General features: G+C 36.4%; 2 pseudogenes; both read left to right on the top strand.

The window, feature by feature from the left end:
• Positions 1-50,881: 50,881 nt before the first annotated feature.
• LOC114505178 lies at positions 50,882-52,726 on the top strand (annotated as a pseudogene).
• A 4,633-nt stretch (positions 52,727-57,359) lies between these two features.
• Positions 57,360-57,985, top strand: LOC114505332 (annotated as a pseudogene).
• Positions 57,986-72,089: the final 14,104 nt, after the last annotated feature.

Raw genomic sequence — 72,089 nt, 5'->3', positions numbered from 1 at the left:
CTCTTGTCTATCACTAGTCATGTAGTATATCCCCTTAGAGGAGGAACTAAAGGGCCAGAGAATAGCCTCATAGGACTCCCATACAAGCCCTTGCACAACCACTCCTGTAAGCACTAGATAGTATCTCTAGGGCTTAATGCTTAAAGCCTCAGTTGTCATTCAGCTCCAGTCCTAGAAAAGCAGCAAAACCAGGCAAAATGGCACAATGGCTGACATGAGGACCAGCTGCAATGACTAATGACCCCTTACAATAGCATCAACCAGTCAGTAGGGACCATAACCCCGAAAGGACACAACTGAAAAAGCTAATGAATATTCCATTAAGATCCTCCCTTGAGATCTCCCCTCAAATCCCTGCCTTCGAAAACACATAAAGCCCCTCAAGTTGAAGGACCCAGCACATGCTCTCTCTTTCTCTGGAGCACACCTGAATCTTTTCCCTTCTCCTTCCCCCTTGCACATTTTCTTTGCCTTTCTTTCTCCTAAGCTCCAAGGGTGCTCCTTTTTCTTCTGTAACTTGTTTCCTCAGCCCATGCAGCTCAGCTGGCTCACTTCTTCCATGGATCACTTCTACCCCTGTGACTTCCTAAATCAATGTTTGCTCGTATTTGAGTTCCTTGGCTCTGAATCTTTTTCATAGCCAAACTAAAGGACTGATGTCTAACATGTGGTAATGTTCACAATTAACACAATCTTCACATCAGTGCATAATAATTGGTACTACAAGAGTGCAAATAATTTTAGACTTGGTCTCTAATGATACCACTTTACACTTGGTAACTTTTCCTAATTCTTATAATGCTACCTCTAATACTCTCAGCCTTCTCTTGATTTCTTGGTTGCAGTCACCATTTGAACTGATGAGTGAAGCAAGGTAAGCAAAATGTATATAACACATACAAGGTTTGTTCAGAAAAAGCCCAACTATTGTTCATATAATAAGAACAGTTTGCATGACATTGATGTTACCTGACAGCCAAGGAGAGTGGACTGGAATGTGCATGCATGAACAGTGATGATTTCATTGTGCTAATCAGTGTTGAGTGAGCACATGATACTGTGTGGTTGTCACATTCAAAATGAGAGAGTAGAGCAACGAATCTGCATCAAATTTTACATTAAGCTTGAACATTTTTCTGTGGAAACTATTTAGATGATTCTGAAGGCCACGCATATGGGAAACTGGTGATTGGCCACTACATCATAACAACGTGCCCACTCAGGCATCATATCTCGTGCAGTTTTCTGGTGAAACATCAAATCACCCAGGTGACTCAGCCCCACTACAGCCCAGATTTGGTGCCCTGTGATTTCTGGCTTTTCCCAAAACAAAAATCACCTTTGAAAAATAAAAGATTTAAGACCATCAGTGAGATTTAGGGAAATACGACAAGGTAGTTGATGGCAATTAGGAGAACTGTGTGAGGTCCCAAGGTGCCTACTCTGAAAGGGACTGAGGTATCATTTTCCTATGTACAACAGTTTCTTGTACCTTGTATCTTCTTCAATAAATGTCTCTATTTTTCCTATTATATGTCTAGATATATTGTGGACAAACCTCGTACTGTGCTAAACACTATGCTTTTAATATCTCACTTAAAACTAATGTCAACCCTAGAGCCAAGTTCTAGTCTTCCTATTTTAAAGAAGGACAAATGATTTTATGTGTTGTTGCTGCTCAAAATAATAGTGGCTATCAACTTATCAAGCTGTATAGTTCTCTAGGTGTTATATTAGAATGTATAACATAAGAATTGTTTTATTATATAGTTATATATATAGTTATATATAGTTATAGTTATAGTTAGTTATAGTTATAGTTAGTTATAGTTATAGTTATAGTTATAGTTATATATTTGGTCTTCATCTAAGGTGCCTAGATCACAGCTCCCAAAGCCTTTGGAATTCCCTGAGCAATAAGAGTGATGGGAGAATCTTTTGTGATAATACTTGGTCTCCTGTCCTTGGTAAGTTCTTGAAATACCTTCAGAGCCACAAATGTGAAATGGGTGTCTTGTTATGGTCAACAAGCCCCTTTCCACCGCAACTGGACTTATGTTAATGAAGGAATATTTGGAAAGCACCTTATAATGAGGGCTGGTTGTCAGGGAAACAACCATGAATAGAGAGTTGGGACTTTCAGTTCCAACCCCTGGTTTCCAGGGAGAAGAGAAGGGCTTAAGGTTGAAGTGATCACTAATGACCAATGCTTTAATCAATCATACCTATGTAATGAAGCCTTAACAAAAACACAAAAGGAGGGGGTTCAGAGAACTTCCAGTTTGGTAAACACATTGACATTCTGGGAGAATGGTGTGTCTGGAGAAAGCATGGAAGGTCTGTGCCCTTCCCACATACTTTGCCCTATGCATCTCTTGCATCTGGCTGTTTCTGAGTTGCACCCTTCTGTAATAAACTGATAAAGTATTCAATAAAATGTTTCCCTGAGTAATATATGCTACTCTAACAAATTATTTGAACCCAAGGATGGGGTTGTGGGAACCTGCGATCTTTAGCTGGTCAGCTTGTAACTGCCATCTGAAGTGGAGGGAGTGAGCCTTGGAGCATTGAACCCTTAACTTGTAGAATCTAATGCTATCTCTAGATAGATAGTGTCAGAATTGAGTTGAATTGTAGGACACCTAGTTGATATCTTGCAGATTGTTTGTTGATTCTGGAGACTCCCAACACACATTGGAAATTGGGGCTGAGAACATACACACGTGTGTATGTATTTTATTATACCTAATTCACAGAGGTAGGCACTATCATTAGTCTCAAGAAAATGGAAGCTTGGAGAGATTAAATGACTTGTCTAAGGTCATATAAGTAGTTACAGGTAGAAGAGAGAAAGAATGTCTGATTCCCCTTGATTTGAAAGTTATATTCATATTCAGGAGACTTAGTTCCATTCCAGCATCCAGCTCTTATTAATTTTGCAAGTTACTTCATTTCTATGAGCCCTAGTTTCTTTACAGTAAAATGAGGATAATAACTCAGAACATTCTGTATCTCCCAGAGATGTTATCAGGCTCAAATGGGAAACTGGATATAAAAGCAAAGTGTAATGCCCCATATAAATGTAAGTTACCATGATTATTAAAACTTAATAATAAAATTAGGTCCCACAATCAGATCATTAGACATACTGAGTCAAGAATTATCTCTTAATAATAACAGTTATTATTGTTTGGATATGTTAAGCATACAGCTAGACTTCCAATGTCAAAAATCAGAAAGACATATATTTTTCCTCCTAGTGCCATGTTGCTTATTAATAAAGGACTTTCATACAATATCTTACACATCAGTTGATATATACATATTTGGTATCAATTATATCTGTTTTTAAAATTTTTATTGCAGAATTTTCTTAAGATCTTTGCAGCCACCAGGATATAATGCACTGAAGTTCAGAAGAATACCATAAAGGGAATCTCAAAATTTTAGCCTTAGCTCCATGGCATCACTTAAAAACTGTGCTCTTGACATAAAATATTAATAAATGCAAATAAAATACCAGTTTGTAGCTATATGTTTAAATATAAAATTGGGGACAATGTATACTGAATAAAACCTATGTAGATATTGCTAGAGCAAAAATAAGTATAATAACCATGAATATGTTCTGAAGAAATAAAAGCAATGAAAGAAATCCCACAGGAGACAGATCCATTCTGCTGAGAATCCTGTGTCTAACTGTGATTGCAATGGACAGAGCCAAAACTTGAACAACTGTCATCTTTCATGAGAAGAGGAAATGCAGACTCCCAGCTAGAGTGAAGATGGAGTAGTAATTGTCCTGCCATTGAGGACAACTCATGCAGTTAGCACCTTTGTAGAAGGATAGGTGAAAGAAGATTACTGAGTTCCTTGAGTAATTAATTAGTTATTAGAGCAGGAGTACTGCAGAAACTGGCATCATCATACACACCCTAGCTTATCCTGTCCCTCTTATCCAATCCCTTTCTCTTTGGTCTAAGGCAAAAAAATAAAAAATAAATAAATAAATAAAACCCTCAGGGAGATCAGTGGGAAAACAGAAAGAAGGGGATAAGCTCAATTGCCTATGGAGTAAATTACAAAGTTGCAGGAATCCAAACTTACTGTTAGGATGATTCCTTTGGGTATGAACCAGGATTCCATCAGCTATTCACAGGATGCACCTCCATAGTAAGTCTTTGTTCCAGTGTCACCTTCTCCATGAGGCCTACCCATACCACCCTACTAAAAACTGCAACTTTCCTGTCTATACCTAACCCATTCCCCATACCTTTTACATTGTTCTATTGAATTTTTCTTTTCCATATCATTTATCACATTTTAATGTACTATATAATCTATGTACTAAGATTATTTTCATTCTTTCTCCCCCTTCCAATGAAAGCAATTATACTGTCATCTAGTTTGTTCTCTGATGCGAAACAATGTCTAGTCATGAGAAAGAGAAAAGCAGCTGACATCCAACAGCTGGCCTGACAATCACACCTAGACCTTGGGTATTCTGTTGAACACAAATTCACAGAACATCAACATCAAACAAGGCCACACTGGGATCATTGTGGATCAAAACAAAAACAAGACCACTCTGTAATAATATCTCAATACACACAGAACATGAACATTGTCCAAATCACAAAAATGACCAAACATCTGCCTATCCTGGCTCATGTGAGTGACTGTTACTGCTTCAACAATTACAGCTCTACCCTCACTTTAGTTTCCCCCTTTCTTCTTTAAGATTTTTCTAATTATTCTTATTTTATTATTGTTTATGCTGTTACAGTTGTCCTGATATTTCCCCTTTTGCCACTCTCCATCCAGCCTACCTTCCACTTCCACAGTTAACACCCACACTGTTATACATGTCCACAGGTCCCTCATATATGTTCTTTGACTAATCCCTTCACCTTCTGTCAATCAGTCCCCACTGCTTTCCAACCCTCTTACCTCTGTCAATCTGTTTCATGTTTCTATGCCTTTGGTTCTATTTTACTCATTAGTTTTTTTTTGTTCAATAGATTCCTCTGTAAGTGAGATCATATGGTGTTTGTCTTTTATCACCTGGCTTATTCCACTTAGCATAATATTCTCCAGGTCCATCCATGCTGTCGTAAAAGGTAGGAGCTCCTTCTTTCTTTCTGCTGCATAGTATTCCATTGTGTAAATGTACCATAGTGTTTTGATCCAACTCATTTACCAATGGGCACTGAGGCTGCTTCCAGCACTTGGCTATTGTAAATTTTGCTGCTATGAACATTGAGATACATAGGTTTTTTTGGCCTGGTGTTTCAGGATTCTTAGGGTATATTCCCAGCAGTAGAATTGCTGGGTCATAAGGCAGTTACATTTTTAATTTTTTGAGGAAATTCCATTACTGTTTTCCATAGTGGCTGCACCAATCTGCATTCCCACCAACAGTGCACTAGGGTTCCCTATTCTCCACATCCTCACCAGCACTTGTTTACTGGTGATTTATTAGTGATTTTTTATGATACCCAATCATAAAATTGACCCTGCCTTCTGATAGCATTCAACTGATATTAAGCAAAGCCCTGCTTCTTTCCAACATCCTCCAAATCACCTAATGTAAGTACAAATCCTATCAAAAGGCTTTACTATGTATTTGAACAATGATTAAAATAAAATTTTAAAAAAAGGCCTTACTAACCCCTTCATTAGATCACTTATAGTGTGCATTTCCCTCTCATAGCTGCAATGAGCAATAAACCCAAATAGTTCAACTAAGGTATGTTTCTGGCAGTCTCTGCAGGGTATTGAGAATGGGTGTATAAAAGTAGTCATTAAATGATTATTTTGAGCTTTCTGTTTAAATACTAGGAGTCTAAAGTCATGGCGACTGCAGATATAGGCAAAGTTTCATCCCCATGCCTTTCTGCACAGAGCAATATTAGAGCTCGCTTGCCTTTCCAATTGCATTTCATCATCTAGCCAATGCAGCCAATCAGTGACAACAACCCTTGCCATTGTCTTAGAAGGCTTTTTTGACTTTTTTATTGTTCTTATGTAAATCTGTAAACCAAGGTATTTGCATGTTAAATACAGATGCCAGACATGAATCAGGGAGCAAGCACCAAGCACCAAGCTGTCTTGTGAGTTAGGATCCTTCAATGCATATGGAAAATTCTAAAGATCATAAACTCATAAGTACTAGGAGCAGGAAAATCAGTGAAGCAGTAGTAATATGGTTCAAAGAACAAAGGTAGGTGATGGTAACGGCAAAATTATTTCCATATTTCCTAATAATATTCTCCTCTCTCCCCATGTTTGAAACATGAATTATTGAAGTTTATAGTTGACATAGGGATGACATGAGGAGAATATTGTATAATACCACACTAAAAATATACTTACATGGTATATAAAATGATGTCCAATATTTGTGTTAATAAGAGAATGTGTGAATGAAAGGATGATTGAATGAATGAATGTCTGTGTCCAGAGACCATGCTTTTCTAACATCAACTGTCAACTGTTCAAACAATAATGAACAGATTGGAATTTAGAGGCATGCCATAAATGTCTAAATCTGAAATATTTTAGGGGCACACTTGATTGCAAAAACTAATAATATCTCTTGGTCTACATTATCTAGATACTTCAATTTTATATTATTTATTCTTTAAAATTTTCTGGTGTTATCTTGGAATTTTCACTAAGGGAAAAAAATCCATAAGTAGTGTGAAAACTTTCTGCCAAATAATAGATTGACTGCCATTACACTGCTATAAGGTCTCAAAAGATATAGCTAAGACACTAGGAGAGAACATATGGAGCCAGATTTTGGCTCACCAAAGGGAGAATTTTCTCATAAATATGTCTGTTTCAAGCTGGCCTAGGCAGGCTTCTGGATATTTTGGGCTCCTTTTCCGTGAAAGGTATCAACAGAGGGTAGATGACCAGTTGGCAAGGGTAGCATCAAAGAGAACTGAATGCTAGAACTTAAGTTAAGGAAGATGGCACATGCTGGCCCCTAATAGGCCTGGAAATCTATACATTATGAAGAAGAACAAAATGAAAAGTGGCACCAATTGAACAGAAGGGAAGTGATTACACTTTATACTTGACCTCATGCAATTAAGAAGAATGACTGTGAACAGAGCAGCTAGTATTTCAGTTTCTTTGGCAGCTCTTAGGTGTCTAATGGCCAGAAGGTAAGGGCTATTACAATGTCTGCTTCACTGTGGAATTAAAAGAAACTTTTTAAAAATGAGTCAGTGCTTTAATGCTTTTTGCCTGAGAGCACAGCTGCTATTTGACTTTTTTTTTACTTTTCTTTGATATTTTGGACTCTATTCAAAATCACCACTTTAACTTTAGTTTTTGTATTATAGTATAGCTGTTAATTCACAAAAGCAAAAATACCTGAGGAAAGCAGTCTTTAAGTAAGACAAGGAAGTGCAGAATGGAGGAGGGTCAGTTGGTGGGAAATGGGAATATGATTTTTGAGTGTCTATGTTATGCCAGATTCTGTTCTAGGTATTTTGCATTCATGTTTTAATTTTCATGGTTTTCTTGAGAGGTCAATGTGCTCAACTCCATCTAACCAAAATTTACACTGAAGCTCACATTACTGAATTCACATTACCTATTAGACATTGTTCTAAGTATTCTGCATGCTTTTCATTTTTCATTCTCATAGCAACCAGGGGAGTAGGTGCTTTCACTATTCCAATTTACAGATGAAGATACTGAAATCCAGAGGGATTTGCAGTTTTCCCATGATCACACAGCTCATAGCAGTGAAGCCAGGATTTCAAACCAAATATTTTGACTACATAAACTATTGGGATCTTAAAATTGATGGGATCAGATGTTTAAATACTTTGATTTTACTGAGTGATGAGTACATGATAGGGAAAGTCAGAAGGTAATAGGTAAGATAAAGGCATCAAAATGGGGACTAAAATGCAAAGGCCAGTGCTTAAGGAAATACATTTTCAAACACAGCAAGGCAATGTGCAAGAGACATGTCAAAGTATGACAATAAATACCTTCTATCTGGGTCTGAGATGGAGTTGAGAAAACATTTGCAGAGAGCTCTTGAGCAATTGCATTTTTGATGACAACTTAAGAACCAGAGAAAATAACTGAAGGATACAGAACAAAGAGTAGAGTTGAAGATGAAAAACAGCCTTTATTGAAGCCAGATTCATTGTCACCCAAGTGCTGACTGAGGTGGACACTAGGAAGTTCTCTGTTCCCTGTCTTTGGTAGTGTACAGGCTATGAATTGCAAGGAAAACGCTTTTTTCTACATTTGAAAAATATGTTACCTTGTTCTTACATTGTGCTTTTTAAAATGGTAATGAAGAATCATTCATGACAAGATAGGTCAGAAAGCTGAGACGATGGTTAGGTTTTATGAATTATTTAGAACATTCTGTACAAAGGAGTTCTTACAGCAACCACAGCTACAGATGGTGGTGCAGGGGAGGGCTGTTTAGGAAGCAGTGATGCAGCATATGCTAGGTGGCCAGGAAGGCTCTCTCACTAAGACACCACATCCTGTGGGGATATAAGCTATCTTCAGTTAAACCACTTGAGCCACATGGGGTTCTTGCTCCAGCACTTTTCTGAATGAGTGGGACTTCAGTGTAGTTAAGGCTTGAAGTAGAACAGTTAAAATTATAAAGGTTTCTATGGCTAAAATGTCAGGACTCAAGCTGAGATTTGATGCTTCATCTTTCAAACAGCAGGGACAGCTAGAGAAAGCAAATTGAAAAAAAATTCAAAACTGCTGGAGCCTTGTTGAACTGCAAATAAGCAGGTTCCCTGAGACCATAAGAGAGAAGGCAGGGTAAGGTAAGCCACAAAATTGAGTGAGGTACCTTGTCTTTATAATCAGAAATAGAGACAGATTGAACTAGGTGGAGTTTTGACCTCAGGCTACACATTTCTATCTCTGGGTCTCTGTTTTATTATTAGCAAAATAAAAATAACGTGTCTCCTACATTGAGTTATTGTGAGACACAAACAAAAGTGCCTGTTAAGATATTTTAAATATGTAAAATGTGTTGACATGCTAATGAAAGCACTTGATCTTATATTTTTGGTCTGTTAATGTCTTCTCAGAGTAGTTAGCAGTCTTTGAGTAGCAATATTTACAGAAGTGTGAAAACTAGTTTTTGATTATATTATTAATCTTTGGGCTCTCCTTAGTTCAGTATTGATATGGTTAAGTTTGTAGTTGAAGAATCACTCAGTGAAAGTTGTATCCTTAAATGCCAGAAGAGAGTAAGTGAAGATCTGAAGTATGGAGCAGGTACCAAGACTTGTAGGTGCACACCCCTGTTGGTGACTAAAGAAATGAGAAAAATCAGTGAGAGCATGCAGGAGACACCATGAAAGGATCAATGCAATGGGGTAGGGGAGGAGGTCCGAGTTAACCAATATTCTATTCTATTCTATTTATTTATTTACACATATGTGCATATATATACATATATATACATGCATATATATATATATATATATATATATATATACACATACATATATACATGTCTGTGTCCAGAGACCATGCTTCTCTAACATCGTCTAGACACTTACTTCAATTTTATATTATTTATTCTTTAAAATTTTCTGGTGTTATCTTGGAACTTCCACTGAGGGAAAAAATCCATAAGTAGTGTGAAAACTTTCTGCCAAATAATAGATTGCATATATATGTGCATATATATGTATATATACACATACATATGTATATACATGTATATATGTATATCATATACATTTTGCATATGTATGTATGTATATATATACACATTCTGTATGCCAATCTGTTCTGCCTAACTTAGAAGAAAGAAAGCTAAGCTCTGAAAAGTTTATAGATCAGAAAACATATGACATTTTTATACAGAGTAGAAAAGGCACAATAAATCTAGAGTTATCAATCCATTCACATCTCAGCCCAGGATCAGAGTATTGGAACAAGTCTATACCAGAAATTCAATGTGTTAGTGTTAAGTTCAAAAGCTAGTTACAGTACATAAAATTAGCTTAAATATCACTGCCCGAGAAAAATCTTTCCTGAAATATTGCTCCACCCAATCAGGTCCCTTGTAATTTCCTTGCACCCTGTTGCTTGATATCACCAATCAGGGTGCAAAGTTTTCATGTGATTATTCATTTAATATCTGCCCTATCCCCCCATTAACTTGTAAGTTCCTTGTGTTTGCTGAATGAGTAAATAGATTAATTAAGAATAAAAAATAAAGCCATGACCAAGGGCTTATCTTTTTTGAATTCACAGTTTATGGTTAGCTAATACTTCCTTTAGAAAAAAATGCAGAGTCCAACAATAATGCTGGCAGAAAAAACATACTGCTCTCAAGTTCCAATTACTTGAAATGCAGGCAAAGGTGTTTCTCAGAATAAGTATCCTAAATTTTTCTGAAAATAAAATCACTTACAGGTGCTTATTAAAATACAGGTTGCTAGACCCACAATTGATGGAATCATAATCTTGAAGTAAGGGTGATGGAAAGCTATATAGTTTTTTAGCAACAAGGGAATTTGAACAACCCTGAGCTATACCAAAGTGCTTCTAACTTTGGTCCTTGGAATCCTGCTTAGAGAATCATTTGTGAAATATTCAGAGACAGGATGCACTCCATACTGTCTCATCTTTTAAAAATTAAGTCAGTTCACAGTTACCCATCTTAGGTCAACCCTTGGCCAAATCAAGTGTGGACAAAGAGGCAGGTTCTAAATTTGTTGCTCATGATCCTCATATGAATGGAGGAATCTCTGCAGAAAGAAGGGGGGGGCTAGGCTAACAAAAGAGGGAAATCACATAGAAATATATAAGGCCAAATACTTGCTGTATTCATAGTATGTTTTTTAGACCAGTTGGAGAAAATTATTTTGTTTCTTTTTATTGTTATTCAAGAACAGTTCTCGATTTTCCCCCACCACTCCCTCTAATCCCAGCCAACCCCACCTCCCACCCTCAATACTATTCCCTTTGGCTTTGTCCAAGTGTCCTTTATTCATGTTCCTTGATGACCCTTCCCCCTTTTCCTCCAATTTTCCCCTCACATCACCCATCTGGTTACTGTCAGTTTGATCTTTATTTTGGTGTCTCTGGTTCTATTCTGCTTGCTTGTTTGTTTTGTTGATTAGGTTCTACTAAAAAGTGAGATCGTATGGTATTTTTCTGTCACAGCCTGGTTATTTCACTTAGCATAATGCTCTCCAGTTTCATCCATGCTGTCACTAAGGGTAGGAGCTCCTTCTTTCTTTCTGTTGCATAGTATTCCATTGTGTAAATGTACCATAACTTTCTGATCCACTTATTTACTGATAGGTACTTACATTGCTTCCAGCTCTTGGCCATTGCAAATTGTACTGCAGTGAACATTGGGGTGCATAGGTTCTCTTGAATTGGTGTTCTAGGATTCTTAGGGTGTAATCCCAGAAGTGGAATTGTCAGGTCAAAAGGCTGTTTCATTTTTAATTTTTTGAGGAAATTCCATACTAATTTCCACAGTGGCTGCACCAGTCTGCATTCCCACCAACAGTGCACTAGGGTTCCCTTTTCTCCACAACCTCTCCAACACTTGTTGTTTGTTGATTTGTGTATGATGGCCATTCTGACCAGTGTGAAGTGGTATCTCATTGTGGTTTTAATTTGCATCTGTCTGATGGCTAGTGATGCTGAGCATCCTTTCATATGTCTATGGGCTATCTGTATGTCCTTCTTGGAGAAGTGTCTGTTCAGGCCCTTTGCCCATTTTTTATTTAGGTTGTTTGTCTTCCTGGAGTGGAGTATAATTCTTTATATATTTTGGAAGCCAAACTCTTGTTCAAGGTATCATTTGCAAATATATTTTCCCATATGGTTGGTTCCCTTTTAATTTTGCTGATGTTTCCTTTAGCCGTGCAGAAGCTTTTTATTTTGATGAAGCCCCATTTGTTTATTCTTTACATTATGTCCCTAGGGGACATATCGGTGAAAATATTGCTGCATGCAATATGTGAGATTTTCTTCCCTATGTTCTCCACTAGGACTTTTATGGTGTCATGACTTATATTTAAGTCTTTTATCCACCTTGAGTTTATTTTTGTGTATAGTGAAAGTTGGTGATCTAGTGTCATTGTTTTGCATGTAGCTGTCCAGATCTCCCAACACCACTTGTTGAAGAGGCTATTTTTACTCCATTTTATGTACTGCCCCCTTTGTTGAGTATTAATTGGCCATAGAGGGTTGGGTTTATTTCTGCACTCTGTATTCTGTTCCATTGATCTGTGTGTCTGTTCTTATGACAATGCTAGACTCTTTTGACTACAGTGGCCTTGTAATATGGTTTGATATCAGGTATTGTGATCCCTCCTACTTTGCTCTTCTTTCTCAAAATGGCTGCAGCTATTCGGGGTCATTTATGGCTCCATATAAGTTTTTGAAATGTTTGTTCTCTATCTGTGAAATATACCATTGGTATTTTAACAGTGATTGAGTTTAATCTATAAATTACCTTGGGTAGTATAGACATTGTGATGATGTTAATTCTTCCAATCTATGAACATGGTATATGCTTCCATTTGTTTTTATCTTCCTCAGTGGAGTGGAGTACCATAGTTTTGCTAAATCAGATAAACCATTTCCAAACAGTCACAGAGACAGTGTTATAAAGTGAAACATATGTGATATTTTTCCCTTAACCATTTAAAAATATTATGTGTAATTTCTTGATTTCTTAAAAAAATTCATCTAAATTGAAATGGCCAGATAATTACATATCCAGAGATTCAATGCATCGATATTAAATAGAAACAGTTGGTTCTCATTTAGGTTATCTATCTTTCTCTTCATAATTGTGCTTGTGTTTTCTGGATTTTGAATGCTTTATCACAGCTTTAAAGTGAAGTTATCATATTTTTCTTGATGAATAGCTATTGTCTTTTTTTAAATACAACGATGAAAACTCTAGCTGTGTAGAAAAGACAGCATACTTCTTCTCATATTTTCTGTTTTAAGGGTTATTATTTAAAATTGATTTACCTACTTTGAACAGAATTTACCATCAATTAACCAGGGTAATTAGGTGAAGCATCCTTCAGGTTTAAATACACAATCTCTGGTTACTTATTATTCAACTACTTTTCAAATCACAGCAAACCAAAGCACCCAATTGTACCTGGAGACAGCCTGTTTAGAAATATCAAATCACCAAGAGCTTAAACACATGCTATACACTTTCAAACATTCTACTGAATCACTTCAGAGATGGTTGCATGTTTTAATTCACAGAAGGATTTTTTATTATGGTAACAACAGTTAACACGATTCTTCCTGTCTTAACAAAAATTTAAGTGCACAATACAGTACTGTTAAACTATAACCCCTGTGTTGTACAGCAGAAGTCTAGAACATACTTATTTTGTATAACTGAAACTTTATATTTGTTGAATAGCAAATCGCCACTTTCCTCTCCCATCCACCCCTAGCAACCAATATTCTTCTCTCTGTTTCTATGAGTTTGACTCTTTTAGGTACTTTATGTAAGTAAAATCATGCAGTATTTGTCCTTCTGTGACGGACTAATTTGACTTAGGAAAATGATTTTGCTCCAGCTTTTTAAACACAAATTATACTGCACATAATATTGCTTTTTTAGAATCCACTGACCAAACAATAAACTAGCTCACAATTGTAGCTATAGACTTGTAGGGAACCATTTTGTTTCGGTCTGGCAAATGTGACTCAGCTCTGTATGGAAAACCTACAGAAGCAAAGTGGTGAGCAGGAGTCAGATGCTCAAACCAGCTTTTCCCATGGGAATCAGGCCTAGAAAATGCATTCAGACTGTTATGGCTTGCTCTTGTTAAAACTCCCTTATCCTGGTCTGAAACAGTAGATGTTTATTGTCTGTCTTCAAGGTAATTTCCAAAGCCTGTGTGAATTTTCCCAAGGATGGAGCTAATCAGTTTGCCACCTTTCCCTTCTGCATTTGTTATTTTCATTTCATTGACTGTACCTAAAATGTAGACAACAGTATTCTATGTAATAGATAATAAATCCTTCTTTGATGTAAGACCTAAGAAAAACAATAAAAGCCTGTCCAGGCAAGACTCAGTGCACTCTCCCCTTGAAAGAGTGGCCAAGGTGCTCTCCCCTTGAGAGGCCACAGGACTCTCAGCTTAAGAGAGTACCATACCTTCCCTTTTCCTCCACAGGACTGCTGTAGTGTGTGCATTTGTTTTCATCTCCAGTCACAACACACAGACTCTGCTGGCCATAATCTGCCACGTAGACTAGGAAAGATATATCTTTGTAAGATTCACACTAAGACTGGTTAAGAATAACTTCTCTTGATGGAAGGTTTGCAAATAAAGCTTTCTCAAAAGCTCAAAAAGCAACAATTCAGTGAATATAGAATTACTTTGAAAAAATTTCTCTGAGGAGCATATGCTGATTTGTCCAGAGCATCCTGATTCTATGTTCCTAAACAGTTCTTTTTAGTTCCCCAAAACAAACTATAGATAAGGAAATTGTTCATAACCTTATGAAATTATATTTTCACTTTTCATCTCTTATATTTGTGGAGGCTTGTCTCCATCCAACTTTCCATTTTGTTTTTGGTAAGTGTGATTTGAAAGTGATGTCCAAACAAATGCCTCTGTTTTCTCTTTAGCAATCAATCTTAACTAAGAAAGTCCCTTTCTTCCCACTACCTCAATCTGTCTTTTGCTCTTTTCCCTGCCCTTTCCTGTAGCCACTGCCTGTTTTCTCATATAGGTCAAAATCACATGGGTACTGAAAAGAAATCACCAGTGTTCCAGGTGTAGATGAAATGATCATGCTCTAAAATGAAATGAGGTATAGCAACACACATGTTTTCCTAACATGACCATATAATGTATACATACCACAGTCATGTACTCCACTTTCATAGCTCACCTCTTGCTACAACTACAAAGGCAAACTTATATTGGAAGAGACAAATTCTATGACCTGCAAGTAAGTAATTCCCAAGACACAAAGCCTCTCACAAATATGAGAAGTAAGATAAATGAGATTATTTCATAATGCATAGATATTCTATAGAAATTGGAACTACAAACAGCCTGAAAGTAAAAGAACATCAGAAAATTAGAATAAGTGAAAATGAGAAATGACTTTTAACATATTGTATTCAAAATTACTTTAAAATTATATAATGTAAAAGATTAGACTAAATGAATCCTCAGTTCCCTTTCATTCTGCAGATGATATCCTGAGAGGGGATTTCACCAATGTTCTAGTTATATAATCTCAGTCAAATGACTTACTCTTCCTAGACCTTTGATTCCACCATTAATGGGGAGAATTGTTGGGAGAAATGAGTGTGGTAAATTCCACTGCTTGACAGGCCATGTCATGATGTTGGTGACTGAATGGTCAGTTCATAAATAGCAGGATGCTATTGATTTAATACTTTGGTAAAGTATTATTTAGCACATTCAAGGACATTAGTAAGCAATCACACAATTAATAAATGCATTTAAACTATGCATGTTAGCTGTCTTCTAATTGCTAGTTACATTGCTGGATTATTGAAATACAAAGATGAATAAAGTATAACCCTAGTCCTCATATGCCTCATTCACAGCTCTATTTTGTGTCCTGATTCATATACACAGATTTTCTATTTTTCTCTCACCTATTTTTATTTGTGTTTTGTTGTTGTATAGCTTTTTAGTTGTCTCAAATTTTTGCTGAAATAAGGTTCAATATAAACAAATAAGGAACTTATTTAGTTTGTATATAAATGCACACACACAAACTAGCCCTTCCCCTTGTGGCACAGTTTTAGAGAGCCACACCCACAAACAACTGTAACACAACGTGATACACACTGCAAGTGAGATATGTGCAATCAAGCACAGAGAGAAGGATTAGCTCATTTTGCATTTTGGGGTTGTCCATTGGAGACTTTTCAAAAGAGGTAAGTAACATTTGAATCAATCTCTGATAAATAAGTTAGTATTTATCAGGAAGAGCAAGCTATGTTACCCTCAGGAAACAAAAATGAAGAGGCTGGAAAATGTCCAGAGAATGAATTGTCCATTGTGGTAAAGCGGAGGAGGCAGGGCACTGAAGTATGGTAGTCTGATGACTAGGGCCTGGTGAGCAGTCGAGGGGGGCGGGGCACAATACAGAATAAATCTATTAATCAAAGTAAAGCATACCACAAGCTTGAGACAATAAACTCAGAGCCATTTATCTTCAGTCATCATTAGGCATGTGACAGAGGCCTTCCAGTGTCCACCTGGCATTCTGTGCACTAAACAAGTACAATTATTTGTCATCAGAGTTATTTAAAATGCCAGGTCCTTTTGCTGTTTAGGCATGAAACACCTAGATTTCCAGCAAGAATGTAGAGATTCCCAACTGAAATACATTTTCACAGTAAAACAGAAAGCAGCTTTGTTTTATTGACCCTAAATTAGGGCATTTTCTAGAAGTCTGGATATAGCAGCATTCATGCTCTTACACTTTTCAGTTAGTTAAAGAACAAAACTTTCCTCTCACCACACAGAGCTGAACAAAAGGCTGTCACAGGTGCCATGGTGAAAAACCTGCTTAGTTGCATGCTACTCAAATGTTTCTTTTTATTTTAAGCCAAAATGATCTTTCAGTCCCTCAGATGTCCAGGTCCAAGTCAATCATAGAAGTATAGCATATTTTTCTTTTTCATTTCTGTATTTGTTAATAGCCCCTCTAGCCCAATTCCTTCTTCATAAGGCATTACAGTTGATAAAGTGGTGTGTACTTGCTGCCCCAGTCTTATATTGTCAGTGGACTGTGGATGATGTCTGGTAGCTTATATTTAAAGTAAAATTCAAGCTAACATTAGGACAAATTCTTGTTCACCTGCCAGACTACAGAAATCACCTGTAGAAATAATGACTAGCACTAGCATCTGGTAAAATGTTCAAGCTCTGAGTTGTCAATAATACTATCTTCAAATCCAATGGACTCCTCTTATGTTTAGCCAATCTATGTAGGAACAAATGTGTCTCTGCAGTGAAGAATGGCATATTAAAAATATCATGGGGCTACATAACTAGATAACTAGTGGTGCTTTAGTTCTTATCTAGGTGAACTTAAGTCACTTAACCTACCTGTGTCTCAGATTTCTCATCTGTAAAGTGGATATAATTATAGTCCTGGGGAGGACTTTATAAAGTAATCAACAAGAGCACCTACCACTATGCCTGGCATTTAGCATGTTTCATGATAACTATTGTTACTATTTTCTAGTGTGACTATATAGAATCACCAGAAGCAAAGGCCACTAGAATTACTTCAAAAATTATTGAGCCACAATGAACTAAGTTACTTGGAGCATTATTTAATTCAGTAAGCATTTACTGTCATTATACAAAGTCTGGGGTCTGTGGTAAAGATAAATAATATAGACCATCTTTATTCCCAAAGAGCTTACAATCTAAGCCTAAAGACAGACATATGCATAAACAACTTGATACAACATTGTAAAAGCTGCTAAAATAGATATGGAGAGGGGATTGCAGAATTTAGAAGCTAGACAGCTTGACATTGATGACACATGGTGTGTAACCTTGAAATAAATATTTATTGAAAACTTTCTATGGGCCAGGTTCTGTACTGGGCACTGGTTATATACAAGTGTCTTGAAAACAAGACAGACATGCTCACTGCCATCACTGGACTTATACTTAAAAAAAATAATGCAAGAGGATTTGTTTTGTTGGGGAAGATTAAATCAGTTTTAACATTTGAGTTTAAACTTACTATTAAACATTTATGTACAGACACCCATTTTATCCTTTAGACGATGGAGGTGGAGCTAAAAATATATTGAAAGACTAGGAACTTTACTATTATAACCATTGAGTCCACAGCACCAAATGAAGTTTGGCACGTAGTACGTATTTGGGCAATATTTGTTGAATTTATTTATCCCAACAAAGACTATTATTATTACTATCATTATCATTATTATTTCTTTATAGTGACCTGATGAGATAACCAAAAATAAGCCACAAGTAGAATGGGCTCTGATGAAATCCTGAGATTTAATGAGATTGTTGAGGGCATTCAATGCTTTCTGCATGTAAGCATATATAGCTACTTTTTGATTTGCATTTTTTTTTGCATTAGTCATTTTTTAAAGATTCTATTTATTTATTTTAGACAGAGGGGAAGGGAGGGAGAAAGAGAAGGAGAGAAACATCAATGTGTGGTTGCTTCTCAAGCACCCCCAACTGGGGACCTGACCTGCAACCCAGGCATGTGCCCTGACTGGAAATTGAACCAGCAACCCTTTGGTTCGCAGGCTGGTGCTCCATCCACTCAGCCACACCAGCGAGGGCTGCATTAGCTATTCTTATGAAATCATTCTAATCTGCATTTCCTTGTTTATTTATTTATTTAACTAACATTTCATGAATGCCATCTTTTGCCAAGCAACATCCTAACTTCTGGAATGCAATGACAAACAAGTTATCTGTCTTCAAGAAGCATGCAATTCTCAAATGACATGGTTGACATCAAAGAAAGGGTAGCAGAAGAGTGTAATCAGCATATAAAAAGAAGGCAATGACAAACTTTAGTGTGTCTTAACAGAGTTTTTATATCTCTGCTTGTTTCCAAGCACTATGATAGATTTTTAGTTATTTAATATTAAATCACTCCATCTTTTATAAATATCCTCAATCAAATTTCCCCATGCTGACATATAGATATAATAGAAAACCATATTAAAATATGTCTTGGTAGAACTGCAGCAAGGGCTGCTTTTCATATACCAGAACACAGATTCATTCTTCTGGAACAATTCAAAATTAATCACAATGAGCTTAAGTTAATAGACTGAGTCTTTAAGTAAAGATAACAGCATGGATTAATGAAAATAATGAGGTAGTCTTATGTTTTTACACCAGCCTGTTAAAGATGTACAGATGATGAAAATGAGGAAAAGTCTCCAAACTCCAAAGTTATTGTGTATGCAAGCTTTTTCATTATCTGTAAAATGGTAAAATTAAATAATTATTTTTATTCTAACAGCAAATTTCTGCTCAGATATTGGAGAACAGGAATACAAGGTAGGAGGAAAAATGAGTACTTAAATGACTCCCATGAAATAGATTAAAACTTTGACTGCTCAGAATATTCAGGTAGTTGTCCTTGAGAAATGAGGTCCAAAAAATATGGTGACATGATATAGTCTAAAAGAAATTCAAATAGCATCTCATGATTACTTTTTTTTCTAAAAAATGATCAGAAATAAGTATTATTTAGAGGGATTTGAGGGATACAAATGTGTGTATCATAGTATCTAACACACCTGATTCCAATCTAATTATGACACTTAAATTATCAGACACACATATGCATACATAAACATATACACCTATACACACCCTCATGGATAGCATGACCAACTTTACCCAATTTGGGGGGACTGTCTTGGTTTTAACATTGAAAGTTCCAGGTCCCTTTAGTTCTGAGAACTTTGGAACATTTAGTCACTGTACCCATGGAATGTATCAATTATGGAAATTTCAATGCTACATTAAGTTAAAAGTTCAATATACTTTTGAAACATAAGCTGAACAAAGAATACCATAGAAACTTCACAAAACTGTGTGAGTTCATCTTCATTCTCTCCTCAAGTGGCCAACATTTCAGGATTACTAACTAAGTAATACCTCCATGCTAGTTCACTTTCTTTGGGGAACATATCAAGAGATTGCAAAAAAAAATGTTTGCAGAAGACCACTGATACAAATTTACTCAACAGAACCTGACACAGAGTAGGCCTGCAATAAATATCACATTTGTTAAATACAATAGCTTTAATATTCCTACTCAAAAGGATTTAATTCATGGTAACAATAATTAGTAAGATCATTGCATTGGCTGATACACATTTATGGTAAAATACATTTTTTTAACAACTTGCATTAAACTTTCTGGGTCCTGGCATTCCAGATGATTCCTGGCACTTTATCTGATATCCATAATGATAGTAATTGCCTTCTTTAAGCACTTACCATGCTAATAACTGTGTTTGATCTTTTATATACCTTCTTTAATCTGTGCTGTGACTCTGGGAGGATAACTTTTGTTATCATCTCTATTTTATAAGAAGACTGAGGCCCAGAAAGAAAAGTAATTTGTTCAGGTTCACTTGGAAGAAGTTAAATTTAAGTTAGCTACATTCATCTAACCATTTAGATATAGTGTTTATCTAATATATTTCTTCTCTCCATTTATTCACTCATTCAGTAAATATTAGTTGGGCACCTAATATATTCCCAACTAGATTGACTCAGCTGGATTGAGTCAGTATTTTCATGAAGGCAGCACTCTGGTAGGAATAGAGACAATGAGTACTTCCTCTGTATAATATCAGCAAATGATAGTGGTCATGGTGGAAAATGGAGTGCATTAAAGTGGTAGAGAGTTCTGGGGAAGAAGGGTGCTATTATAGCCTAGGTAGTCAAGAAAGGCTTCTCTCTAGAAGGATGTTTGATCATAAGAGAGAGCTGAACAAACAAAAGAGTTCAATCCCAGCCACAGGAGGCAGCAAGTGTACAGGCCCAAACATGTGAACACAGATGGTGAATTCAAGGAATGGCAAGAAGGCCATTGTGGCTAAAATGCGGTGGGTAGGAGACAGTCAGAATGCAGATAATGCTAGAAAATGATGCTTTTCTTGGTATTTATATATTCCAGTAGAGCACAGACATATTTTCATTAGTAACATTGATACATAATAACTTAAATAATTTAATGTTTCTATTAAAACTGATTTATTTATGACCACAAATGAAAACAGTAAAAAGGAAAGGGGATGTAAATGACAGTATGGAAAAAAGACTTAAAATTTATAAAGATATGAATATTGGTGACTAAAAGTGTATGCAACTCTAGCAGCCCATGTAGATGAACAGTTTTGTTCCACAGTTAGCAAAACTTTTCTGTAAAGGGCCAGATAGCAAATTTTTTTAGTCTTTGTAGACTATATACTCTCTATTGAAACTCCTCAATTTTGATATTGTAGCAGAAAATCCACCAAAGAAAATACATAAATACATGGGCATAGTTTTGTTACAATAAAACTTTATTGCCAAAAACAGTCAGTAAGACAAATTTGGTTCATGTGCTATGGTTTACAGACTACTGCTGTAGTTAGAGATTCCAGCTAATTCTTTCTGAAACTATTTCTTTCACTGCCATATCAGCTCTTTACTTTTTCCCTGTTTTGAAAAAGAGAGCCATGGGATGAAGATGAAGAAAATGAAAATGTGAAGGTCACTGAGAGTGTCTTTCATGAGGTCTTCCCAGAAGGCAGAAATGAAGTTTTATTAAACTTTGCATCCTCCTATTCAGAACAGAGCCTGGAACCCAGTGTGTATTCGGTCAACACTAGCAGAAGTTAAGTGGTTGTTTTCATTTTTAATTGGTCATTTGGTGATATTTCACTTCATCTGAATCATCCTTACCATCACCATTGTAAAAAAAATGCATTTAATGAGTGCATGTGAAGGTGTTATGCTATAATATTACGCCAAGCATGGTAAACAGAGAATTCCTGTCCTAGTTATTGTATCAGTTGTGAGAAAATAAAGGCTATTAACAAAGGTAATATTGATTTTCTAGAATGTCTATCAGGTTGTGTTCCATTCTTAATCTTACAGATGCCTTATGATTTACAACTTCTCTATAAAGAAATCTTAACTGCATAACCAAGGTTTAGCTATTCCGGGTTTGACCCAGAACACTGCAGTTTCTCCTGCACTATGGTTTACCTAAACAGCTTGAGCCTGGATATAGGAATTTGCTCATTCCTTCTAGTTAGGTGGCACTAAGATAGTACCTACAAAATTGTGTCAAATGGCATATTCCTGCAAATGGTATATACCTGCAGTATAAGTCATTTTCTTGCACTGTATATAACATGATGACTTCTTGAAAAGTTGAAGAAACAAGAAATAATAATAGTAAATAGTAAATAATAAGAAATACTATATTCAGACCTTATTAATATTATGCAAAACTGTGTACATTCACATATTACAGAAAAAAATTAAACTGAAAATATTTTAGGAAATTATAAAAGCTTTAGATAATTTTTTAGCTTGAACTTACTTTGTGTTCATTGACAGGGGGGTTGATCAAATGACAGTTCTAGTGAAAAAAATTGCAATCAAACTGAAGAGGCATTATTTTACATGAGGGTATTATTTATTGGCAGAAATAAAAGGGTGCAATTTTGTCTGGTTAATAAATTTTTATTTTGCAAAGATTTTATTTATTCACTTTCTTAGAGGGGAAAGAAGTGAGAAAGAGAGGAAGAGAAACATCAATGTGTGATTACCTCTTGCGTTCCCCCTCCTGGGGACCTGGCCCAAAACCCAGGCATTTGCCTGACTGGTAAATAAACCAGGGACCCCTTGTTTCTCAGGCCTGCACTAAATCCACTGAACCACACCAGCCAGGCCTAGTTAATACAATTTTTTAAATGACTCCATAAAATAAGTGGAGATGAAGTAAGTCAAAATACTGAGAATTAAAAGGAGTATCCAATTGGTTAAAAGGAAATTAAAGGAATAGGAGTAAAATAAACAAAGAATATTTAAAAATTACATAAAATTGGATGGCAAATTTAAAATCTTTACTTGAATTAGTAAAGAGGAGAATGAATGCTTGAACAGTCAACCTAGCAATGTGAATTACATTGTGAAAAATCTTGACCACAATGTAGAGAGAGAGAATGAACAAATGAACATGATGAGAAAGAATTTTAGATACGGACAGATGCAGGTAGTGTTGTTCCAGAAGAAGAGATCAGTAGTAATGGAATTGGATTAGTATAATTAATGGTAATTTTTCTGAACTTATGAAAGAGCTGAATAAACACTTTGAAAGTTCTCATTATGTACCAGTAAAAGTCAATGAAAAAACAACCACATATAGACCTATACTAGGCAAAGATTTTTTTTTTTAGGTATAAGCATAAGAAATCTACAATCTTCTAAACAGGAACACAAGCTATTTTTTTTTAAAGATTTTATTTATTTATTTTCAGAGAGGGAAGGGAGGGAGAAAGAGAGAGAGAGAGAAACATCAATGTGTGGTTGCTGGGGGTCGTGGCCTGCAACACAGGCATGTGCCCTGACTGGAAATCAAACCTGCGACACTTTGGTTCACAGCCTGTGCTCAATCCACTGAACCATGCCAGCCAGGGCTAACAAGTTATCTTCAAAGAAAAAATAATCAGGCTTTTATTAAATGTCTCTTCTGAAACACTGAATGGAGAAAATGATGAAGCAGTGTCCTCAGAGATATGGTAAAATACTCAAATAAGATTTATACATACAACTGGAAATTAAAAAAATCAGAATATATACCTCACAATAGGATTTGCTAAAATTTACTTGGATTATATTTAAAGTAGCTTATCTATAATGCAAAATTTAAAATTCCAGAAAGGAGAAAAAATAGAGTAAAACAACTAAAAGTAAGCACTAAGTGAAGCCTACATATCCTTTTAAACCTTATAACCAAATCAAAGACAAATATATTTGTCTCCTTCCACAACAGATATATAATGTAAACATAGTGACTCATTAACAATATGGTAAATTTACACAATGGAATGTTATGCAGCAGAAAGAAAAAAGGAGCTCCTGCTCTTTGTGACAGCATGGATGGAAGAGGAGACTATTATGCTAAGTGCAATATGCCAGATGGTGAAAGACAAATACCACATGGTCTCACCTATAAATGGAACCTAATCAACAAAACAAACAAGCAAGCAAAATATAACCAGAGACATGGAAATAAAGAACATACTGAGAGTAACCAGAGGGGAGGGGGCAGGATATAAGAGGTGAAAGAAGGGAAAGGGTCTTCAAGGAACATACATAAAGGACACATGGACAAAGCCAAAGGGGCAAAGGATTGAGGATGGGAGGTGGGGGTGCATGGGCAGAGGAAAGTCTTGGTGGGAAAATGAAGACAACTGTACTTGAATAACAATAAAAATAAATAAAGAAAAGAAAAATAATGATATGGATTTAAAATTATGAATTACATTAACAAAATAGAAACATGTTGAAAGAAGCAGAATGGTTTAAAGGTGGGTCAAATTCTCTATTTAAATGAGAAACATAGGAGTTCACTTTAGACATCAACAATCAAGGAAAGTTTTTAAAAAGTAATCTCTAGCACTGATTTAGAAATATGTAGTCCATTGAAAATCCTGCAGAAGACAAAAGAGAATAAAATTAATAGGCTAAAAACTGACAACAGTGAAAAGAGTAAAGAAGAATAAGAAAAAAATGCAAAATTAGAGGAAATAATGTAAGTCTAAAAGTGTACTCATAATCTCTTTATTTTCTAACTTATTTGTAGCAATAACCAACCTTTTACAATATTCTGGATCTATAATTCTGGCTACATTAGCACAGATAGATACAGATTTGGGTTGAGGATCAGGCTATTGAAGAAAATTCAGTTAAATATAGTCTATTGTTTCTCCTCTGATTCCTCAATTAATTGATGCTGCTCTATCCAGACACTAAATTATGGTGATATCAAAAACTGGCCTTATCCACCCTCTCTTTTCTCTATATATCATATATCCTTATATGATCTATGTACAATCATGGCTACTATACATTTTTAAAAGAAGTCTTAAAAGAAAATAATGATAAATTTTACCACATTACATATAAGACCTTCTATTCATTAAAAGACCTCCTAAAAATGAAGCAGGACTTCTGGTCAAGATGGAGGCATAGGTAGACACACTTCACCTTCTCACACAACACAAGATCACAACTACTTCAAAACAAAAAAAAAAAAAAAGCACCCAGAATGACCAGAAAATTGAACTGTATAGAAGTTTGGCAATCGAGGGTTTAAAGAAGCAATATTCACCCAGACGGGTAGGAGGGGCAGAGATGGGGAGTCAAGCTGGAGAGGACATGGTGTGGGATGAAGCAACAGCAGCAGAGGTGGCAGGGGAATGGGCGGTCCCACATTCAAATGTGGTAGATAAAAATCAGGAAAGATAAATGGGAGCCAGTGATCCCAGGCCAAGGCCAGACTATACAACCCAGGGTTCCAGCACCAGGACAATGAAGACTCACACCTTCTGGCTGTAAAAACCAGTAGGATTGGGGTAGCAGGAAAAACTGCTAGTCTCTCAAGAGAGTACATTTAAAGGGACCACATGGGCTTAGAACATATGCAAACCCACCCACTCTGAGAATCACCACCAGAGCAACAGCCAGAAGAGCACCAGTCACATACAAGAAGTGGGCGAAGTGAATGGAAATGTGGCAAATGTTGGCTGTCCCCAGAAGCCAGACAGCAACATTGCCCCCTCCCCAGCCTTTCTCCATTCACAGAGCCACAAAGAGGTAAAGTAGGTTGCCCCACCCTGATGAATACCTAAGGCTCTGCCTCACAACATAACAGGTGTGCTAAGGCAAGGAGTCAAAGCAGCTCTACCTAATACACAGAAACCAACACAGGGAGGCTGCCAAATTGAGGAGACGAAGAAATATGGCCCAAATGAAAGAACAGAACAAAACCCCAGAAACAAAACTAAACAAAATGGACATAGACAAAATATCAGATGCAGAGTTCAAAACACTGGTGATCAGGATACTCAGAGAACTCACTGAGTACAGCAAAATCATAAGGGAAGAAATGAAGTTTACACTAAGTGAAATAAAGAAAAATGCACAGGGAACCAACTTGAAGGGAAGGAAGCCAGGATTCAAATCAATGATTTGGAACATAAGGAAGAAATAAATATTCAACCAGAGAAGAATGAAGAAAAAAGAACTGAAAACAACAAAAAAAAAACAAAAAACAAAAACAAGGAGAGTATAAGAATACTCTAGGACATTTGCAAAAATGCCTACATCTGAATCATAGGGATGCCAGAAGGAGAAGACAAAGAGCGAGAAATTGAAAACTTATTTGAAAAAAAATAATGAAAAGAAACTTCCCTAATTTGGTGAAGGAGATAGACATAGAAGTCTAGGAAGTTCAGGGAGTCCCAAACAAGTTAGACCCAAAGAGGACACTAAGACACATCATAATTAAAATGTCAAAGGCTAAAGATAGAGAATCTTAAAAGCAGCAAGAGAAAAGCAGAGTTACTTACAAAGAGATCCCATAGGACTATAAGCTGATTTCTCAAAAGAAATTTTGTAGGCAAGAAGGAACTGGCAAGAAGTATTCAAAGGGATTATGGAGTCAACTGTGTTTGAACAACCATAACAATAAATAAATTTTAAAAATAAAAAAACCAAAGGGATTAAAAGCAAGGACCTATGACCAAGATTACTCTATTCAGCAAAACTACCATTTAGAATGTAAGGGCAGATTAAGTGCTCACAGTCAAGGCAATGCTAAAAGAATTCCTCATCACCAAGCCATTAGTACACGTAAAGGAAATGTTAAAGGGACTCATTTAACAAAAAGATAAAAACTATGAACATTAAAATGACGACAAACTCACAACTATCAATGACTGAATTTAAAAAATAAAAACAAAACAAATTAAGGAAACAACCACAGGAACAGAATCATAGATATGGAGATTATTTGGAGGGTTATTAGCTGGGAGTGGAAAGGGGTAGAATGGAGGAAAATATACAGGGATTAGGAAGCATAATGGGAAGGTACAAAATAGACAGGGAGAGGTTAAGAACAGTATAGGAAATGAAGAAGCTAAAGAACTTATATGCATGACCCATGGACATGAACTAAGGTGGGGATGAAAGCTGGAGGGAAGGAGGTACCTGGCAGAGGGTCAAAGGGGGAAAACTTGGGGCAGCTGTAATAGCATCATCAATAAAATATACTTAAAAGTAAAAGTAAAAAATAAAAATAGTCAAACTACTAATTTTAGAAGCTATTTCAATGCATATAATAGACAAAGGGTTATTATCTAGTATATAAAAGGAATTCAGTAAATGAATAAGACAGACAACTCAAGAAAGGAAAAAATAGAAGCTTCATAGTAACTACAAAGCAAAAGCCTATAGTAGATATGCAAACTATGAGAAGAAAGGAATCAACACATACCACTACAGAAAATCATCAAATCACAAAAGAAGATAGAGAGAAAAAAGAAACAAAGGTATTACAAAACCAGAAAACAATTAACAAAATGACAATAGTAACTCCATATATATCAATAATTGTGTTAAATGGTTAAATGTGAAAAGAATTAATTCTCCAATCAAAAGGCATAGAATGGCTGAATAAATTAAAGTAAAACAAAAAACCAAACTACATGTTGCCTATAATAGACTCACATCAACTTTAAGAACACACATAGACTGAAAGAGAATGGAAAAAGATATCACAGGCAAATGAAAATAAAAAGATAGCACAGGTAGCTATACTTATATCAGACAAAATATACTTTTTAAGTCAAAGACTGTGATGAGGCAAAGTAGGTCATTATACAATGCTTGATAGGTCAATTTATCAAGAGGATATAACAATTATAAATATTTATATACCTAACATAGGAGCATCTAAATATAGAAAGCAAATGTTAATATATCAGAAGAAAGAAGTACACAGCAATACAATAACATCAGGGGACCTCAGTACCCCACTTTCAACAATGGATAAATCATTCAGACAAATATTCAATAAGGAAACATTGGACCCAACCTACATACTAAACCAGATGTCCCAAACCTACATATCCAAAACATTCCATCCAACAGCAGCAGAATACACATTCATCTCGAGTACACATGGAAAATTCTCCATGGTATATCATATGTTAGCCATTAAAACAAGTCTTAACAAATTTAAAGACTAAAATCATATGAAGCATATTTTCTGACCACAGTCATAGGAAATGAGAAATCAATTATAAGAAGAAAACTAGAAAATTCACAAATATGGGGAGTATTTGTAATTAAATAGCAAGATACTGCTATTAAACAGTAACAAACCATGTGCTACTGACTGACTAATAGGTAAAAGAAGAAATCAAAAGAATAACAAAAAAAAAAAACTACCTTGAGGCAAATGAAAATGGAAACACAAAATACCAAAGCATATAGGACACAGCAGAAGTCATTCAAAGAAGGAAGTGTACAGCAATAAATTCTTACATTAAAAAAATATCTTGAATAAGCAACCTAATTTTTCACCACATGGAAGTAGAAAAACAAGAACAATTAAGTCCACTGTTAGCAAAAAGAAGAAATAACAAATTTCAGAGAAGAAATAAATTAGAGACTAAAAAGACTGTAGAAAAGAAATGAAACTGAGATCTGATTATTTTGAAAAAAATAAACTGACAAATGATTAGCTAGATATACCAAGAAAAATAGAGGAATCAAAAAATAAATTTATAAATGAAAGAGGAAATATTACAACTGATAACATGCAAATACAAAGGTGTCCCTCAATAAATTTTAAAAAATACAAAGAGATGTTCCTCAATAAATTAAAAATTTGATGTAGATTTGGTGCTCTACTCTCCCAGTCATTTTGAATGCAACAGCCACATAGTACTCATGCTGACTCAATGGTGTCTACTGCCCCCCACTGACTAGTACAATGATGTTGTCATTGTTCACACATGTGCATTCCATTATTATATGATCCAGCAATCCCACTTCTGGGTGTATATGCAAGGGAAAGGAAAGTAGGACATCAAAGAGATACCTACACTCCCATGTTTATTGCAGCATTATTTACAATAGCAAAGATATGGAAACAACCTAAGAGTCCATCAGCAGATGAATTTATACACACACTGAAATATTTTTCAGCCTTAATAAGATACAATCCTGTCATTTGTGACAACATGGATGAACCTGGAATGCATTATGCTAAATGAAAGAGACCAGATAAAGCAAGACAAATACCATATGATATCACTTATACGTGGAATCTAAAGTAATAAAGTCAAACTTATAAAAACAGAATAGGAATATAGTTGTCAAAGGTAAGGAAGGTGAGAAATCAGGAGAGCTTGGTAAGAGGGTATAAAGGGTCAGCTATGAGATGAAGTTCTAAGGATCTAATGTGTAACATGGTGGCTATAGTTGATAGCACTGCATTGTATAATTAATATTTCCCAAGAGAATAGAAATAAATTGTTTCACACAGGTGCAAAAAATGGTAAATATTTGAGGTGATGAATGTGTAACACAATGGTGGGAATCTTTTCACAATTTATTTATATATCAAATCATTATGTTGTACAATTTAAATATTTTTAAACTTTATTTCTCAATTATTCCTTAATAAAGCTAGGAGAAAGAAAATTAGCAGAAAATCTGATCAGAGTAATAAAAAATTAAATAGAGAAATGAGTAAATAAAATGAGGTATATCCACAATATGGAAAAATATGAAGAAGCTGTTGAAAAATGAGGTTATATACAAGGACTGTCCAGAAAGTATCCAGCCATGTAATGTGAAAAAGAGACACTTATTGAAGAAGATACAAGAGACATTGTACATAGAAAAATGATGTCTCAGTCCCCTTCAAAGCAGGCACCTTGGAACCTCATACAGTTCTCCCAGTTTCCATCAGCTTCCCCATCGTATTGCCCTGAATCTCATCAATGGTGTGAAGTCTCTTTCCTTTCAAAGGTGATTTTAGTTTTGGGAAAAACCAGAACTCACAGGCCATCAAATCTGGGTTGCAGTGGGGCTGAGTCACCCAGGTGGTTTGATGTGTCACCAAAATACTCTGCACAAGACATGATGCACAAGTGGGTGCATTTTTGTGATGAAGCTGCCAGTCACCAGTTTCCGTGGCTGCAGCCTTCTGAATTATCTGAATACTTTCTGTGGAGGAATGTTCACATTCCTTCAAGCTTATCACAAAATTTGATGCAGATTTGCTGCTCTTCTTGCTCAGTCATTTTGAATGTGAAGGCCACACAGTACACATGCTCACTCAATGCCATCTACTGCCCCCACTGACTAGTACAGTGAAGTCATCATTGTTCACACATGTACATTCTAGTCCACTCTCCTTGGCTGCCGGGTTACATTGATGTCGTGTTAACCATTCTTATTATATTAACAATAGCTGGACTTCTTCTGGACAGACCTCATATACTAACATGGTTTGTTACCAAAAATGTACAATACACTGTGTGTTTTTAAAGAACCCACAGAAAACACTTATGTATTGTCTACATTGTGTGTGTGTTTGTGTATGTGTATTCACATTGGTCTATATTTTATTTCTTGAACAAACTAATAACACTATTTGTGTTATTCTTATCACACTTGCTTCCTGGAATAGTAATCCTTTACTTCTTACCTAAAAATCCACCTCAACACTTGGCAATATGAAATAAAATAGGATCCTACATACAGCTATCACTTTCTAGCCTTTGGTTTTTTGGTCTTCAAGGCATTGACGTTTAGGATTTTTAATAGTTTTGTTTTCTTGTTTTTATGTGTTTCTTCTAAGTGGAAGGTAGGTAACAAAAAGACAGAACTGGCCCTGGCTGGTGTGGTTCACTGGATTGCGTGCTGTCATGCAAAGCAAAGGGTTGCCAGTTCGATTGCCAGTCAGGGCACATGCTTGGATTGCAGGTCTGGTCCCCAGTTGGGGGCATGTGAGAGGAAACCACACATTGGTGTTTCTCTCCCTCTCTTCCCCTCTCTTTAGAAGTAAATAAATAAAATATTTAAAAAAAAACAAAGGCAGAACTGTATTCTTAACTGTAAACATCTAGCAATCCCACACATAGCTGAGCCTCAGAAGATGGGTGCCACATCTCTTTCAGTCTCCCCCTTCTAGACTAGACAGCACCAATTCCTTTGATCATTTCTAAAAATGATTCTGCTCTGACGAGTCTTTATTTGTCATTATTCCTCTTAAACATTTGCACTCCCCCAAAAGAAATTAGTAGATTGCTAATTACTGTGGAATAGAGTGAAGTTACTCTTTCGTCTTAGACAAACTACTCTTCTTTATACAGCCTGAGATAGCATTTGTTCTTTGGGAAAATTATATCAATTATACTGTGACTCATACTGAGTTTACCATTGATATTAAAACCAGATGTCTTCTGCAAGTGCTGCTATAAAATTATGGTTCCCAATATGGAAGTGTTCCCAAAGGTGTAAATTTATATTAATTATTATTAAACTTCATTCTGATATATTTAGTCTACAATCTCATGCTTTCATTTTTTTTTTGGATTCTGATTCACTCTTCTAAACTACTTGTTGCCCTGTATTATCTATTAATTTGTTGAGCATATAGTCAAGTTCTTTAAATCACTTTTAATGATACTAATCAGGACAAGGCTTGAGGTAGCCTCCTCTGACATACCATTAGAAACCTCTCTCCAGTGAAACTACAATCCAATTAGGTATCTTAAACCAAGGTGAAACCCAACCATGCTTATATTTTTTAAAATAATTTTATTGTTCAAGTACAGCTGTCTTAATTTACCCCTCACAACTCCTCCCCACGCCAGTCACTCCCCACCTCCCTCTTCTGCTTCCAATCCCCCTTGGTTTTGTCCATGTGTCCTTTATAGTTGTTCCTGAAAACCCTTCCCCTCCATTATCCCCTCCCCCTCCCCTCTGGTTACTGTCAGTTTGTTCTTAATTTCAATGTTTCTGGTTATATTTTGCTTGCTTATTTGTTTTGTTGTTGAGGTTCCATTTATGCTTATATTTCTTCATGTTGTCTACAAAGATACAATGAGAAATCTCTCCTAAATGAGCCGCTGAAATTCATATGTATTTTTCTTTGCTGCATAAACCTCATCTAAAAGCTTATTGCATTAATTTATAACAATAATAAATAAAATGATAAGAATTTATATTTATTGAGTATTTATTATATGTTATGTAATATGTTAAGCATTTTACATACAATGTTTCTTTTAATCCACCTAAACCCTCAACAATAAGCGTTAATTTACCTTTTGAAGATGGAAAAACTTTGGCTCAGAGAAATTAAGTCAGAAGAAATTACAATTACTATGAAATAACATTATGACCTCAAACACATTTGCATTGTTTGTAAGCTGAGTGCATTTTTACTCTTGAAGCAATAGTATTTTGCCATGTAGCATAGTCTCAAAATAATTTGAAAGTCAAAGTAATGCTTCTGAAACAACATTATCACATTTAAATAGCAGATTGCTAAGGAGTGAAGAGCATGGAACATTATAGTGCTGCCTCATCCTAGAAGTAATTTCTTGACATTTGTGAAAGCCCATAAAATTTCACCACCCAGATATCTCATGAGTTCCAGTAAGAAATCCGTAGTCCATTCTAATGTAATGTTTCTGATTCCATAAAGCAAATGTTCTCTTCCCAGGAGACTTCAGTTCAAATATTTTCTTTTCCTGCTGTTTAGCAGAAGAAAAGTCACAGGTTCAGATTTCTTTAAGGGCAGCCTCTTTCTCCACAGCTATCAGAACTGAGAGCTCTATCCATGGTTTATTGGTCCATGCAAAGCGAAGAAAAGAGAAAAACTCCAGCTGGAATGTGAAAAAATGTTGAGGACTGAGACAAGTGGAACTAATGAGAATTGTCCTTTAAGAACATAGAAAAATGTAAAAACACTGCTTTCCTAAAATCCTGTTTTATTAACCTTTATCAACTGCTGAGAAACTGGAACATGATGGAATTTTTGAACTTTCCTGTCAGCAGCAAAAGGGTAATGCTTGTTATGATTGCTATTTGGCGAAAACTTAGCCTCTCATTCCAAAAGGTCTCAAATTAACTTCATTTACAACTGGTTGGAGAGCACAGAGACTGCAGCGTTTTGTTTTGTTTTGCCATCTCTATGTCATGGGTAAGTGAAAATTATTTGTTGCTCTTGATATAAAATGATCTATGAACGTCGGTCAATAGCTGGCACACTGATTACTAGCACTGAGTTAATGCATAACATTGCAGGGAGGCCGCTGAGAATGGATTCAAGTCTAAATTAAAATGCTAAAAATTCACTTTTCTCCTGCTTTAATCATTGGAAAAGAAAATCAGTTTCTCCTTATGAACAGTTTTTGACCTTTCCCTAGAGTGAGATTATTTTAAATCTGTCAATGAGAACTGTTGTTTTCCCGCCAATGATAATACACCTTAATGTGTAAAGGTGCAGATTAACACGTATGACTGTGGATATGTATGTAAGGAATGTTTTTAAAGATCAAAGGCAAACTCCTATCTCAGACTCTAAGCCTGCCCAAGCATCAGGCTTTTTAGCACTATAGTGTAGGCTTGTGTCAGTCTTTCAGGGATTGAATTCTGACTCTGTTTATTGTTACTTATGTGTTCTCTCTTTGCCTCTATTTTCTCATCTGCAAATGGAGATAATAACCCTAGAGTAGCTACTTTAGTACTCTTTTGTAGAATTAAATGAACTAATTCACATCAAGTGTTTAGAAGAGTGCCTATTAGTAAGTGTTTGCTCTTAGTGTCATTAATGAAATACCACAGACATGAGTAATCTAAATTCAAGTTCTGGCTTAGCTTTACCATTGTAATCTATATGACCTTGAACAAAGAAAGCATCTGACCTCATCTCACTGGCTCTCAAGTTCCCCATTCATAGCTTGGGGATAATGACGCGTATCTCTCGATGTTGTTTGATGACAACATGAAATAATTCAGGTTAAGTTCTTAGCATAGTATCTGATACCAGGTAAGCCTGGGGAATAGCTTACCATTAATATCACTATGTTTGTAAGTGTGTGTGCAAGTATCACTATATATTTCTCAACAAGAATGAAAAGAAATTTTCATTTTGCAGAATACAAATGAGAGTAAGTAACATTTTTGTGTGTTTACTACTCATTTGCATCTTCTTCCCATAAATTATCACTGCCTAATTCTTCATCACCTTGTTTCTGGCTTTATCTTGATTTGTAGAAATATATATGTTTTGCTATTGACTAAATTTTTATGTCTATCCCAAATTCATATGTTGTACCCCTAGCTCCCAGTGTGGCTATATTTGGAGATAGGGTCTCTAAAGAAATAATCAAGGTTAAATATGGTCATCAAAATGGGTCCCTGATCCATTTGGCTTTGTGTTATAAGAAACACCAGAGAGCTCACACCTTCTCTGCCATGTGAGAACACAGCAAGAAGGCAATGATCTGTAAGTTACAAAGAGAGCTCTCACCACAAACTATCCATGCTGGCACCCTGATCTCAGAATTTCAGCCTCCAGAATTATGAGAAAATAAATTCTCTTGTTTAAGCCACCAAGTCTGTGGCATTGTGTTACAGCAGCCAAAGAAAATTATATATATGATTGTGTGTGTGTTTAATGAAGACAAACCTACCAGTCCTTTTCTTTATGACTCCTAAGATTTTTGTCATTCTTGGAAATGTCAAAAGTTATGACTAATATCCTAAATCTTCTTCCAATACTTTCATGGTTTTTAATTTTAATGTTTGGATAGTTAATCCATTTAGAATATATTTTTATATGTTCTAAGATTACTATCATACATTTACCATTATATGGAAAGCCAGTTGTTCTAACACAATTTATTGAAACAGATCATTGTTGTTCACCACTGATTTGAAAACTCAAATTTAATATAAAATAAACATAACAGTCTGTATCTGAATTCTCAGATGTATCAGCGAGATTTATCTTCTCTAGTAACAGATGACTATTTACTATTGTAATTAGGTAGATCAAGATCCCACTCAAACTTCTTAGCATATCTTATGTATTTATTATTTATTATATATTTATTATTCCAGATGTATTTATGTCTTTATTATTTATTATATATTTAGTATTTATTGTGTATTTATTATTCCAGATGCATTTATTATTCCAGATGTCTTGTTTAAAATATCCAATTTCAGTGGATATTTTAAAATACTCAAATATTTTTAAAACTAATACAACACCTGGCCTAAATTAACAACTAAAAATAATAGTTAAAATACTGTCTTCATCTAGTGAGTCAACAGTGGTAGCCATGGTGTCTACTTAGTTTCCAAGAGAGTGTTATATAATAGCCACCAAAATGTGGTAATGAAGCACATGGACTCTGGAGCCATATTGACTAGGTTCAAAATCCCCATCTGCCATTTATTAGCTGCAAAACTGTGGAAAAGTTATTTAATTTTTTGGCAACTCAATTTCCTCCTCTATAAAATAGTATTAATAATAATAACTACATCTCAAGTTATGGTGTAGGTTAAACAAATTGATGTATGGAAATCCCTTAGGAAAAGTAAGCAACACAGAATAATAGCAATGGTAAGTGTTGGTCAGACAAAATAACTGCTTAGGAAAGTTTATTCCTCCTGGCTATGAAATGAGAAATGATCTCTAAGGGCACTTAGCATTGACTACAAATTCTGATTCTGTCAGTAAAGGTATTTGGGGCATGAAAGGAATTCAATTTTGGGCCCTTTGGGTTAATTATATTAGACTATATAGAGCCAAGTGCTTGTCTTAAATACTCTCTTCAGATTCAGAGCCTCATGCATGCTTGCGTCTAAGTCGTCACATTATTTAATATTTTTGTCTTTGTAGAAACAGAAACTTTGAGGAGACCTCCTTGATCTGTGAAAGTATGCATTCCTGTGTGATATGGATCTAGGCCACCTAAGTCTGTCATCTAATGCTCACCTCAGTAACATTCTATCTGGTTGACAATATTTTTAAGGCCAACTTCTTATAAGGGAACATTTTTTAAACTTTAGGAGTGTTGTAGAAAAAAGAAAAACAAACACTTTAAAAAATATAAGACCATGTCTTCTCCCTTTACCCTCTTCTACCTGCCCAGCCCCGTTTCCCTCTGGTAATCACCATAATGTTGTCTGTGACTGTGAGTTGTTTTGCTTTTCTTATTCCTGTCACCTTTTTTGCTCAGCCATCTGACACCCCTTTCATCTGACAGTTGTCAATCTGTTCTATATCTGAGTCTATTTCTACTCTATTCATCAGTTTATTTTATTCATTAGATTCCATGTGGAATCTTATATGTATACATGAAATCATATGGTATTTGTCTTTCTCTGACTGGTTTATTTCACTTAGCATAATATTCTCCAGGTCCATCCATGCTGTAGCAAAAGGTAGGAATTCTTTCTTTGTTATGGCCAAGTAGTATTCGATTACATAAACACACCACAGCTTTTTTATCCACTCATCCACTGATGGACAGTTGGGCTCTTTCCAGATCTTGGCTATTTTAAATAGAGTTGCAATGAGCATAGGAGTGCATAAGTGAAGGATACTTGACTTGGGGAGGTGAACACAAAATACAATATATAGATGATGTATTGTAGAATTGTACAGCTGAAACCTATGTAATTATTTAAACCAAAATCACTCAAATAAGTTAAATAAAAACATAAATAATACGAGACTAAAGTGTGTCATGATACACAACACAATTAGACTTCTAGGCATTCAAGGCAATAAGTACATTCAAGGCAAAAGCATTTCAGGGAGAAATAATAGCCATCATAGCTATCATTTATTGACTTCTGACTATATGCAAGTCACTGTTTGATACACATTATCTAATTTAATTCTTATAAAACTACTGAGACATTGACATTTTTATCTTCTTTTTACAAATGAGGAAAGAGAGGTTTGCATAACTTAAGTTGACACTCTTAGGACAAGAGCTAGTAAAGTTCAGAACTGGATTTTAATCTCAAATAAACTGGATTTTCTGGTGTGTATTTCTACTTTATTTTCTTTTCTTAGTAATATTGCATACATTTATCATTTATATTTATGAGAAAAAAATAAAAAAGTTTAGACTTCTCTCATACAACATATATAAAATGCTGCATGGTTTTAAAATAAAAATGCAAACATAAAATTAATAAAATATAGGGTTTTTTTTAAGCTCTTGTAAAATCTAGGAGGAGTAAAGATATCTTTTTTTCTATCTAGAAAACCTAGACACTGTACAGGATGGATTGCAATATTTGAGTACTTAAAACTTAAAATACAAGTGTGTGGCAAAAGTATAAGTAAATAAAACCAGAAGACAAATAATAGATAAAATATATTTGTAGCACATACTACAGATAAAGGGTTCATATTCAACATATAAAAAGCCTACATACTAATAAGAAAAGACAAATACCCCAACTGAAAGTGGCTAAAAGGGTAAGAAGAGATTTTCACAGAGGAAGAAATCTACCTTGCCAGTAAACATGTGAAGTTACTAAACCTCACTAACTGGGATATTGAAATTAAAATAACAAGGTAATATCCTTTTAAGATCATTAAATATAGTTGGAGGATGATGGAAGTTAACATGTTATCTCATATATTTACTGAAAGAAATGTGAAATATTAAATTCATTTGGCATTAGATCTGGCAACACCTTATAAAATGAAGAATTCATATGAACTTCAATTTAGCAGTTCCATCTCTGAGATCCCACTCCATAGAAAAAATTAAAGTGCAAATATATAACAATAAGTATAAACAAAATTATATATATATATTTAATAAGTTGTCTTCATTCAAACCATTGCATCACATAGCTACTTGAAAAATTATGTCGTCTATAACAAATGATGTGGAAAAACACTCTATAAAGTGATTCTAAGTGAAATAAATGAGGTGTAGTAAAGAGTAAAATAGTGTCCCTATATGTTTGTATTTGTCTGTATATATTTATACATTATTGTATAAACATGGACAAAAATATGGAAAGATGCACACCAATCTTTTTAACATTGGTTATCCAGTGGAAGGAGATAATGAAATGGGAAAATCTTACAGAGGTAAAGGTTTTATCAACATTAACTATATATTTATATATATAGTTATATTGTTTATATGAATGCACATATAAGTGTTTATATGTGTGTAGAGCCATGTGCAGATGTCATAATTACGTGCATTGCAAATTAAGTTTTTTGATGTTTAGTTTTTTTAAATAAGATTTTTCCCACACACTGAATTTTTAACAATAAAATTTTAAATGATTTTCAATTTAACATTTTCTAAAGCAAACATTATAGATCAGGTTAAGGAAATGCTTTTATATATATATACAATGATTTGATTATTCACTCTCTTTTACTCATTTATCAAACGTATTGAGCAGCTACCATGATATTGTGTTGGGTGTGTTAGGGTGTTCAGACTAGAAAGATGAAGGTAATATTCTCCTTACTATTATATATTAGGAGAGAAAATATGTAAATAAATAATTTTATTACAACATGGCAATTGCCTTAACATAAGTAGTTGTAACACAATAGGAGCAACTAACTCTGCTGGCATTGGTAGTGACGAGGCTTCAGAGGGGAAACACAATGTGAGCTTAGCCTTGAAGAATGAATGTTTTCATCACTCACCAGACTTAGGCTGGGGAGGGAAAACAATTTCTTCAAAGAGGAAGATCATCTAGTCCTAATTTACTCATTTATAAAGGACATGTAAGAGGCAATAAACAGATTATTAATTATAATCCTAGTTCATAATAATGTGGAAAAGTGGGAAAATACCAGAAATCAAAAAGAGAAAATAAAAGCATCAAGGGTACAGGGGACTGTGGAAGAGTTCTGATCAGGAAGCAATAAAATAAGAACCTACTTTGGAAATTGCAAGCAGATTTTTCTGAGAGAAGAAAAACTCAAAGCTGCATTTAATGCAAGAAAGCAGCTGTCAAAGCAATCTGACTAAGCTCATCAAATATGTTTGCATTTAGAGAAGAAATATAGGTTGTGGTTCATTTAGGACTTCTGGAAGGAGGTTAGAGAGATGACAATAAGTATTCAAGCAAAGATGCATTCAGTAGAAGGAAAGAATGTTAGTGATCTGCCACTTCTGCCACTTCATTGTATAAATCATATTCAGACACTTATGAAGTATCTGAAGGTACTGCAATGTCTGACATTAAAGGAAGGTGACCCAAGATACTTGTGTCTTCAAGAAAGCCAAACAAGGACTCAGTCATTGGTTAGCAGCTCACACAAGGCACACTAGCCCTTGGGAAGTGGGGGGGGAGTAATAAGGCTTACTTACTTACTTATTATTAATAATAATAATAAAAGCCATTTAATTAAATGTTCATTATGTCCTTTTTCATGGATAAAATACTTAAATAACTCACAACACCATAAAAGTCCCAGAGGAGAATACAGGCAGGAAAATTTCAGATATTCCACACAGCAATATTTTCACTGATATATCCCCTAGACCAAGGGACATAAAGGAAAGAATAAACAAATGGGAATTCATAAAAATAAGAAGCTTCTGCATGGCTAAAGAAACCAGTAGCAAAATGAAAAGGGAACCAACTGTATGGGAAAATATATTTGCCAAGCATACCTTGGACAAGGGTTTGATCTACAAAATATATAAAGAACTCATATGACTTCACTCCAGGAAGACAAACAATCCCATTAAAAAATAGGCAAAGCACCTGAAGAGACACTTCTCCAAGGAGGATACACAGAGGGGCCAGGATCCTTACATACGGAAGGATCCTCAGTAACACTAGCCATTAGAAAGATGAAAATTAAAGCCACAATCAGATACCACTTCACACAGGTCAAAATGGCCATCATAACCAAATCAACAAACAAGTGCTGGCGAGTTTGTGGAGAAAAGGGAACCCTAGTGTAGTGTTGGTGGGAATGCCAACTAGTGTGGAAACCAGTATGGAATTTCCTCAGAAAACTAAAAGTGGAACTGCCTTTTGACCCGGCAATTCCACTGCTATAATTAGAGGTGTTTCCTCTAAGTCACAGGTGGCAAACACAAGTCCCTCAAGTTGAATCTGGCCCTCCACCTTGGTTTATCTGGCCGGGCACCTTGTTTCCACCCAGCAGTAGCACTGAACTCTCACTTAACTGTTAAGGAGTAGTTACCATATTTTTCGGACTATAAGGTCCACTTCCCCCCCCCCCAAATTCGTGAGCCAAAGGGAGGGTGCATCTTATAGTCCAAAGTAGCTTACCTGGCTCATTGTGAGGGGGTGGCAGCCTATGTCATTTATGTTATTAAATATTTAACCACATTTTTTTCCTATTTTCTCCCTTTAAAACCTAGGTACATCTATCTTATGGTCTGGTGTGTCTTATAGTCCAAAAATTCGGTACACTTATACAGTCCTAAAATTACATTTAGCCCTTTGAAGACAACTGAAAGGCTGATGTGGCCCCCGGTGAAAATGAGTTTGACACCCCTGCTCGAAGCCACTCCCCACGGCCATTTCCATTCATCAGTTCATTCTGTTGTCTCCCAGCTCTCATCATTATCTAGTATCCCATGTGTTTTTCAGTGCACATTTTACTTTAGAATGGTTTTAGATTTACAGAAAAACTGTGAAGATAATACCCCCCCTCCAATTTCCCTTATTATTGACATCTTGCATTAGTGTGGTGCATTTGTTACACGTGTGAACCAACAGTGAAACAGTTATTCACTAAAGTCTGTGCTTTATTCAGATTTTCTTAGTTTTGGCTTAATGTGCCTTTTCTGTCCCAGGGTCACATCCAGGATACATATTACATTTAGTCATCTGGGCATGCCTCATTAGGCTCCTCTTGGCTGTGACAGTTTTTAGAATTCTTGTTTTTGAGAACCTTCAGAGTTTTCTTTGTTTGTTGTGTTTTTAACATTACACTGTCAGTTGTTATTGATGTTATAGTTGAAGATGTTACAGGGTGCAGCCAAGAGAGGTGACCCCAAATAGGCATTTGAAATGGGGTCCAGAACTCAAGGTGTCCAGGAAATATTAGAAAGACACATAAGATGTCTTCACGCCTTCCCCCACAGGTGTGAGGTGGTGGAAGGGACACACGGAGCAAGAACATGCAGGGCTGTTTTGTACAGCAACAGCTTTGCAGCTAATCCATGGCATGGTCATTTAACATACCTATAGCCTTTGGCTGGTCAATCAAATATGCTAAATGGCTGTGGCCATGCTCTGGGCCAGGAGGATGGAAAGGGACTCCCCGCCCAAGATGTGATTGGGGGGCAGTTCCCCTGAGTTACAGTGCCTGTGTGGGAGCTCGGAGAAGATTGGCTCCATGACATGGGGCCACACCTGCCCAGACCCATGATGGCAGCCCAGTAAAGCTGGAAGGATGTGAGATTGATGGCAAGTGTGGCTGAGTGTGGGAGGAGTCAGAAATGGGGCTGCAGAGGAAGGTTGGCATGGGGATTTAAAACCCAGACATTGCAGCCATTGGCGTGGGGATTTAAAACCCAGACATTGCAGCCATTGGGAGAGAACCATGCGGCTTTGATAGAGTGGGGACTCCCGTGGCTCTGGGAGAGAGGACCACGTGGCTAGAGTGGTGGAGAGAGGACCTCATGCCTTTGCCAGAGTGGGGACCCCCAATGTGTTAGTAGGGGGAACCACCACCTGGCTTTAGCCAAGATCCCTGTGACACAGCTGAGGGTGCCAGGAACCTAGGGAGGTCTCCCAGCCAAGATGGATTACTGGGAAGAACTGGGGGCTGACTGAGCCAAGGACTTCTATTTCTTTTCCTGAGATATGGTACCCCAGAATGGACAAAGGGGGAAGGAAGGACTGTGTGTGTTTGTGGGTGTTTTAAGGGACTTTGGGATTTTGATGAAGACATTAGGTCACTACTTTAAGTTTGTATAGCATTAATTAAATTTTTCCTTTCCTTTCCACGAATCTCTGGCATTGAGAGACATCTTTCCTATAGGTGGCGGACATAACAAACATGGGGTTCCTTTCAGTAATAGTATATCATCCCAGGCTCCCCCAGGACCCCCTTTGTTCTGTAACAAAGGTTTGCACCTTTTACCAAGCTCTTCCTATTTCCTCCACCCCTCAGCCCCTGGCTAACACTTTTCTACTCTCTGTTTCAATGAGTTTGACCTTTTTTAAATATTCCACCTATAAGTGATACAATGCAGTGTGTGCCTGTGTGTATATAACATCTTTATCCATCCATCTCTGATAGGTACTTGCATTATTTATATTGGCTATTGTAGCCAATACCCACCAATAATGCAGCACAATACCCACCTAGTATCTTGCTTTGTTTTTTAAATCATTTTCTATTATTCTATTACAGTTGTCTCAATATTTCCTCCTTTGCTTTCCTCCACCTATACCACACTCTGCTCCCACAGTCAATCCCTACCCTGTTGCCTATGTCCCTGGGTCATTCATACATGTTCTTTGTCTAGTCCCTTCCCCTTCTTTCCACCATTGTCCCCCTCTATCCCACTCTAGTCACTTTCAGTCTTCTCCATGTTTTCATGCTTCTGGTTCTATTTTGTTCATTAGTTTATCTTGTTCTTTAAATTTCACTTATAGGTGAGATCATATGGTATTTCTCTTTCACTGCCTGGCTTGTTTCACTTAGCATAATGCTCTCTAGTTCCACCCATGCTGTTGCAAAGGATAGGAGTTCCTTCTTTCTCTCTGCTACACAGTATTCCATTGTGTAAATGTACCAGTTTTTTGATCCACTCATTCACTGATGGGCACTTAGGTTGCTTCCAGCACTTGACTATTGTAAATTGTGCTGCTGTGAACATTGGGGTGCATAGGTTCTTTTGGATTGGTATTTCAGGATTCTTAGGATATAATCCTAGCAGTGGAATTGCTGGGTAAAAAGGTAGTTCCATTTTTAGTTTTCTGAGGAAATTCCATACTGTTTTCCACAGGGACTGCACAAGTCTGCATCCCCACCGACAGTGCACTAACATTCTCTTTTCTCCACAATCTCTCCAATACGTGTTATTTGTTGATTTGTTTATGATGACCATTCTCACTGGTGTGAAGAAATATCTCATTGTGGCTTTAATTTGTATCTCTCTGATGCCTAGTAATGTCCTCTGTATTTCATCCTTGGAGAAGTGTCTGTTTATGTACTTTGTCCATTTTTAACTGGGTTGTTTGTCTTCCTAGAGTGGAGTCATGTGTATTAAATACTCTTCATAGATGAGAAAAATAGGTGGTTATTGAAATTGATATTATGGAGGTTATTAGTAACTTTGAAAAAAGATTAAAATAGTCAGAATGATTTAATATAAACCTGAATGATAGGTATTAAGGAGGTAATGTGATGGGAGGAAGTGGGCATGGATAGACATTTTCTTTTGAGAGGGTTGGTGTTAAAAAGAGGAGAGAAAAAATATGGGACTATATTAAGAGGAGGATTTGATACCAAAAGTAAATTTTTAAGAGGATAGATTCTAGTCACATCTGTATGCTGATGTAAATTATTCAATGCAATTGATTATATAAAAGATCATGGGGATAATTGCAGAAGAAGAGCTATTGAGACAGTAAGAAGGGAATTCAGAGCACTTGTAGATGGGATCCATAGTAAAGGTGGAAGAGTTAGCCATACACAAGAATGGGGAATGTTTGTATATTGTACAGAAGAGGAGGAAATAGCCATGGTATAGTTACAAATGCGGGTAATATGGTAGATTTTCTGAGGAACACATAAGGACATTCCTCTTGATTCTGCATTTTTTTCAGTGAAGGATAAGGTAAGGTTATAAAATGTCAGGAGTGAGGGTGGGGTTTTGAGGAACTGAGAGAATAAGGTATTGATCATTCATTTTGAATAATGGAAATCAGCACATAATATAAAAGAACTGATGATTTGAGACATGTGGTCAAAAATTTAAGGTGAGGTCAGGCAGCTCAGTCTTGTAAATTTCCACAGCAACATTCATCATGTGCATACAGGAACAAAGTAGATAACTCGATTTAAGAAGGGTTGTAGCTTTGCAAAGAAATTGCCATAGTGGAAAGTAGGCAGAAAGATGTAAGTTTATGAAAATGAGTGATAAAATGATGGACCATGAACTATGAATTGGTTAGGAATGAGGAAATGAGAAATAAGGAGGGTGGTTAATTGTAAGATGCAGTGGTATTCATAGATGGAGTTCAAAGTTAAAGAACTGTTGGAGATGTGTGTGTGCATGTGCATGTGTGTGTGAGGGAGGCAGTTTGGCAGGAAGAATAATAAGCTGTAGCTCAAAATGTACATCTTAAAATCAAGATTTAAGAACTGGTTCAAACTGGGAGAATGCCAAAGTCTAGAGCATGAGCATTAAAGACAGTGGTTTAACTGATAGAAAAAAAATATCATTGAAGATGAGAACATGAAAGTTTTGCAAAGCCAAAATGTTGGGATAATATTCACATGGATTAAATATGTTTAAGTTGCCAAAATGGTGGCAGAAAGCTTTTCAGAAGTTAAAGTGAGTAATGAGTGAAGGGAAAGACATAAGGAGGGGTAGCACATGATATTGTGTAATAGCTTGAACTCCAAATGAAGTCCAGATTCTGAAGGAGAAAGGAGCAGAAACAGTTTGCAAGCAACAATAAGGAGCAAACTAGCCACCTCCTCTGCCTCGACTCCCTGGGGGATCTGAGGAAAACTAATGTTTACTTCAGATGACTGCAGGAGAAGTGACTTCCTCAAGGCGTAGCCGTATTCCACTTATAAAACAGAAATGAAAGAAACATTGAGAGGAGAATTTGAAGCTACTGGAAAGTTTGTTCATGATAGACTATGAGATACAGAGGGCAGAAGAGAAGGGCTTATGAAGATGGGGAGAGTTGGGTCTAATTTTGTTATGTGTAGGGCAGTATGTGGATAGGGGTCTAGGTAATAATGGGTAATCTGCAGGGTAGTGACCAAAGTAGCAGTGATGAGATGAGATGAACTTTGTGATTCTGTAGAGCAGTCTGGGAGGTGAATAAAGCCCTCCTGACTGGTGATTGCTAATTAAAATTGACCTCGAATCCAGAAGAATCCAGAAACCCCAATAGAAACCCACTTACTCTAAATATCATGTAGCCTGCATGATGATCCAGTCTTCTAAAGATAGACTAATAAGGACATCTAAGGGAGTAAATTTGAAAGGAGAGGAGTGTGTGTGCCCTGAAGCGTTGGTATGTATGACAAATATCAGCACCATATTCTAATGCTGGCAGGTTGCTATTATACACATATGGAGCTGTGTGCTATTTTTGGGCCACTCAAGATGTCTGAACACACGTGGCCCACATGCAGGTACCAACACATACTGGGAACCTGAAAACCCAAAGCTAGGAGAGCAGAGAGGCTGAAGGGAAATGGTATTATTGTCCCAATACAGGAATGCATTTACTTAGGCCTCCTAAATGGAAGGTAGAAAATAAATGGAAGGAGAGCAAGTATATTTTTTTCCAAATATCTCTCTTTAGGAAGAAGTACTTGGAGTTGTAGTTCCCCCATAAATTCATCTGCAAAAACTCTAGGGAGCTCATCAGTGGGCAGATGTTCCCAACTATGGTTACCAGTAAACATTTAATCAAAATCATGGAAGCATCTGGATCACATTAAAAGGATTCTTTTTGTCATTGCCTTTTAAAAGAAAATTCCCCAAGCTTATTATAAATCCAGAATCAGAACATCAATTCAATCTGTCTGAGGAGCTTTTTTTACTGTTTTTGCTAATACAGTTATCCCAGTTTTCCCCCTTTGCCCACTCCTCCCCCAGACCCCCTTCCCACAGTCTATTCCCACAGCTTTGTTGATGTCTGTGGGTGATGCATATATGCTTTTTGTCTGATTCCTTCACATTTTTTCAAACAGCCCCAACTTTTTCTCTTCCCTCTTACAGCTAGCAGTCTATTCCTTATTTCTGTGCATCTGATTCTATTTTTCTCATTAGTTTATTCACTTATAAGTGAAATCATATAGTATTTGTCTTTCACTGGCCAGCTTATTTCATTTGGCATTAATAGTCTCCAGTTCAATCCATGCTGTCACAAAAGGTAAGGATTCTTTTTTACTTCTGTGTAGTATTCTGGTGTGTAAATGTACCATAGTTTTTATTGACTCCTCTGCTGGCGGGAACTTAGGCTATTTCCAAATCTTAGCTATTGTAAATAACACTGCAATGAACATAGGGATGCATATATTATTTTGAATTGGCATTTCAGGGTTCTTTGGGTATACTCCCAGAAGGCAATTGCTGAGTCAAAAGGCAGTTCCATTTTTAATTTTGTGAGGAAACTCCACACTGATTTCCAGAGTAGTTTACACCAGTCTGCAATCCCACCAAAAGTGCATCAGGGTTCCCTTTTCTCTGCATCCTCATCAGTACTTGTTCATTGATTTATTAATGATAGCTATTTTTGCAGGTGTGACATGGTATCTCACTGTGATTTTAATTTGTATCTCTCTGGTGGCTAGTGATGCTGAGCATCCTTTCATATGTCTATGGACCATCTGTATGTCCCCCTTAAAATAGTGCTTATTCAGGTCCTTTGCCCATTTTGTAATTGGTTTGTTGTCTTCCTGGTGTTGAGTCATATGAGTTCTTTATATATTTTGGAGATTAAACCCTTATCTGGTATATCATTGGCAAATATGTTCCCCCATACAATTGGTTCCCTTTTCATTGTAATGATGGTATCTTTAGCTGTGCAGAAACTTTTTAATTTTATATAGTCCCATTTGTTTATTTTGTTTGTTTCCCTTGCCCTAGGGTATACTCATACATCAGCAAAAATATTGCTATGCAGCATATCTGAAATTTTACTGCTTATGTTTTCCTCTAAATTTTTATGGTATCATGACATATTTAAGTATTTTATCCATTTTGAATTTAGTCTTATGTATAGTATAGGTTGGTGGTCTAGTTTCACTTTTTTGCAAGTAGTAGTCCAGTTCTTCCAATACTGTATATTGAAGAGACTGTCTTTACTCCATTGTGTGTTCTTGCCTCCTTTGTCAAATATTAATTGACCATAAAGACATGGATTTATTACTGGACTCTCTATTCTGTTCCTTTGATCTATGTGTCTGTCTCATGTCAGTACCAGACTGTTTTGATTACAGAGGCCTTGCAATATAGTTTCATATCAGGTGTCATGATCCAACTTGTTCTTTCTCAAGATTGCTAAAGCTATTTGGGGTCTTTTTTGGTTCCATATAAATTTTTGAAATATTTGTTCTAGATATATGAAATATGCTACTGGTATTTTAATAGAAATTGCATTGTATCTGTAGATTGCTTTGGGTAGTATAGACATTTTAATGACATTGATTCTTCCAATCCATGAATGCAGTATGTTCTTTATATTCTTCCACTTAATGGTATCTTCCCAAATTACTCTCTTCAGTGTCCTGTAATTTTTCAAATAGAGTTCTTTTACCTCCATGGTTAGGTTTATTCCTCAGTACCTCATTTTTTGTCACAATAGTAAATGGGACTATTTTCTTAGTTTCTCTTTCTTATAGTTCAGTATAGGTGTATAGAAGTGCCATTGATTTCTGAGTATTGATTTTGTATCCTGCTACTTTACCAAATACATTTATTGGGTTTAGTAGTTGTGGGTGGAATCTATAAGATTTTCTATGTACAATATCATGTTATCTGTGAATAATGACAGTTTTACTTCCTTCTTCCCAATTTGGATTCCTTTTATTTCTTCTTCCTGTCTGATAACTATGGTTAGAACTTTCAGCACTATGTTGAATAAGGGTGGTGAAAGCAGACATCCCTGTCTTGTTCCTGATCTTAGAGGAAACACTTATATTTTGCCTGTTGAGTATGATGTTGGCTTTAGGTTGTTCATATATGGCTTTTATTATGGTGAAGTATGATCCTTGTATTGCCACTTTGCTGAGAGTTTTTATCATAGATGGATGTTGGATTTTATCAAACATTTTTTCTGAATCTATTGATATGATCATGTTAATTTTTATTTTATTTTATTTATGTGGTGTATCACATTTATTGATTTGTGAATATTGCACCAACCTTGCATCCAGTGATAAATACCACTTGATCGTGGTGTATGATCTTTTAAATGTATTGTTGGATCCAGTTTGCTAGAATTTCATTGAGGATTTTAGCATCAATATTCATCAAGGATATTGGCTATAGTTTTCTTTCTGTTGTGTCTTTACCTGGTTTTGAAATTAGGATAATACTGGCCTTGTAAAAGGAGCTTGGAAGCCTTCCTTCTTCTTGATTTTTTTGAAATAGTTTGAGAAGGGTAGTTGTTTGTTCTTCATTAAATCATTGCTAAAATTCATCTGTGAAGCCATCTGTTCCAGGACTTTTGTTTGGTGGGAATTTTTTTATTACTGCTCCAATTTCATTAGTTTTTATCAGCCTATTCAAGTGTTCTGCTTCTTCCTGATTCATCTGGGGAGATTGTATGATTCTAGAAATTTACCCATTTCCCCTATGTTGATCAATTTTTTTGCATACTGCTGTTCATAGTATTTTTTTACAATCCTTTGCATTTTTGTGGTATCTGTTTTATTTCTCCTCTTTCATTGCTGATTTTATTAATGTGTTTCTTCTCTTTTTTGATGATTCTGATCAAAGGTTCTTCAATATTGTTTATCTTTTCAATGAATCAGCTCCTAAAGTCATTAATCTTTTGAATTGTTTTTCATCTCTATGTTATTTAATTCTGCTCTGATCTTGATAATTTCCTTCCTCTATTCCTTTTGGGCTTTGCTTGTTGTTGTTGTTTCTAGTTCTTTTAAGTGTAGGGCTAGATTGCTTATTTGAAATCTTTCTATCTTCTTGAGGTATGCCTTTAATGCTATAAACTTCCTTCTCAAGACTGCTTTTGGTGTGTCCCATAAGTTTTGAGTTGTTGTATGTTCATTTTCATTTGTTACAATATACCATTTGATTTCTTCCTTGATCTCATTGACTACCCATACATTATTGAATAACATGCTATTTAGCCTCCATGTATTTGAATGATTTTGAAGGGCTTTTTTTTTTTACTAAGATTGATGTATAGTTTTATGCCATTTTGATAGAAGAAAAATGCTTAATATGATTTCAATTTTCTTGCATTTGTTAAGACTTCTTTTGTATCCTACCATGTAGTCTGTCTTTGAAAATCATCAATGTGTACTTGAAGAAGAATGTGTATTTTGATGCTTTGGTATGAAATGCTCCATAAAATATCAATTAAAGTCCTTCAGTCTAGTGTGTCTTTTAAGGTAACTGTTTTCTTGTTTGGTTTTCTGTCTGGAAAATCTATCCAATCATGACAATGAGGTGTTAAAATCCCCTACAATGACTGTGTTGTTGTCAATCTCTTCCTTAAAGTCCACCGAGATTTTCTTTATATATTTTGGTGCTTCTATATTGGACACATATATGTTTATAAGAATTATCTCCTCTTGTTGGATTGACCCCTTTAGAATTATATAATGATGTTATTTGTCTCTGTTATGGCCTTTGTTTTGAAGTCTCTATTGTCAGATATAGGTATTGCTACCATAGCTTTTTTTCATTTCCATTTGCATAGAATATTTTTCCATCCATTCACTGTCAGCCTCTACAGAACTTTTGTTCTAAGGTGAGTCTTTTGAAGATGGCACATATATGGGTCATGTGTTATTATCCATTCAGCTACCCTATGTTTTTTGATTGGAGCATTTAATCCATTTACACGTAAGGTTATTATTGATAGATACTTTTTCATTGCCATTGTATTCCCTTATACTTATGTTCCTCTCTTTATTACTTCTTCTTAAAGCAGTCCATTTAACACCTCTTGCAGTGGTGGTTGGTGTTAACTCCTGTAGCCATTTTTTTTTTTTTTTTGCCTGGGAAGTTCTTTATTTGGCTTTCAATTTTAAATGATAGCCTTGCTAAATAGAGTAGTCTTGGTTGAATATCCTTTCTTTTCATTACTTGAAATGCTGCATGCTAATCCCTTCTGATCTGAAGTGTTTCTGTTGAGAAATCAGCTGACAGTCTTATTGGAGCTCCCTTGTAGGTAACTGTTTGTTTCTCTCTTGTTGACTGTAAGAATCTCTCTTTGTCTTTAAACTTCATCATTTTAATAATGTGTCTTGGAGTAGGCTTAGTTGGGTTCATCTTGACTGGGACTCTCTGTGGTTCCTGAACTTGTGTGAATTTTTCTGTCACAAGGCTATGGAAGTTTTCTGTCATTATTTCTTCAGACAAGTTTTATATCCCTTTGCTCGCCCTCTTCTTCTGTTATTCCTGTGATATGAATATTGTTACATTTCATATTGTCCCAAAGTTCCCTTAAACCATCCTTGTTATTTTAAGTCATTTTCTTCATATTGCTTAAATTGGGTGTTTTTTTCTACCTCATCTTCCAAATTGCTGATTCAATCATCTGCTTCATGTAATCTGCTTTTAATTCCTTTCTTCATTTCAGATATTTCATTCTTCATTTCAACTTAGTTCTTATTCAAGATTTCTATGTTTTTTTTTTCATGCTTATGTAGCTCTCACTAAGTTCCTTGTATTTCTCACTAAGGTCCATAAGCATCCTTACAACCCTTACTTTGAACTCTATGTCTGATCAATTGTTTTCCTCAATTTCAATTAGTTCTTTTTTTCTGGAGATTCCTCCTTTTCTTTTGTTTTGGGGTTGTTTCATATTCCCCCCACTTTTGGTTATTCTTTTTGTTTGTTTCTACATTATTAGATAGATATGATTTGATTCCCTGCTTTTGTGGGGTGGCCTTATCTGGTACGAGTGCTGTGGGACTCAGTGGTGTAGCCTTCTTGATCTCCTGAGCTGAATGTTCTAGTAATACCCCTTATAATGTGGGATCTCCTTTGTATTTGGGTCTTGATTATTTTTGGCCAGTTTGTTGGTGGGTTTTCCCTTCCAGTTGGCTTAGTGAGAGGTTCAACTCCCACCACATCATGTACACTGTTGTACCGATTGTGACAGGACAAAGCAAAATACCACAGGAAACAAAACCCACACAAGCAAAAAGAAAAAGGAATTATAAAAGAGCAAAGAATACAATAATAAAAGTGAAAAGAGAAATAGAATATTACAAGAAGAACAAGAATACAGTAAGATCAAAGGAAAGAAAAATGATTATGAGAGGATAGAGGGTGGAGAAAGAATATGAGTAAGGAATGGAAACAGGGAATCACCAAAAAAGAACAAATAATAGGAAAAAATAAAATTTGCCATCTTGCAAGAGAGGGCCAAGGGCTTCCTCTCTGTTCCATGGCTAGCAGGAGCTGCACAAAGCCATGGTGGGGAACTTGGCAGCATTAGACTGCAGTGACCCAGAGTTCTGAGATTCCTTAGTATGATGACTCAAGCAGAAATTAAACTATGTTCTTTGTTGCTGCAAGAGCACTTTGGAAAGATCGTGGAAAAAATTGGAGTCCACCTAATCAGAACTGGCAGCCAGCCAATAAGAGTAATTGTCCATGACACAGGAACATCACTGGGCCAGGTTGAAAAAAAAGCCCTTCATGTCTTCATCCAACATAACCTGGTAATATATCAAGGGCACAGATATGGTATGGTGGAATATGAAGCCCAGTACAGCCAGGTGTTGCGAATGCTCAGGTATCCCCATTACATGTATACTGCCAAAACACTGTACAATGACACTGGAGAGCTGATTGTTGAGGAGTTGCTATTGAATGGCAAAATGACAATGTCAGCTCTCACAAAGAAAGTGGCAGACTGACTCACAGAAACTATGGAGGATGGCAAGACCATGGACTATGCTGAGGTATCAAGCACATTTGTGCGACTAGCAGACACACACTTTGTACAGCATTGCCTGTTGGTGCATGCCACTGAAAATTCAGACCATGGGCCACTTCCACATGCCCCCACTCTTGTCATCAATGAAAAGGACATGTACCTGGTTCCTAAACTGAGCTTAATAGTGAAAGGTAAAAGGAGGAGATCATCTGCGGATGATGCTACTGGCAAGCCCAAGGCCAAGAGATCAAAACATACCACAGATAACAAATAGCCCATTCCAGATGATGGAATGAAAACTTTGACAGATTGCACCAGCACCTCTGAGACCAAGCCATTGTCAGCTCAGTTGCCAAAAAGATGGACCAGACCAGCAGCAAGATTGTGAGGACCATGCTTCAGATGAGTGAGATTTCCACTTCCTCTAGCACCGCCACACCTAGCCATTGTCTTCCAATGAGATCTTCAGATCCCTACGTGTTGGCTACAACATCCCTAAGCAAGTTCTTGATCAATATCTCACTATGCCAGCATATGATCCACTAGAGTTTGTTGGAAAGTCTGGCAACAGTGGTGGAGGAATGTATATCATCAATCTGCATAAGGCTCTTGGATCCCTAGCCACAGCCAGTCTGGAGACCATTGTATAGGAGAGATGTGGGTCTCACTATGCCAGAATATTTCATCTAGTTTTGCAAAAGAAACACCTGGGACAGAAGCAAGTAGAAGACTTTTCAATGATAACAGCAAAGGAGGCAAAGGATATAATTTATAAGATGCTCTCAGAAAATTTCATATCACTCCAGGAAATTCCCAAAATGCCAGACCATGCCTCTTCCAGGACCTTCTATTTATATACAGTGAACATCCTGTCAGCTGCCTAAATGTTGCTGCACAGGTGCTACAAGAGCATAGCCAATTTGATAGAAAGGAGGAAATTTGAAACCCAAGAAAACAAGCATCTACTAGAAAAGTCTCAGAGGGTAGAAGCCATCATTGCATCTATGCAGGCTACGGGTGCAGAGGAGGCACAGCTACAAAAAATAGAGATGATCGCAGCCCCTGAATGCCAACAGCTAGAGGCTCTAAAACATAATGTCAACAAGTTGGATGGCAGTGAGATCCAGGTGAATGAAACTATCTTCTTGCTGGAGTCATACATAGAGAGTACCATGAAGAGACAATGACTGAAGGAAAGTCTTCCTCAAAGATATGGAAGGGTTAAAGGGGAAAATAAAGGAGGTTCCTGGATGCATTCTTTGCAGTGAATAAGTTAAAAAAAACAAATAGATAAATAAAATCAATAGGACAATGAAGTAAGGAGACAAAATGGAGTAAGAAAAGGGAAGAGTAGAATACGAGATTTTAAAAAAAGAGAGAAAAATTAAGAAAAATTGAAGAAAAATGGTATAAAGCTAAGCAAAAGACAAAATAATTAAAATGATGAAAAAAGAACAAAGTGTAATTCATCACAGCAGAGTTTAATGCTTGCCTGCTAGTCCTCCCTCTGGATACAACTCTAATGTTGTCTGAAGCTGGTGCAAGCCAATGTCGGATGCTGTCCAGTCTAGCTTTAGGCACTCTGTTCAAAGCTACAAGTGATCCATGGTTTGTGGCTACTTCCTTTGGGCTTGGCTGTGTCCAAGATGGGCCTCAGTGCTCTATAAGTATGGCTTTTTATCAGGACAGGGTGCAGGGGTGGGTATAGTAATGACTGAAGGCACTGCCTGAAATGCCTTCACCTGCCTGGGCCTGTGGTCCTGCCATTAGTTTCAGTCTAGCCACTGATCATCTGTTTCTGAGAGGCTCCTGGTGGAATCAGAAGGATGGGGCTCCTGGATCTCTTGTGGGAGATGATGTTCAGACTTCAGGGAAGATGGTGGTTGTGTTCACACATATGTCTGTCCCAAATTATTTCCCTGAACTCAGCTGGGCAAAGCCTCTGAGAGGACAGTGATTGGGGCCTCCAGAACCCCAAGTTTTGGTTTGCCAGAAACCAGCAGGGAGTTCCTACACTGTCTAATGAAGGGAAAACACCAATCTGGATCTCAGGAAAGTGTATGGAATGGCCATGCCCTAAAGTCAGTCTTTAACACCCCTGATTCCACTTATGTTGCTATCTCCTCAGCAGGGGATAAGATGCAGGTTGGGGATTAAAAAAAAATAGAAAATGTTTTTAAAAAAGATCCAGGATGGAGCAAGCAGGATTCCAGAGGTTGTGACAAGTGTGACTCCAGAAGATGGAACTAGGAGGCTTCTACAGGCTGGGGTGAGCAGTTTCCCACAGGGTGGGGTAAATGTTTCTCCCCTTGGGGGAGCTCTCTATTCTCAAGAAAAAATGGCTGCTGTGGTATTGTGTTGTATCCTAGCAACAGGAACCCAGCATCCATTCCATTCCCCCACACCTCTCCCCAAAGCCTCCCACTCCAGACTCTCCTTCTGTGATTGCAGACTGTGCTGCCCACCCTTTGCCCCAAGCCCAAGGTGGGTGGCTGGGAACATGAAACGTGTGCATTAGCCCCTTAGAACAAAAGGCAGAAAAGAAAGAAAAGAAAAGAAAGAAAAGAAAAGAAAAGAAAAGAAAAGAAAAGAAAAGAAAAGAAAAGAAAAGAAAAGAAAAGAGGGAAGGAAGGAGAGGGAAGGAGGGAAGGGAAGGGAAGGGAAGGGAAGGGAAGGAAGGGAAGGGAAGGAAAAGAAAAAAAAAGAAAGAAAAGAAAGAAGAAAAGAAAAGAAAGAAAAGAAAAGAAAAGAAAAGAAAAGAAAAGAAAAGAAAAGAAAAAAGAAAAAAGAAAAGTGGCGGCTTTGTCTCCAGCAGGCTCCGTCTTTCTCTAGTGGGCAAAAAAACCCCCATGGCCTTTCACTAATGGATGCTGTGTGGGAGGGTGATTCCAACACTGGCACTTGGTGCGTAGGAGCCCAGTCTGAGGTCCAGGCTTCACTCCTCTGTAGGTGAAGCTCCCACAGCTGTGCAGCCACATCAGCCCACTGTTGCAAAAGCCGTGTTGGCCACATTTGTATCCCTGCCCTGTTTACCAGTCTTGAGGCAGTTTCTGCCCATCCTTGGTGAAGTACCTCCTCTTCAGGTAGTCTTTAGTTGTTTATGTTGGGTTGATGTTCCTCTCTTTATTTTTATTTTCAGCTTGGTTCCAGTAGGAGGTGCGAGATAAGTCTACTCTGTCACAATCTTGCCACTCCTGCCTCAGTTTTCTGACTACACCTTCCTGCTGTGAATCAGCACTGTCCCCAGCGAATCAATTTAAGGAGTAATGCCAAAGTGCTTTTCTTTTCAGTGTTTATCCATGGGAATGTCTAAGAGTAAAGCTTAGACAGGGCAATGTAATCTTAAATTCAATCACTCTCATCAAATGCATATAGCGTATATGAGCATCATGGCAAGAAGATGGAGAACTTTAATTAAACTTCCAAAAGATATCTCAGCTCAAATTTTGGAATAATAAATATTGGCTTTGTGAGTTAGGCTAGGTACTTAACCACTCTAAGTCTATTTCTGCTTTCTAAAAACAAAGTTGGGGCAGAGGATAATATTTCATAGGGCTGTTGTAAAGATCAAATAAAATAATTCATGTAAATAATACAGCACAACTCACAGAATAGAAGAAAATATTTCCAAATTATATATTTGATTGATGTGTTTTTATCCAAAATATATAGAGAGTTCTTACAAGTCAGTGATTAAAAGATAAATAACCCAACTTAAAATGGGCAAAAGATCTTAATACACTTTTCTCCCAGGAAGATATACAAATGGCAGACAAGCATATTAAAGATGTTTGACATCATTGGTCATCAGGGCTGCAAACCAAAGGGTCACCAGTTCAATTTCCAGTCAGGGCTCATGCCTGGGTTGCAGGCCAGGTTCCCCTGTCACACCATTGTTTCTATCCCTCTCTTTCTCCTTCCCTTCCTCTCTTCCATAAAATAAATAAAATTTAAAAAAATATTATGTGGTAGGCAAAAGAAAAAAGAAAAATGCAGCACATTATGTGGAACCCAGTAAATGCTTGTTAAGTGGCAGATGTTATTATATTATTATTATTCTAATACCATCATTTACTATATTCCCTGACAAATTTAGTTTACCAGTGCAAAATCAATCCATGACAAATTTAAACTACTAGAAAGAAATTAAATGTGACCAACAAATCCTAATGATTAAGAGAATAATCTTTGGAACCAGACAACTATGGATTTACCATCACTCACATATGACCTTGAGCACATTAGTGTCTTTGTTTCCTTGTCTGTAAAATGGAGGTAATAATAACACCCAGCTCATATAAATATTGTTAAGAGTGCATAAACTAAGGTATGTGCTAAAGTAAAAGTAGAACATAATCGTTCTCAGAAAAAATTATGTCTTCCTTTCTCAAGCCAATTTCCCACATGTTCTAATCTCCCCAAAAGCTCTTTTCAATTTTTATATGCTTAAAATGTTTATTTTAAATGTCAAACTTTTTCTGGAAGTAAAAAGCTTCCAATAAATGGTTCACTACTTCAATATTTTCAGCTGTCAAAACATCAATTATTTCAAAGACTACATTCTTATTCTCATTGTCCTCTACTGATAACTTGTTGATAGGTAAAGTCACTGATGCTGGTTGAGTTAGCACGTATTCTTCACTTTAATCAGCCAGCTGTGTATCTTTGCCTTTGTCTTGGCTACTGGTAAGAAAATTAGTCATTGAAAAGTTAATGAAATAAATGTGACTCAATGATATGGCTATCAACATTAGAAATGGAAACTACTACCAGCTAATCCAAGATTGCATTATTGTGAAGTCTTCTACTCCTAAGGGCTTTTTTTTTTTTCAAGTTTACTGAAAACCAGTGACCTTATGTAATTAAAGAAAAAATAAGACCTTAAAGAATATGTCAAGATGTGCTTGGAAATCAATACAGAGTTACTTTTAACAGAAAGAAAAGAACACGAAACCTCCACAAAAACCCTGCTGGAACAAATCATGTTCTTCGCTCCAGGGATTAAAGAGAAGAACAATTTTGTCACAACTATATATCATCCATCCAGATGTGTGACTTTTTCCCCCAATCTGTGAAACCTAAAAATTTCATTCTATGAACTAGAAACACATTCATTGAATTTAAAGATAACCATATGTACTTTTGCAATCAAGCCTAAATTATATACTATGGTGGAATAAAATACATTTGTATACCTTACAACTTTATTCAGAAATTCAGCATAGGAATTGGCTATAAAATTCTCAGATTTCCTATATCACTTCCAAGTTATATGTTGGTTCTTGGATTTTAACTGTTTTAAACTAACAGAAACATTTATAAAAGCAAAACACATTTCAGGCAGTTTTAGGGAAACCTCTGTCCCACGGCAAGTCTCTATACTGGAAATGGCACATGTCAAGTTCCTTACTTTTTTGCCAGGGTGTAAGCACATGCCAGGCTACTGTAGGAATTTAAATCCTCAGAAGAAATGCCATGAAGTTGCCTCTGAGAACAAGTTGATCTGAAGGTCATCGAGATTATTCCTGAGAGGAAGATCTTTTCAAAGTTTCACTCTGACCTACACAAGTTAATAACATTATTTCTTCCCAGTCTTCCTGTGCCCAATAACAGAGAATGTGTGCCCAATTGGGCCACATTCACAGCCTCAGATTTACTGTTCTCTGCTTGGCTTTATCTCCTCTGAAATGCCTCTGTTCATTCCTTTACTGGACCATGCCAATATCACTACCACATAAGTGGTTTCTCTCTCAAAGTCCTCAAGGTCACTTCATTTTGCCCCACCGTTATGACAATACCTTGAACAGTTTCTTTATGTTAATAGGTAATGTCATGAGAGCTAACATTGATTGAGCCTTTACCATGCACAAAACACTATTCTAAGCACTTCACATGTGTTATCTTAATTCATCTTCCCGACAATCCCAAGTAGAGTTTACTATTAGCTCCCTTTTACCAAGAAAACTTAAGTTCAGAAAGGATAGATGAAGATGGTGCCCAAGGTGAAGAAGGAAGCCCCTGCCCCTCCCAAAGTTGAATCCAAGGCAAAGGCTTTGAAGGCAAAGAAAGCAGTGCTGAAAGGTGTCCACAGCCACAAAAAGAAGAAGATCCACATGTTACCCACCTTCCAGAAGCCTAAGACACTATGGCTCTGAAGGCAGCATAAGTATCCTCGGAAGAGCGCCCCCAGGAGAAACAAGCTTGACCACTATGCCATCAAGTTCCCCCTGACTACCAAGTCAGTCTTGAAGAAGACAGAAGACAACAGCACACTTGTGTTTATTGTGGATGTCAAGGCCAACCAGCACCAGATCAAACAGAGTGAGGAAGCTCTATGACATTGACATAGGTAAACACCCTGGTGAACACCCTGATCAAGCCTGATGGGGAGAAGAAGGCATATGTTCGACTGGCTCCAGACTATGATGCTTTGGATGCTGCCAATAGAACTGGGATCCTCTAAACTGAGTCCAGCTGGCTAATTCTAAATATAAAAATGTTATACTGTTATACTAAAAAAAAAGATAGGATATATGTTTATAGCATATATGGTACATGTTGTTTGCCAAAGTACACAGAATTGGAAGTAGCAGAGTTGCTGTTTGTAGTCAGATTTTATTATTCAACATGTTATACAATACTGTCTCATTCATTTTTCATGTTTTGCTCAATTTTAAATGAAAAACATAGTATCCTATTTTAATTACATTTATTGATTTCTACTGCAGCAGAAACAAACTGCTTCATGAAATATGAGACATAAGATATATTGCATATGTCTTCTTTGATTTGTTCTATTTTTAAAATAAAATCAAATCTAGAAAATTAGAGATTAGAGATTAGGAGAAATAAAGAAGATATTACTGGATAGTGTGCCTGATAAATTAATAGCATGGCTTTTCTTGCTCCCCAGTGGAACAGTTGAATTGTGGTCCTCCATGATTTTTCCAGAACTGTTGCTATAGGAGGCTGTAGAGGTCTCCTTCTCAATGATTATTCTCAGCATTGAGCCCTACCATAGCCACCACTGCTCTCCAAACTTCAGTATCAAGTAGCCCACCTCCACCACAGTCACTGATATCCAAGGACCTGACACCTCAAAATACATGTATGTTTCAAAACTGCAGTGCTCTTCTTGCAGGAAAATACAAAGTACAAAGTGAAATCAGTACAAGTATTTTTCCCTAGTCTGAAAGAGTTAACCTTCTTTTTGAGCTCTCCAAACTATATAGCTTCCAAACCTCTCCCTTAAGGTTGGTTAGACTAATCTTAATTATTTTTTAGGACTAGATTAGATGTTGTAAACTTTACTTCTAGAAGCCAGATGTAGAAACTCCAGTCAAACTATAGTTCTACAAGCCAAATGAAGATGCCTCTTTGAAAGCCTTCACATTGTTCTTTATTTTTTCTTTAATTTTAACATTAGTTTCCAACAATGAAAAATTAGGAGCTCTATTGTAAAATTTTCCTCTTTCTGTCCCCAAAGTTCTGTCAACACTAGTGCACATTCCTCTCAAGGCAAGATCTCCTGAATCCGACAGTAACTGGTCTATTTAGATGGGCTGTGAACACTAGTTCACCTTCTGGCTACTTTATTTTCTTAGAGGAACTGCCTGAACTCTACAGGAATTTGAGTTTGTGACTTTGAATCTAAGGTTTTTAAACAAAAATATGTTTAGGGTTGACTTTAGAACACCTGGAACTTCTGATTTTATTTTTGCAGGGGGGCCGGTTACTAGAACATAAAAGAGCTGTTAACATACCTCTACCCAAGGATACACCCATGTATTAGTAGTGAAGTCCGGACTAGCACTCCTGGGATTAGTAGATACAATACCTAAGACATAACAGGTACTCTGTTAGTATTTTCTGAATGTATGGAAATATTTTTCTTTCTTTTCATTAGTGTCAAATGTGATGAGAAAAAAAAAGTACCAAGTAATTTTTCACTAATTAATCCAGTTGGCACCAGTAAAATTAGGACATTTTTTCTGAAGTTAATTGATCATACATGTTTCCTCTGGGAGTTACCTAACCAAATCTTTGCCCATTTTCCTATTGGGACATTTATATTTTTCTTATTGTTTTTGAAAAGGGTTAGGGTCACTTCATATATTAATTCGTATATCCCTTTTTTCTGGTCATTCACCTTTTCATTTTATCTGTGCTTTTATATAAGTCACTTTAATTATTTTTATGCAGAAAGAGCACTGCAGTTTTGAAACACAATCACTAATGATGATGATGACAATAATAATATCAATAGATGTGCATTCCTGTATTATTTTCACTACACTGTGAACAATGGTAATGACACAACAAACAATCTAAGTACCCGGCTGCTGGGATTACACTGATTACAGGTGAAAGTACTCAGGAAATAAAGAAAGTAAATTTCTGCCTCCTCCCAGTTCAAGATTCCTTACAAAGAAAAGGTAGAGAAAAAATATAGAACAGGTGAGACCATATATTTCTATCCACAAAATTTCTATACTAGCTTAAACCAAATCGATGGATGTAGAGACAAGTAGACAGTGCCCAGAATCACCTTCTGGAGTCAGCAGACTCCAGCTAACTCTTGTATAAAAAACACCAAATGTGTTCCTGATGGCCTCATCACTTTGTCAATGGCATAAATCCTACCAAAATTCCTTCCAATATCTTTCCCCTAAGCAAAATTAACTTGGCCAAGTGCTGTTTTGCTTTTTAATCATTCTTTACTTCCAGACTAGCAAATTTTTCTATAAAAAAAATAGACAGTAAATAGTTTTGTTTTCACTTTGTCTTCTTCTACCTTGTCCTTCTAATCCTCTTGTTCTTTTTTTAATTTTTAAATTGTTGTTCAACTACAGTTGTTCCCATTTTCCCTCCTATCACTCTCTCCCACCCCACCCATCCCACCTTCCACACTCAGTCCTCCCCCACAATTGTCTTGTTCTTCTTCACAATGCTTTTTTCATTTTGTAATGACATTAGCTTAGTTGATCAATATTCTATTATATATAATTTTCTTTAATCTATTTTCTGCCAATGGACATGGGTCGTTTCCATATCTGGGCTACTGTGAATAATACTGCAATGAACATGGGAGGTCAGGTATCGCTGCAAGATACTGATTTCATTTCCTTTGGAAAAATACCCAGAAGTGGGTTTGCTGAGTCATATGGTAGTTCCATTTTTCAGTCTTTCAGGAGCCTCCATACTGTTTTCCATAGCAGTGGTGCCAACTTACATTCCCAATTAACAGTGTACAAGCATTCCCTTTTCTCCACATCCTCACCAATATTTGTTATCTTTATTTTTTTATAATAGCCATTCTAACAGGTTTTTTTTTTTTGTTTTTAAGGGCATTTTATTTTATTTTTTGAAATAGTTTATTTTATTTTGTTTAATTTTTAAAACATTTTTATTGTTGTTCATGTAGTTTTCTGCCTTTTTCCCCCACCCCTCCTCACCACCCTAGCCCTCCACAACTCCCTCCCCTGTTTCTGTCCTCCCCTTGTTATGGTTCATGTGTCCTTTATAACCATTCTAACAGTTTTTAGATGATATCACATTGTAGTTTTCACTTGCACTTCCCTGTTTGTCATTTGCATGGGCTGGGAGATGAGGGGTATGGGGAAGTGTTGGTCAAAGGGTGCAAACTTCCAGTTATAAGATGAATGAGTTCTGGAGACCTACCACACAGCATAACAGTCATAGTTAATAATGATGTACTGCACACTTCAAATGTCCTAAGACAGTAGATCTCAAGTGTTTTCACCACCAAAAAAGGTAACTATGTGAGGTAATGGATTTTAATTAGCTTGATTGGGGTAGTAATTTCACAATGTATCAAAACATCATGTTTTACACCTGACATATATAAAATTTTTGTCAATCTCATCTCAATAAAGCTGGAAAAATTACATAGTGTTTCAATATAAATGAAGCGTCTCTAAAAAATAAAATGGAGAACAAGTGGATAAAATTCCCCCACAAGTTGAGAAAGGATTACTGAAGAATATGCTGCATATGTCTCATCAAAATGCATCAGAAAGGAAGACTACAGTGTCTGTGAGAGAAGTTGCTGATCTTTCACATATACCTGACTTCAGTTTAGAATGCATATGAATTTCACCAATATTATTCCGTTATTGTTAAAGGTGATTTTATTAAATGTGAATAGCAATAATGACATTATAGGAATATATCCACTTTGTCCAAAGCAGATCAATCTATCTATAAACCTTAATGAATTCAGAAAAAAAATCAGTAAAACTGGTAAATTAGTACCTATCCATGGAATTTTCTACTTTTCAACTGATTATTTTGATATCACATTGAGCACTAGGCAAAGCTCTAGTATACGCTAGCTAAGTAGATTGAAATAGAGTGAAATTGGCAAGGGAGGGACATAGGCAGACCTCATTCACAGCTAATTTATATTTTTCAGGAATGGTGACCGAGCAAAGTCATGTGAGCTTCCTATGGCAACAGAGAGCCTAAAATAACTTTGCTTAAATAAAATGAAAATTTCATTTTGCACCTCTAGAGTCATAGGGCATTTCATTTCTGAAAGCAGCCTCTCAGGTATAAGGTAAGCACTGTGTGAAAATTCTGAAGTCATACTCAGATAATTAGTAGCATTTTCTCTCTTATGTTGTGTTGCTTAGAAACACACAATGACTCACATTTCTCTTGCAATGCCATTTGTTTGGCCCACCAATCCATTAGCATGTTCTAGGAAAGTTATTGTTCTTGTATAGAAAACTAAGATAACTCCCATAGATAGGACTGGTTTGTTATAAAATCTAGCCTGCCAAATATGGATTGGCTATGCTCATTAATAAAACAAGCCTGAAAATGAGCACTTAGTGAATGGGCCAAAACATCTTGCCAGCTCTCTGGCCATTTTAATCATTAAGAATGACCACCAAGGAAATTCCTAATATCTCTCTCTTTGTGGACTGTAAGCCTCACAAAGAAGCAAACAGGGATTATGCCTGTTTTACTCTCTTATCCTTCCTTTCTTACATAGTTCTTGGCAGTTACCTGATAACCAATACAGCTTTTGTATAAATGAATCAAACATTGAATCATCAAATGCTTGCTTTGGTGTTGCCATCAGGGGAAAGTTCTTTGTCATCTCTGAAGTCATCCTTAACTATAGGTTCCCTTTTTACTTATTTTTAGAGAGAGGGGAAGGGAAGGAGAAAGAGAGGAAGAGAAACAGAAATGTGTGGTTGCCTCTCACACGCTCCCCCTACCAGAGACCTGGCCTACAATGCAGGCAAGTGTCCTAAGTACAAATCGAACCAGCAACCCTTTGCTTTGCAGGCCAGCACTCAATCCACTGAGCCACACAAGTCAAGGCTCTAGGTTCCTTTTTTAAATTACAAAGAGATTTTACAGCTTTATTGAGGTTTAATTGATATACAAAAATCTTCACATATTTAATGTACACAACTTGGTAAATTTGGACAATACATACACCATGATACCATCACCACAATCAAAGTAAAGTTCCTTTGATTACATAGAGGAAAGAAAAAACTAAAGCAAAGACATAGATATTTATCTTATCATAGAGACATTAACCCTAACAACATAAATGACAATGTAAACTCAGAAATTGTCTCTATCGAAATGTATTTGGAGAACCAAAATACACAATAAGTTAATCAAAAGAAAGTTAAATTGTAAAGCATTTACAGATAAGGTGAAATAAAATTTCTCTTTTTGATAAGGTGTTTTGTTCAAAGATTTTTTGTTCATTCAGGCTTTGCTGATAAGTAATTCCAAGTTCCATCTCCAAAGAGATTAATCACATTTAATGTGTTCATTGGCACAGTGACATGCCTCAAGCAAGTAGGTAGAAAATGATTTTGCCACTGTCAGTGTTTTTGCCAAGCTCTGAATGATATTACTTAATGGCAATGCTAAAACACATGATAGATGTGTTTCAGCTGAAGGAATTTCTTCCAATTAACTTAAAATAATTAAATGTGTAGTCAAGTTTGTTTCCATATGTATATAGTAAGTAGGTTCCTTGAAATCCTATGTGTATTTTGAACTCAGTTACACTCTGTAATATTTGTGTTCAGTGTTGGGAAAACAGAAAGCGATTTCATAAGTGTGTTACCCCAAGCCCCTATTAGTCACTATGGTAGAGAGAATAATGGTTGCCCAAAGATTTCCAAGTCCTAATTCCTAGAAACTATACATATCTCACCTTACATTACAAAAGGGATTTTGCAGGTATGATTAAATTAAGGATTCTGAGATAGGGGGATAATCCTAGATTATCCAGGTGAGACATATCATTGCAACTGCCCTTAAATGAGACAAAGAAGGCAGAAGAGTCAGAACCAGAGAGCTGGCATCATAAGAAAAACTCCACCAGCTATTTCTGACTTCATGAAAGAGGGCCACAAGTCAAGGCAGGTGGGAAGTGTCTAGAAGCTGGAGAAAGGCAAGAAAACTGATTCTTCCCTAGAAAGGAACCTTCCAGATGGAACACAGGACTGTCAACACTGATTTTAGCCCAGTCAAAACCCACTTTGCTTTTCTGAACTCCACAACCATAAGATAACTGCGAGATAATAAAATGTTATTGTTTGAAGCCACCTAGTTTGTGGTAATCTGTTACAGAAGGCATAAGGAAATAATATAGTGACTCTCCTAGAATCACAAAAAGAATATAGATTTAAACAAAGAAGAAAGATGATACTCCACATGTTTTCTGTAACAAGTCCTGGACAAACACAATTGTCAACCAACTAGGGATGCTTTCTTGAGGACTCAAAAGAGCCGATAAAGCTGTGAGAGCATGTTAAATCTTATCAGTCAAGAAAAACATATAAACCATTATTTCTGACTATATTGGGGAAAGTAACTGAAGTGCAGTAGAGTGAGCCTTTAATTTATCTGCAAAATAACACATTTACTGGGGCATTTTCCAGCAAGAGGAAAAGAAGCTGTGGAAAGGAGTTTCTGTAGAGATGGCACTATATCTTCATGAGCTCGATGCCTCAGATTAGCTGAATGCAGCTCAAACTTGCATAAACAATTACATAAAAATCAAGCAAGATATAATGCAAAATAAATCAATATATTCCTTTTTCAGATGAAGAAAGAGTAGATACAAAAACAGGTATTTATATGCCCAGTCTGAGGTATAGATGAAATCAAAATATCTTAATATGAATCTAGGAAGCCTTCATGGAGGAGGGAAGGAGTGTGATGCAGTATGCCATAAGAATGTTACCATAACATTATAGGTGTAATCTGATACAACCAAAAAGGCAGGAATAAAATGAGTACCACCAACAGAAAAAGGAACAAAGAAACTCACAGTTCTTAGATATTAATCCATTCAAATGTTTTTGGTCTATGAGAAAAAAACATTATACTTTAAGGCTAGGATAGTCGTGAGGTCACTTATAAGATAGTAAGAGAACTATTAACCTGGAAATATATGTACATAGAATCCCATCACCTGAATGATATGCTGCATCTCATCCCCCCAAATATATTTATTTTAACTTATTCTTAAATGAACATAGATATTCAATTTTGTAGTTAAAGAAATAAACCTTAGCTATTCCTCTAAAGAATTCTGCTATGAACTCTTTAAGCTATTCCCTAAAGAAAACTTTAAGGAATTTCAGAGTTCATTGGTAGTAAATGTATTCAATATGTCAGAGATAACCTAATATTTTTGATTTATGTTCAAAGTAGGAAAGTATCTGACTAGAGACAGGAAAGTCAAGTGGAAATAGTATCTGCTTGTGATGCAGGGGATCTGGGTTTTAGTTCTGACACTGCCACCACCTGGCTATGCAATCTTTAGCAAGTCATTTCCCCTCTCTGGGTATTTTATGCCTCTTCAAATTGAGGAGAGTTTAAATAAATTGAGAAAAGGTATATGTGGAGCCTTGGCCAGTGTGGCTCAGTTGGTTGGAGCATCATCCTGTAACAGAAAGGTTGCGGGTTTGATTCTCAGTCAGGGCATATACCTAGGTTGCAGGTTTCATCCCTGGTCTGGGTACTTAAGGGAGGCAGCCAATAGATGTTTCTCTCCAACATCGATGCTTCTCTGTCTCCCTTCCTCTCTACCTTCCTCTTTCTCTAGCAGCAATGACAAAATGTCTTTGGATGAGGATAAAAAAAATATATATGGAAAAAACATGTTTCCATGAGCTCCTATTTCAACCACCACAGATACTCATAACAGATCCTGGTGCCCTTTACCCTGAACCTCAATAAAGTCTCACAATCCTCAACTCAGAAAGCCAGGCAGCTGCTGCCAGATCATCAGTATCAATACGCAAGGTGAAACTTACTTCCCTTCCTTGAAAATAATCTTTAAAATGCCTTCCAGCCCAAGCACTTATGTTTCTATGCTTTTTTTGATTTAAAGATTCCTGTTCTAGTTATTTAAAAATAGACTTGACAAATGGACAAAGCCAAAGGGCGGCGGTAGGTTTGAGGGTGGGAGGTGGGGATGATGGGTAGGGTGGGGGGCATGGTGGGGTGAACATGGAGACAACTATACTTTAACAATTAAAAAAGAAACAAGCAAGCAAAATATAACCAGAGACATTGAAATAAAGAACAAACTGACAGTAACCAGAAGGAAGGGGGGGAACAGAAAAAAATAGACTTGATACGAATGGATCTTTTTCTGCAATTTCATTGACTCACTTCTAAGAGTTCCTCTACAAGTTCTTATGAAATTCAGAATCAGAGAAAGATTCTGTATTATAACAACAATGGTTTATAGGGATGTGTCTTATGCTAAGAAAAAGAAGACAAGATGCAGAAAATCACAGGACAGGTGATTTAGGTGAACCTGGGCCTTCATTTGTCTTCATCATTCTACTGAAAGTAGATAGCAATGGAACAATTAGCAGAAAAATGACCTGAAAAAGAAACTAAATGGGTCTGTAAAGCTGACATTTAGTTCAACTATAAAGTTAACTAGAAGCAGGAAAATAACATGCCCAAGAAATAAGAAGGCAGTCCTATATGGTGAAAAGATTATGAGCTCTGTAATCAGGCAGGCATAAGTTCAAAAAACAGCTCTGCCACTTGAGATGTGTGCAGCATTAGCAGGGCACTGAACTTCTCTTGAATGTATGTCTTTATAGGTAAAAGCATACATAATAACTATCTCGGGGTTGCTATGAAAATTAAATGAGATGAGTTGATTAAGGCCAGTGAAAATGTCCAGTACATCAGTTGATATGTAGTAAGTGCTCAATAAATGTCAATTTCCTTCCTTCCTTCTTTCCTTTCTTCTGAAGAGAAAACACAATTTGTAGAGCCTTTCCTTGCATATTTAGTTCCCAAGGTAAATGTTTTAAATTTAGAAATAATTTTTAGAAACTAATTTTTGATGTAAAGAAATCACTGTCAGATTAACTGCTGCTTGTAGAGCCTTTCTGCATATTTATCTCAAGGTGGAGATTAAAAATTAAAAAGGAGTACATTCTGTAGCTCAGCTCTGAGAAAGTCTGATTGAACTGGGATTTTTCTGATTAGGTTGGTAACATAAAATTGTTATTTGGTAAAATGTAAAATTACTGGTAGTAATTCTACATCAAGCTGGATTTAAAAGCCAAACAATAGTGTATGCTAACTGACTGAGCTGGAGGAGAGATTTGAAAAATGTGACTTATAGGCTTTATGGGTCAGATGGTCAGAGGTGGGGGTACAGAGCAGCTATCTATAGAAAAGTAGCCTTGTCACGGGATACACTGAAGAGCTGGCCTGCAAGACCACTGAGAGTTTCCAGGATATATTTTGTCGTCTTAGAGGTTACTAAACAAAGGTAGGAACATAAGAGAAAAAAACAAAATAATGCAAAATATGAAACCCTTCACCTCTTAAAAGGAATGGGAATGAAAATCGGCAATATTGGGACCTTTGAATTGCACTCCCACGCAATCCCCAGTGTAGCATGGCCAGTACTGAATAACAATCTCATCAATTGCCTAGGGAAACATGATTGTTTTTTTCACCCCTGGTCCCATCTCAAGCAGCTTTGTCCTTGGCATCGGTATTTGCACAGGCAAAAATTGTAGTGCAATTTGAAGAACTGAGTATATTTTTGGTAGAGTTAATGGGATTTTTAATCTCTTAGAAAATGGGTAGTTTTGTAAAAAAAATAATTTCTGCCTATGGAAAAAGAACAGAAAATTGTTATTTAAATAATTTTCTATGCATAAGAGTAAAATTTTACAAGTTTCCTTCCAGGGGTGTCAAACCTTTTGGTGTCTCTGGGTCACACTGGAAGAAGAGTTGTCTTGGGCCTCACATTAAATTCACAAACACTAACAAAAAAGTGATGAGCCAAAAAAAGTTTTTAAGTTAACTTACGATTTTGTGTGTGGCTGCATTCATAGCCATCCTGGGCCACATATGGCCTGTGGGCCACAGGTTGAACACTCCTGATAATAAACCTTTAATGCCATTCAAAAGATACAGCAGGCATTCATAACTTATACATGCACAACTTATGAAGATGCAAATAAAAAAATGGGAGATGAGCAACACAGAGGTAATGTTGATCTTACCCACACTTACTTTTCTTAAACTACATCTGATGGAAAATATTTTCCTTGCACCATTATATACCTTTCAGACTCATAAAAGGAGAACTGTTTTTTTTAAAAAGATTCATTTATTTATTTTTAGAGAGGGAAGGGAGGGAGAGAGAGAGAGAGAGAAACATCAATGTGCGGTTGCTGAGGGTTATGGCCTGTAACCCAGGCATGTACCCTGGCTGGGAATCGAACCTGGGACACTTTGGTTCCCAGCCCGTGCTCAATCCACTGAGCTACACCAGCCAGGGCTTAGGAGAACTGTTTTTAATGAAGGGAAGAACTGTTCTGGCTTATGAGACAGGTGCACAGCATAAAGTGAACAAAATCTATTTCCCTATGATGACGTGGTTCCATTTCACTTTGGAGCATCAACTATATAGTCCATACTAAGGCTAGCTACTAACCTCAGGATGCATTCCCACAGAGGACTGCATGCAAACATAGTGCTTTATTAACACATGTCATTTAAATATTTATATATGTAGTACAATAAATGTTATATGTGCTATTGAAGCATCAATATACTATTAAAATAATATATATAATTTTAATTTATTTTCTTTTTCATCCCTCTTTGACTTCAGAAACATTTTGGGTCTTTCTTTTCCCTTGGGGTGGCCAGTGCCCACTGGGACTGTGGGCCAGGGGACAATGGAGACTAGGAGGCCAGGGCTGAGAAGGTGGCTGGGGCCAAGGAGGCAGAGTGCAGCAGGACTACAAGACCAAGGCCAAAGAGGAGGCTGAAGCCTTGGTGGCTGAGGCTAAGGAAGCAGCTGAGGTCAAGTTGTTGGCTAGAGCTGAAGAGGCAGCAGGTTAATATCAGGGCCCATAGAGCCAAGATAGAGGATGCAAAGCACTCAGGGTCACGGAATATAACCAGAGCTGGTAGAGCAGGGGCTGAGGCAGCAATCTGGGCCTCTCATTGGTTACTGTTGCACCACGTCACTTCATTTTCTGCATATTTTATAGAGTGACTCCCTGGAACAAACACATTAGAGAGGAAGGCTCCACTTAGTTCTTCAGTCAATTCTGTCTCTGCTTGGTAGACTCAGGCTAAAAATCCCAATAATATCAGGCTTCTTTGGGCACCTACAGATTCTAATAGGCCAAGTTCAACCCCTTTCTCAACCAATCCCTTAGATCCTAAGCCTGAGCCTAGACATGGCCACTAGGTATGTGTAGGAAAGACAGATTTGGGGCCGAGGACCTTTTGTCCTCACTCAGGCCACCAGGATCACCTGTGAGTGCACATGTCAGTGCAGACACAGGGTGTAGTGTGTTTAGAGCATTTAGCAATGCCTGTAATTCAAGTGCATTGCTCAGAACTGGCTGAGCCATGGTCTGACTTTTCTTGAATGCTTGGCCCCACAAAATACAGACATGATATAAAAGGGCAACTGCTGCTAAACCTAGAGACACATGTTGAGTGGCTTCTGTGATCACCCCATGTTTCCTCATTAATATCTTCCCAACTACATAAAAAGAATAACATTCCTACATAAGGTTCATGTCAGCTGGCAAACTGTGTTATCCTCTTTCAAGCAAAAACAATGATGTGTGTATATGTATGTGTATATACACACACAAGGTCTGGCACAATGATGCCTCTTTTTATTATAAAATCTTTTATTACAAAATCATAAGCATGTAATCCTGTAACATAACAGTATCACACTCAAGCACACCATATGACATTTTCGGTGAAATGTTCAAATTATAACTATAAATTATTACACCCATATTATTTCCCTACCAACCACACTCAAGCAGGTGTTACTTCTGCTGGACCCTGTATATGGAGGATTTTAATAGTATTTATAAGGCCTTACTTAATATAATTCAGTGAGATCATGGTTTTTCAGAGCTTATATGCATAACACAGTAAACTCAAGAAGTTTAAAATACAATACCCCCCCCAAAAAAAACAATTTCCAGTCTCCAAATGTCAGGGTATTATGATCATTATAGGAGCATTTGCTGTGGGTGATTATTTAGTGATCATGTTAACCGAACATTGTTAATCTTCTCAGTAAATTCCAGAGCATTATTTAGGCATCCTAGCTTTTTTTCCAAAATTATAATTACTCCTTCTAGAAAAGAGAAGACACAAGGGATGATGTGAAAGCACAAAATAATTTCTCTTCAATAAATGGGATTGGGAAAACTAGTTAGAAAAAAACTGGTTGGGAAACTCTCCAGGAAAAATGAAATTGGAAACTATCTCACTCTAAATACAAAAATCAACTCAAAATGGTTGAAAGCGTAAAACTGTTAGAAGAAAAAATAGGAAAAATGTTCTTGACATTGGTCTGTGCAATAATTTTTAGGATATGACCCCAAAAGTACAGTCAATTGAAAGCAGAAATAGACAAATAGGATTGTGTCAAACTAAAAAGCATTTGTACAGCAAAGGAAATAGTCAACAAAGTAAGAGACAATATACAAATATTTGTAAAACCATTCAAAACTCATTAGCAAAAATTAAATAACTTGATTAAAAACATTTCACAAAAGACTTAATTAAATATTTCTTAGAAGATACATACAAGTAGCCAACTGGTACCTGAAAAAGCATTCCACATCACTAATCATCAGAAAAATTCAAATCAAAACCACAATGAAATATCACCTCACAGTTGCTAAAATGGGTATTATCAAAAACAACAGATAACAAGTGTTGGCAAGGATATGGACAAAAGGGAAAGCTTTTACTCTTTTGGTCAGAATATAAACTGGTACAGTCATTGTGGAAAAGAGTATGGAGATTCTGCAAAAAAATTAAAAACAGAACTACTGTATGATCCAGCTATGCCACTCTGGGTATATACCCAAATGAAATAAAATCAGTATCTCAAACATATATCTATATCCCATGTCCATTAAAGCATGATTCACAATAGCCAAGATATAGAAACACCCAAGTGTCTGTAAATGAATCAGTGGAGAAGAAAAGATGGGGTATATATTGTAATAATTGGATATTATTCAGCTATAAGAGAAAAGGAAATCCTAACATTCGTGCCAACATGGATTCACCTGTAGGATATTATGCTACATGGAATAAACCAGACACAGAAAAACACATATTATATGATCTCACTTATATATACAATCTAAAAATAAAAAGTCACATTTAGAGAATAAAACAGTGGTTATCATGGGCTGGGGAAGGTGGAGGAAATGGGGAGATGTTGATCGCAGGGTACAAAGTTGCAGTTATATAGGATGAATGATTTTAGAGATCTAATACACAGGAATGATGATGATACTTAATAATACTCTAGTGAACACTGGAACAATGGTAAGAGAATACATTTCAGGAGGTCTTCTCAAACACAAAAAATGTTAACTATGGGGGGAGATGGTCATTAGGTTGACTGCCATATCATTTCACTGTGTATGTGTATATCAAATCATCATGCTGTCACCTTAAATATATATATATATATATATATATATATATATATATAAACTCTATTTAGAAATATATAAATAGCTCTGACCAGTATGATTCAGTTGGTTAAGTGTTGTCCCACAAAGACAAAAGTTGCCTGCTCTATTCCCATCAGGGCACATGCCTGGGTTGCAGGTCAGGTTCCCAGTTGAGGGTGCTTGTGAGAAGCAACTGATTGATATTTCTCTCATACATTGATGTTTCTCTCCCTCTCTTTCTCCCTCCCTTCTTCCCCTCTCTCTAAAATAAATAAATAAGATCTTAAAAAATAAAAATATATAAACAGATGACAACACTATGGTGGTTACCAGAGGGAAACAGGATGAGGGGTAATAAAGAGGTAAGAGGGTCAAATATATGATGATGGAAGATGACCTTACTTTGGGTGGTGGGCACACAATGAAATATACAGATCATGTATCATAGAAATGTACACTTGAAACCTATATAATCAACAAATGTCATCCCAATAAATTTAATAAGAAAAAATAAGCTGCTAACCTAATGCAGACTCCCTTAAAATTAAAAATAAATTTAAAAAGAACAAAAAAGTTA

Source organism: Phyllostomus discolor, chromosome X, assembly GCF_004126475.2.
Source record: "Phyllostomus discolor isolate MPI-MPIP mPhyDis1 chromosome X, mPhyDis1.pri.v3, whole genome shotgun sequence".
Lineage (NCBI taxonomy): Eukaryota > Metazoa > Chordata > Mammalia > Chiroptera > Phyllostomidae > Phyllostomus > Phyllostomus discolor.
Note: the sequence above shows the minus strand (reverse complement) of the source record. Positions and strands in the feature narration are given on the sequence as shown.